The sequence below is a fragment of the Petromyzon marinus genome, chromosome 7 (assembly GCF_048934315.1).
Source record: "Petromyzon marinus isolate PM22_M1 ecotype Great Lakes invasive population chromosome 7, UKy_Petmar_22M1.pri1.0, whole genome shotgun sequence".
NCBI classification, from domain to species: Eukaryota; Metazoa; Chordata; class Hyperoartia; order Petromyzontiformes; family Petromyzontidae; genus Petromyzon; species Petromyzon marinus.
Genome location: NC_133673.1, coordinates 13291631 through 13352578, shown reverse-complemented (window position 1 = coordinate 13352578; position 60948 = coordinate 13291631). Strand labels below are relative to the sequence as shown.

At 44.2% G+C, this 60948-nt stretch overlaps 3 protein-coding genes across 4 annotated transcripts in view; 2 read left to right on the top strand and 1 right to left on the bottom strand.

The window, feature by feature from the left end:
- Positions 1–1243: 1243 nt before the first annotated feature.
- On the top strand, positions 1244–13070 carry TCP11L1 (t-complex 11 like 1). 2 transcript variants are annotated; one of them, XM_032949208.2, is made up of 10 exons: positions 1244–1509; positions 4897–5085; positions 6717–6852; positions 7586–7706; positions 8564–8784; positions 9306–9442; positions 9862–10106; positions 10433–10614; positions 11200–11372; positions 11655–13070. In XM_032949208.2, exons 2-10 carry the CDS (start codon positions 4917–4919, stop codon positions 11894–11896), a joined length of 1626 nt encoding a protein of 541 aa, XP_032805099.1. In that variant the 5' UTR covers positions 1244–1509; positions 4897–4916; the 3' UTR covers positions 11897–13070. The 2 variants fall into 2 exon arrangements, with proteins under 2 accessions (XP_032805099.1, XP_032805097.1); XM_032949206.2 differs by lacking the exon at positions 1244–1509 and adding an exon at positions 1656–4081.
- Positions 13071–14066: 996 nt separating this feature from the next.
- Positions 14067–45342, bottom strand: LOC116940009 (cryptochrome-1-like). The gene is made up of 13 exons (XM_032949205.2): positions 44507–45342; positions 34875–34983; positions 34048–34190; positions 29741–29925; positions 29228–29316; positions 27347–27487; positions 26118–26429; positions 23854–24005; positions 22370–22572; positions 20951–21040; positions 19701–19811; positions 19139–19290; positions 14067–18239 (listed from the first exon to the last, which is right to left on the bottom strand). Exons 1-13 carry the CDS (start codon positions 44662–44664, stop codon positions 18231–18233), a joined length of 1854 nt encoding a protein of 617 aa, XP_032805096.2. The 5' UTR covers positions 44665–45342; the 3' UTR covers positions 14067–18230.
- A 10327-nt stretch (positions 45343–55669) lies between these two features.
- LOC116940106 (uncharacterized) overlaps positions 55670–60948 on the top strand; it is a 67387-nt gene continuing 62108 nt past the window's right edge. The window contains exons 1-2 of the mRNA XM_076065493.1: positions 55670–56538; positions 60563–60783. Of these exons, the coding sequence (XP_075921608.1) occupies positions 60568–60783 (216 nt within the window). The 5' untranslated portion in view covers positions 55670–56538; positions 60563–60567. The remainder of the gene's footprint in view (positions 56539–60562; positions 60784–60948) is intronic.

The following is a 60948-nucleotide window of genomic DNA, read 5'->3' as shown; positions in this document are numbered from 1 at the left end:
AGGTCTGCTTTGTGTTCACGAATGCGGTCCGAAACATGTCGTTTGGTTTCTCTAATGTAACTACTACCACAGAGGCAACTTAGTTTGTAGACGCCAGGGTACTGCATGTCCGGAATCACATCTTTTACAGACGGAACCAGATCACAGAATTTATGTAATGTGTTGAATCGGACCTGGATCTTGTGTTTATTCAAAATTTTGGAGATATTTTTTTGTGATTCCCGCAATGTAGGGTAAAGTGATGGTTTTGAAAGGCTCCTCAAGAGGGTCCTTCTTCATGGTTGGAGTGATAGCTTTGCGGATTGTGTAGTTGGAGTAACCATTAGCCTTAAGAGCTTGGTGCACGTGCTTGAGTTCACTGCTTATGTGTTCCTGGTCGGATATGCTTTGGGCTCTATGGTGCAGTCTTGATGAATTCTTCTGGGATGGATGATGGTGGGAATCCGGTTTCAGGTAAGCATCCGTATGGGTAGCTTTCCTGTAGACAGAGTGGCTCATTGAACCATCAGGTCTCTTATTCATTAGGACATCCAAAAAAGGTAGCTTGCCATCTTTGTATACTTCCATAGTAAATCTGATGGCTGGGTGTATGGAATTGTTGTGGTCGAGGAATTGGTCTAGAGCAGGCCGACCATGTGGCCAGATGACAAAAGTGTCATCCACGTACTTCTTCCATAAGGTTGGGCGCAGAGTGGCAGTCTGGATGGCGTCAGACTTTACCGAAAAAAACAAGAATACGATGCGGACTCTTTCCCGAATCCCTCTAGTGGCCGATAGAACCTCGACGTTGACATTTACCTCCTGAAGGTGTTGCCAAAGGGAAAGAACAGAATTAGAAGCGCAGCTCTTGCGTGAAAGAGGCCCCTGATTTAGGTCCTTATTCAGCAAGTACCATGACATCAACCAGTGACGCCGTGCGGGTGACCCAGTTTAATAATTTGAGTTAATTGTCAGGTTAAGTTCGTTTAATAAAGGTGAATCTCGTGATTTAAAATAGACTTCCCCTTAATTACATTAAGGCGTACGATTGCGTTCGTAACGAAGCTGTAGTTTCAACGCTCGTGATTCCAACCGAGAGGTAAAATTGGTTAAACTCCGTACATTGGTTTAATAGAAAACCCCACGGCGACCGTTGATTTCCACGCTTCGAATTGAGCAAACGCCTCGCGGGCACTTTCGGCTCTGTCGGCGAACACGATGGGGGCCGTGGACAGCCCTTGACGCGGTCAGCCCTGGGGGCAAGTGTCGATTGTGAAAGTAGCGAGACACTCGGGTGGGTGAGTGGATCGTGGCGGCGGCGGTGAGCGTCTGTGCCCGGCGCTAGATCCCCCAAGTACGCAGGCAACACGCGCGGAGGCAGTCCGCAGTCAAGTCAGTCAGTCAGTCCACAGTCAAGTCAGTCAGTCCGTCCACAGTCAGTCGCGTCCCATCGTCTGCCGAAGGGCGAATCGAACAACGGCCACGTTTCGCGGGTTGGGGGGGAGGGAAGAGACGGCGCTTTTCCTCGCGGTGAGTCGTTCTCGTCACTTATTGCATCGGGCAGTGACGGAGCAGTTTGGTGATGGTGGTGGTGGGAGTTTGTTTTTGTTAGGCCCGAGGTTTTTGTGTTTATATATTACATCCCCCCCCCCTACCCACCCACCATTCATTGAAATTCGCGTCGTACCGCGTCTAGTTATTTTTTTCTCCTCGTAAATCGACTTCGTTTTCTATAAAGGGGATTTTAATTTGAAAGTCGCCGTTTGGTTGCGGCTGCTGCTTCGCGTGACCCACAATGCCCCGCGCGGTGTTGTGGTTTCCAAAGGGTGGGAGGCTCACGTGGTGGCCCTCGCGAATTCAAAATCTGAATATTTATAAAAATCTGAATATCAAAATCTGAATACTTATCAAAATCTGAATATCAAAATCTGAATATTTATCAAAATCTGTATATCAAAATCTGAATATTTATAAAAATCTGAATATCAAAATCTGAATACTTATCAAAATCTGAATACTTATCAAAATCTGAATATTTATCAAAATCTGAAAATGTATACTGGAGGAATCCGATTAGCTACTTCACAGATGTCCAGGAGGGACACGGGGTTAGAACGTTCCAACAACCGGTACAAAAATTCGATAGGAGTACAGGGTACAAGAAAGGTTAAGAAATCACACCCATTAACACATACAAATACAAACTGAACCATGCCCCCGTCCTGCCAGGAAACGCCAACTGAGGTATTCACTTATTTTGTCAGAAGCAACCTGGCCACAAATGATAGCTCACCAAAGTGGCCCATCATTTGGACATTTATAGCATCACAATAATCTCAACTCATAATTGGGTTCGTTCGAATCACAGTCTCATCCGTCGCTAGTTTGAGCATTGTCATTTGTAGAATTCGTGATCGTACCCCTTACAACAGGGGTGGGGAACCTTTTTTCTGCCAAGGGCCATTTGGATATTTATAACATCATTCGCGGGCCCATACAAAATTATCAACTTAAAAATTAATTAGCCCGTTATATTTGGTCAAACATTGAATTAACTCGCCCCTAATGTGATGGCTGGAACTGCTTCTCTGTGGTAAGGCGTGTGATGATGTTAGCTGGTATTGACGATGTTGCTACTCGCAACTGCTTTTCCAGGTTTGCTCCTAGATTTTTTTGAATTTCGAGTCCCGCCTGCGGTTGTCTTGGCAGGGCCAGATACCCAAATGATTTCGCGGGCCTTATACGGCCCGCGGGCCGTACGTTCCCCACCCCTTCCTTACAATGTAGATTTTTTTTTTGTAACGCACCATTCTCGTTTTTCCACTCAACGAGGGAGATTATTTTGCCGCTGTAAATGTCCAAATGATGGGCCATTTTGTTGAGCTATAATTTGCGGTTAGGTCGCTTCTGAAAAATAAGTTAATACCTCGGTGGGATTTGCCTAGTGGGATGTGGGGATGGTTTAGTTTTATTTGTATTTGTTTGGGTAATTTGTTTACCTTATTTTTACTTCGCACCATTATCGTGTATTTGTATTGTTTGTTGCAACGTCCTTATCCGCCCGTACTGGAGATCAATGAAAAAGAGCTTTATAGCTCATCGCATTCCTCCAGTATGAACAAATATTCTGATTTGGAGGAGCAGGAAACTGGCGACGACCAGAACCGGCGCGCCACAACAATTTGCCCAAGCTCTGTGGGGCCTATATTGAGATGTTTGGCCATATCTTTTTTTGAAATTTGAAAATTATTTATAAAAGTGTAATAACCAACCATTCATCAGGAGCGCCCCAAGGCTCGTCCACCACGAACCCACACACCGGATGGGTGATGCCAGCCGTTGGGCCCTACTGGCACAATCCAGTCTCGGCTGTTGCCTGAAACGTCGCCTTTTGCCAGTTTTTTAGTAAAAAGGCAGTATTATTGACAAATGTGTCGAGTTTATTTCTTAGTTTTGCTTGTGCACCACGTAATAAGTGACGTTTTTGGGAACGGCCTTATGGCCGTTTAATGTATAAGCAAACACTCCCAACACAGGGACCTACACTCGGGTGACGCTGTCCTGGTGTATGAATGGAAAATTTATTGATTCAATGAAAGGCAATTTTCTCATAACCCACTCACTTGAAAAGGTTAAGGTAATTTAGCTTAGAGGTGCTGGTACCAATAAAATGTTGCCACCTGGAGGAGGTATCGTGAATTATCTATTGAATATTCTTCATGTTTTGTGAACATTTCCTGGATAATGGTATTATTTTTGAGGCACGTAGGAGAACAATTGTGCATCGTGGTGCAATGGTTAGCGCATTGCGCTATGCACCCGGTGAGCCGAGTTCTGGCCATGACTAACATCTCATCCGGTCCTGGGTACCTCCTTAGCCACTCTGCAGTGACCAGTGTGATGAAGTATAGTCAAATAAAAACCTTCAGTTAATGGTGGACTGATAAAGGGATATGCATTACATTATTACAGTGGTTGGAAATTCACCACAGAGAAAGTAATTTCCTACCAGTTACGTTCGAATGTTTTGGTGGTGGTTCGGGTTTAGTGCATCAATGGATGGTGTTCATACAATTTCAGCTCTCAAACGTGCAGAAAGATGGTAAGAATTTACTTCCATTCGTTTCTTTGGAGCCAAACAACTACAGACATCAATAAAAAAAAACCTTCATACAGTCAAGGACACCATCGTTATATACTGTCACACTATACCGGTCACAAAACTGCACTGATGAGATTCTCTCCACAGAATATTAATTGTGGTGCTCTCTTGCTAAAACATTGTTCAAACGGTTTTTTTGCCCCTGATGCATTCACTTTCTGGTGATATATATTTCAAAAACGACCCTGAATTTTCTTTTTCGTTTCCATTGTTCCATTTTATTAGGAATTGGTGCCTCGTGAAAAGCATTCTCCAAGCACATTCATAGCATGAGCTGTAGCTAGTGGTAACTGCGTGCTAGCAGTAGGACATTGCAGTGTTTCCGCCGGCCGCTGGCAGTACATCAAAAAAGTCTTGGCAGCACGACAGAAATCAATGAAGGTTGCTCCCACTGTTTGCGTGGTGGACATTGCATCTCAGTGTTGGGCATTAGCATTTGCTGCCTTTTTTCCTGAAGTGATTTGTGCTCCTGTCAGCATGCTATTTAACTGTGTAATCACAAGTGTGATTATTCCTGCTAGTGGATATTGAACGTTCCCCTTTTTGGTCAGTAAAATTGCCTGTGAATCATGCATCATTACCGTTTGGCAAAAGTTGTTATGATACTGAACATAATGAGGCATTGTGTCACATGGACAGCTTAACATATCTGCGATCCGGGATGAAACGATTACACCCATTATGCGATTTTTTTCCACACTTCTGCGTTTAACGTCACGTGGCCAATTTTTAACGGCATGCCCACTGCTTGGCAGGGTGGAGCGACGGGGCCATTATGTCTCGGGACGGCGGCGAAAGACGCGGCCCTGCTGAGGAAGTGGACAAGGAGGAGCACCTGCGCGAAAGGGCAGACAGCTCGGGATCCGCCATGGAGGTGGAGGGCAGCGTGAGGAAGCGTGTCCGGCAGAACACACCCAGCCCCCAGAACTCGCTCTCCTCCATAGGTGGGGGGCTGGCGTGAACGAATATTGTTTTCCCCAAATATTTGTATTCCCCAGGGGGAAGAATATTTGACAGGCAGAATGAAGAAGACCAAAAAAAATACAAAGTGTTATTCATTGATTCGCAATGTAATCCCGAGCTAAGACACTTCTTCACACCGTGGCATGGTGAATTGTGTCAAGCCTCGTGGTCATCACCGGGGAGAAGAGAGCTTCGTTTCAAAGCACTTAATATTTTTACTTCATTTTCTTGGTTTATCATGAAAATGCAGTGCGGGATTTACTTTGGGTCTTCATTCCAGCTGGAAATCAAAGTATTAGCCCAGAGTCACTGCCACCGTGGCAGTGGCAAATTGAAGTTGATGCACATTCGGTGGGGTCAGCTGGGTGAAGATGAATCCGTAGGAAAAAATGGAATTGGCTGAAGGAGTGATCGTTAGCCCAAGAGTTTGCAAATGAATGGAATTCATGGAAATGGTGAAAATAATGTCGGCTTCCGCTGAGAGTACATGTAATCGATACGGATAACGCACGGGATCGATAATGTTGCACTCGTGGGTGAATGGCCACGTGCCAGCTCCACGGTGCTTTGCAAACTGAATGACAACGGTGTCGCAAAGTGAGCCATTGCGGAACGGTGGCACCATTGACAGTAAGTGTCGTCGTTGAAGTGTAAACCATTATAGAAAACAAACAGGTCTTTTTTTTATTTTAACACCTGATGATGATTGCTTGTGTTGCAATCGAAAAGTCGTGAGCATTTTATTGTTTTGTTTTTATTATTTTATTATTTCCCTTCTACGTGACTTTACTGAAAGAACCAAGAATATGAATCTCTGCAGTCACGAAAGCTTTAAATCGAAATTTAAACAGGCCTTTGTTAAGTATAACCCTGGTGTCTTGCAGCAGAGTTAATCGACCCACATTTTAACATTAGCTCGTTAAAATAGGGTAATGGTTTATTTTAATAATTAGTTAAAGTGGCTATCTGGCATGGTGCTTCATTTGAACCCGTTGACCGATTTAATCCTGGGCATTGCATCCACTCGGTCAAATCATCTGGAATATGCCTGATCTCATTACAGCTCAGAAGCTAAGCAGGGTTGAGTCTGGATTGTACTTGGATGGGTGACCACCACACACACACACACGGTTGTAATAGGCAGCTGCGAGGCTGTGTGGTGAACAGCGGATGGCAGTGCAACAAAAGAAAATTTTCAAATCTACTTGCTGTGCTCCCCTATCTATCCTCCCCCACTAACCCGCATGGTAAAGTTTGGTGAAATAACGACCCGCGTGGCGTGGGGAGCGCCCTCATCCATAAGTGGATTGAAAAAAAGGGCCGTAGTTTAAAATTTCATTCCTTCCATGTTCACAGACGCAGTGTTCTACATCGCAAAAAAAAACCAAACCTTTAAGTCCTCCTGAGAGTGATTACTACTTATACAAGCACATTGATTGCACATTACCTGAAAAAACCATGACTATATCGTGGAGCCAAACTAGTCATCAACTTGGCACGCCAAAAGCAATGCCTGGTGTCCTTCACTGCTCGCGCTTGGCACCGCAATTGCTGACGCACGCAATGACGCATCATCGCTTGCGCGCACGCGCGCGCATGTGTGCGGCCACAGCGTCGAGCCCGCCCCGGCTGGTGTCGGTGGACGAGCTGATGGAGACGGCCCACAGCATGACCAACATGGCGCTGGCTCATGAGATTGTGCTCAACGGCGACTTCCAGCTGCAGAAGAAGCCTCCGCCCGAGCACAGGTACGGCACGGCGGGCCACCCGGCCTCCGATTAGCACGGTTGGCTGCGTATGGTGCGAGAGAAGCTCAACATACACGCGTACATACACGCGCCGTGTAAAGATAGACGCAACACAAAAAAAAATACTTTGGTTATTTTGTGGATGCCTCTGCCCACTACTTCTTTCGTATGGCTGCTGATGTAGATGCAGAGCAGCAACTACAATTTCACATTCAGGTGGTCAAGCCAGATAGCCGCGTCAGGAGCAACGTATAGTGTCAGCAGTAGCAGAACACGCGTGCCAACAAGGACACTCAATTTGTTTTGATAATGTTGAAGTTCTGTGCAAAACTAGCTGCTACTGGCCAAGACTAATTAGATAATCTATCGAAATTGAAATAAATAAAAATAATTTTACTCGTTCGGATATCTACCGACTTAGTGCTGCGTGGAAGCGAATCATCAAATAATACATTGTTTAAATGCATGCCTATACAGGGCACCATACTTCAGTAGGGATTACCGTTGATATGGCTATTTAATACACACAATGGACAGGAAGGACAAGATCATCACTATGGACCTACGTTACTTGAGTAATCTCGAAGAGGAATACCAGTTTGTTCTTGGGGTTGCGTTTGTTGTCACGTTTTGAACGAGGCAAGTCTGTGAGTTGGCAACGTTTTCCGGCCGCCCCCCTCCCCCCCCCCCAAGGATGCCTTTGTGACCCCCCGCCCTCTTGCGGTTTCCACAGCCTCGAGAAACATGTGTCCGACATCGTACGCAAAGCTTTCTGGGATTGCCTGCAGACCCAGCTGGATGAGGATCCCCCGACTTACAACCATGCCATCGTGCTCCTCGGAGAGATCAAGGAGGTAGCCACTACGACGGTTGCAATGGAGAGATGACGACGATGATGTCATCGATTATCTTTCTTTCTCTGTATGATCTTCAGGTATGCTAATAAATACTTTGCTGTTCGGCTTAAATTCAAGTAATTTGGGCAATGAATCCAAACGTAAATTACTTGCTAATAGTAGCTGTCGGTATTCTCTAAAGGTTCCCAATACTTCAGCATAGTTATGAAAAAACGAGGGCGTGGTGGTGATAGTGTGAAGGAAAGTAACAAGATCTCTATTGCAAGAGAGATTCGAAAAACAACACTCTCCTATAAAATATAAATAACGGGTAATAGTTAATAATGGCAAGCAATATAAAATTCAGCAGACCAAAAAAAACCTGTCGAACCCGGCATCCCGGTTTCAATTCTCGGCCATCAGTGGCGAGTGATATCTGAAAAAGTCTTGAGAGAGCCCCCGTTCACCAACCCGCATTGATCAATGTGGGTAAGTGTGGTCAAACAGCTCCCATGGTTCTGTAAAGCATGGGGTGGGGCGGCTGATCCAACGATGATTTGATAATTGGCTGTGAAAAAGACATTTCATAACACCTCCTGGTAACTGTGCAGAGAGTGACAAGTACGCAAATAGAGCTGAGAAGATTCGGCATTTAAGTCGCTCAATCGAATAAGAATAGTATCCCAACTTTTTTGGTTGATTACTGGGCCCTTTAGAATGCACAGCCACTCCAAAGCCATCTCTAAGCCAATCCCAGAATGATGTGGCTGTTGATGCCGATGATGTCACCAATCAAACCGATAAATAAATTTAGATAACTCAAAATAACCGAATCGCTCAGCTCTACGGCCAACCTTTCCCTGCTGCGATCACAGTCGCTGCTGCTGCTCCTGCTGCCGGGACACACGCGGTTGCGGTCCGTGATCGAGGAGGCGCTGGACCTGCAGCTGATAGCGCAGGAGGCACAGAACGGGGCGCTCGACTTCCCGCGCCTCGCCACCTTCATCCTCGACACGATGGGATCGCTGTGTGCACCCGCGCGCGACGACGACATCGCGCGCCTCCGCACCGTCTCCGGGGTCGTGCCGCTGTTCAGGTCGGGGGGCGGGGGGGGGGTGGTCAGATGTACGGTGAAAAGCGTGCGGGGCGAATTCGAAGCGAGTTTTTTTGGTTGTTGGTAAAGCTGCCTTACTAAAAAGGGAAGACTTTGTCCAAAAAAATTGATTTGTTGCTTAGGCTGTGTCTTGGGCTTTGAGAGGTCAGTTTAATGCTTTGCTCGTGAGATAAATTGAATTGAAAAGTTACAGTCAAGGGTGCTGCCATAGCGCTCAGATTGATGTTGAAATAAAATGCATGGACGCGACATCACGGTGAGATGACATTGACTCAAAGAGTGAAACTACAACCGCTCAACTTACTGTTACTTCTTAAAGCCGTTATTCTTATTTAACAACCTTACAAGGTATACTCGGCAGCTTGGTATAAACAATCTAGGGAGATGCACGAAACGTTCCTCTTAATTTGTTTTTTCATAATCAAACACTTTTGTGAAATAGCACTTATGTTGCAACTGCATGGCAAGCTCACACTATTCTGCACAATGGCTCGGGCTTCCAGGGAGATATTCCAGGTGCTGGAGCTGATGAAGATGGACATGGCCAACTTCACCATCCAGAGCTTGCGGCCTCACCTGCAGGAGCAGGCCATCGAGTACGAGCGCAAGAAGTTCCAGGAGTTCCTCAACAAGCAGCCCAGTACGATCACATGCACAGTAGTTTAATGACGGGTGACGCAATAAATATTCCCGTTGAGTCTTGATAGACCGCAGGGGGTAAATGCATCGCTCAAAAGGAAACCTTTGGCGCTTTGTCGATCCAATACTGGACGAGGGCCTCACCACGGCATGTGGATTGTTGTGGGCTCTATTTGACCGTACTTCGCCACCCTGGTCAATGCGGGTTTGTGATGAGGGGGGTTTAGACATCAACCCACCAATGTTCGTCGTGAGCAGGAATATAACGAAGACCGCCGGTTTCATAGCCTGGCGTGCAATCCACTGCGCCACCAATCTGCGCACTACCCCATCGCGCGCACACGCACAGCAACAAGCATGCGCTTTTTGCCGTACACTTGAACTGTGCGCGTGTTATATTCCTGCGCAACCTGCAAGCAGACGCGCTGGAATTTACCACTCGGTGGCTGACAGAGGCCGCACAAGAACTCGGGGGTGTGGGCAGCGAGAAAACAGCGGCCGCCGCCACCGCCGCCGCCGCCACCACAGGCGAAAGGGTGGCAACGTCGGCTGTGCCAGGCCAGGAGGCGATCACGACCCCGGCCCCTCCCAGTGCCATCGCCGTGCTGAACCACGCATACGCAACGCTTCTTAGTTGGGACCACGGCAGCAGGTCCTTCCCCGAGGTGAGCTTTAGAGGACGCAGATGGATCTCTCGTGGTCTGGAGGGGGTGTCGTGCCAGGGGTGGGCGATAGAGGCTTTTGAGATGATGTTTGAGCTGTTCGACAACAAACCTGGCGAGATGTTAACTCGCACACTATGGGGGCTAAAATGCATTTAAAGTCTGGTCCACAACGTCCTATGCGAGGCAGTGTGGTGCTCAAGACTGGAAATCGCAGCGATCCCTCCGTCACCTCTTGTAGCCTGAAGCCCAGTGCAGCCACCTTCCAGCCTAACGAACGCACGGAGGAGCGATAGCTACAACGGCGCGGGCGCATTTTTCGCGTACAGACGGTGCTCATGGACCAGGCGCGGCTGGAGGACATGCAGCTGCGCCTCTGGGGACTGGAGCTGCTGGCCGCCGTGCTGCTCGTCACCGTGGGCGCCGGCGGCACCGCCGTCTCGGGCCTCTCGGCCTTCGCCGGGCGGCTCAAGTCCACCGCCGTGGCCTTGCTCGAGGGAAAGCACATCAGGTGAGGTGAGGGGCAGCCCCCCAAGGGCACATGGCTTGGGGTGGGTGCTGGGGGTAGTGGTGCCGACGTATGCACGTATGTTGAACTTCTTTCGCACCGTACGTAGCCAATCGCGCTAATCGGAGGTGCGGAGGACAACAAGGTATGCGGAAGGGCAGGGGAAAGCCACTCGGGCTGGAAACATGTTTTTTGAGGAAAATGGGAGGTAGCGATTTGAATGCGGAAGTTCCACTCCTTTTGGTTGCCATGCCATCCTCCATTGCGCTGACAGCATGCGCAGGTTTTTTTTGTTTTGACTCCGTGATATCGGGCCGACCGCAATTCACCATCTCATGTTGCTTGCTTTGTACAGAATTGCTCGAGGGCTTTAACAAAACCTACGAAATAATGTATTTTTTCCTGACTTGCTTTTCTGACATCCCTCTTTCCTGCTGGGTGAAAATCCCACCTTTAAAAAAAACAAAATAGATTGATGATGTTGGAATCGAGGCGCCTTTTCAATCAGAAGGGATTGTGAATTCACGCGGCGACTAAATTGGCTGTGTTTTTGTTCTTACTGAACCTATCGTCATGGGTGCCGGGCAGGTCACCAGGCATTGGCGACACCCTGATATCGGTGAGCGAGCAAATGGCGCGGGAGCTGCAGAGCTGCTTGAGTGAACACGGCTTTCCGCCCCTGTCCTCCGAAGCAGAGAGCTTCCTCATCGGGCAGATTTGCAGCTTGAACTCCGAGGAAAATGCCGTCATCAAGCTCATTGGTATGCACACGCAGTGTGCGCGCACACACAATTACGGACACTCGACCACACAGTGAGCCAGCGATTTAAAAATAATTAAGAGCTCAAACTTCAAACTGGCCATTGCTAGAGGGCTTCACACAAACCCTGTCTGGGAAGTCAGTTCACATAGTACTCTTATTGTTGATCCTGCAGCTAAAAAAAAGCTAAGTTGTGCTCTTACCATGCGGAGGTGATTTGCTAACCAAGTCCGATAAAAAAAAATAGTGAAACAAAAGCTGTTCTGTCTGTTTCTGTGATTAGAGTCGCGGGTGCGAGCAGTCATGCTCGGGACCCTGGTGGTGAACAGCCCTCAGCGGGGGCCCCAGCCCCTCCCAGGGGGTCTGTCCCCGATCCGGGCCGAGCTGGAGCCGCTGCAGGCCACATTCGCGCGCCTCATGGCCTTCAACCGTGCCGTCTTCGCCCCCGTCTACTCGGACGTGCTGCGCAGGGTTCATCACGGCGTCGGCAGCGCGGCCACCGGTCCTTCTTCCTCAAAGGAGTGATCGGGATCTGGGGCCGTCGCCGCCGCCGCATCCCCCGCAGCCACCCCCATTTCTGCCTGCAACGCGGAGATCCCGAGGCGGGTCTGAGGACAGACCGGGCGCTACTGCTAACCTCATGCTGAAGGACAGCGAGTTTGCAGTGAGGCACCCTGCTGCTTTTGTGTTTTATCTTAACCATCGTTACACCCCGCATTCGGCATATAGTTGAAGCGATAATTAACTTATACTGGAGTTTAAGTTGGTGTAGGATTGTCTTGTACAACTGTTATTTAATTGTTTTGGCCTTTGTTCATTGGAGGCATCTCTCATTTGTCCAAGAGGGTGGATTGTAAGGGATTTGCAGGAGTGATTGTTTCCATTATAATATTTCTAAATTGAAGAGTTATGTTTATTAATTTAAAAACATGTTTATATATATTTTAACAAAAGGGATACAGATTGAAACAATGCCAAGCATTATGAATGTGGATGTCATAAATTGAAATAAGTTTGAAACAATATGAAGATAACACAAACTAGATTGTGGAACTCTATGGAAGGGGCATAGAGTATATTTACACGATTTATAAGGGATTGCTAATGAAAAGAGTGAAGTTTTAACTCATGAGACTAATCAATCTATCCTAATTCCATATAACTGAGAAACCACGCATGACAAAGCCTACATGCAACCGGCTGGATGTGACATCAGGGTAGCAGCACCAGCCCTTTGCTTATTAGACAATTAATAATTACTGATGAAATTATAATATATATACACGCACCATAAACCATAGAGTTCGTGTAATTATGTATTAAAACAGAACCAGTCAAGGTACATTCTGGAGCATCGCAATGCCATGTGTATTGGCAGAACTGCCCATGTATGGCAACCAGTGTGAATTGCTTTTTGGAGCCAAAACCTACATCTGATTGTCTTGTTGACCATGGTTATAGTCAAGATGTCCACACCCTTCTTTTAATTGTTTCCGATGCTTGTATTAATATGAATTTATCAATGTTACAAATGCCATAAAGGTTCAACAGACATTTCCAGGCATTTTTGCAATGCAGTATTGTATTTCATTTGCTGTCAAATGAGGCCAAACCTGACCCAACGATAATACTGAAACAATATAAGTGCTCAAACATCTATGCTAAGCAGTTGTCAATAAACGTGCACCATTTCAAATAATGCCCCTCTGCCTACATGAATGTTGCCATAATATAAGTACTCATCTGTAAAAAGTCCACAGCATAGATTCCAGGGTTTCGGATACCTCGAAGTGTTCATTGATAGCAAACTCTCATTCTCTTCCGACATCTCAACTCAGCAAGGTCTTGCACCTTCATCTGCACTCCATTTACTGCGCATCCATTTCCTTACCTCAACTGCTGCGAAGGCTCTCATCCATGCCTTCATCACTTCCCAGCTCGACTTATAATTCCCTACAGGCTCCCCATATCCCTCTCGTCTCAACTGCAGATGATCGAAATGCCACTTAATACTTCTCACCCGTACCTGTAAATGAGACCACATTGCCACTACCCTCCCAGCGGCTCACAATCCAAGATCAATTTCAAAATCGCGATCACCATCTTCAAGGGCCTCTTAAGGACATGACCCTGCATAATGTTCGCCTATAATCTCACTATACCTTCCTCCACACTCCAGCTGCTCCCAGCAACCAAGACTTTCTATCAAAGCCCCCAGAGGTCACTCCGCAACAACATTGGTATGGATATCCTTCCCCCCCCAGCATTCGTGCTGTTGACGTTCTGACCTTGTTCCAAGGCCAGGTTCAATCATTTCTTTTATCTGCTTATAACTACTATGACAATTGTCCACTGTTCATGTAGCGCATTTTCATCAGGTCGCATTTCGATGTTTCATGAATCTAAATTGCAAATGAATGGCAATCGGATAACCCCATTTGAGCCTGAACAGTTTATCCACTTGTCATGTTCAATTGATTGCACCGCACCTGGAATCAATTAAGTTTGTAGAAGTGAAATTCACAGATAAACTCATAATGTAACTTTAATTTCAGCTGCTGCATTTGTAATTATAATCGCCCACAGGTCTACAAAGCAAATATTACTCACATTTGTAATGCTGCTGTAGCATTGCCAAGTGTGTTAGCAAACGTTTAAAAAAGTTTCACATCAATAACTGACAAGTGGTAAAAAATAACCATGAATGCAATGTTTATTTACCGAACAACGTTGAACGAATATCCAAGCCACGAGCAGAGACCCCTGTTAAGGGTATGTACAGAGGCTAATTACAGGGTTACATCACGTATGGTGTCAAACGCATACGAATAAGAAGCTCCAGTAGCCGGGAACGATACGTCCCGCATTTACACAAGGTCTTGCTCTGTCAGCTCTAATATAATTACGTTTAAACATGTTAATTTAAAATATGTAATAGCAAAATTAAACTTTGTACTACAATATGTATGCGATATAGAAAACTGGGTTTACATTCCTTGGTTTTTCAAAGTTTTTCACAAAATCTGTACGACTATACAACTATTTTAAACAGAAAAAAATGTAAGCTATGCATTACATAGCGTTTTTTTTTATTTGAATCAAGGGTATAGAAAATGGTAGAAAATGTGTTATAAGTCCCCCAGTATTAGCCTGATCCAACAATACAGGGCAACTGATGGAGCAGTCTAACAATCGTTCCTGACCCCCCCCTACCCCCAGTACAAAGCCCAAGTAAAGTGCTTACATAACAATAAACGACCAGCATGTCTTAAGCGCACATGCTGCAGTCATTAACTGTCAATGCAAATCCCAAGGTCTGTCCATTTAGTGTCAAGTTTTGTTACGCCAGAAACAGCAGATTGTAATTAGAATGCAGTGTGAGCAAATGTATCCATTAAACATTCTGTAACAATGTATACTTAGGAGGAATCTCACCTTTACAGTTCAGTACAACCTGCAATTGTTTTTTTTACCCAAAGCAAAACACACACACGAGACCAAAATACAAACGTGTTTAAGTGCCAACAACCAAACTATATGGCTTACTTAAAAGTGCCAACATAGCATGTTCATTATACAACATAATAAGTTCGATTTGGGTTCATAGAAAATAATAGATTGTCGGTACATGTTACGACGCATTCTCAATATATTTTCACCACCCTAATGTAAGCATGCATTCCTCAGAGAATAATGATAATTCTTGGTATAGTAAAAAAAAACCTCAATGGATGTTGGGATCCACTGGAATAGTATTTTCAATAAACCTTTCAGGTCTGCTGGGGTATCGCAGTAATCATCATTATTCTCTGGACACTTGTTGACCAAGGCCTACCGTATGTGCGATAAGAGCCCACAAGAAAAGCACGTGAACATTGCAGGAATCGCACTGCGGGCAAGAGACAATCGCGGAGGGAAATGGAAAATGGACAGCCAAGCAGAAAACCTTGCAAGGCAGAAGAGCCCCCCCCCCCCCGTGCTAATATTGCCGACCTGCAGCTCTTTCCAAAAATAAGAGGCACAAGTCATCAATTGCTCTCGTCAATGGGAACCATTTGGAGTTTGAGAATCAGGTTTTTTAAAAATGAAAATACTGTAGGTAATTTGGTAATGCATTAAATCTGCAGACAAAATTACATTCCACCCATTAGCTCCGCACTAAACGCTGCGTTCCATGAATGCGGATTCAGCGTTTATACCGGGAAGTCACCAAATTTGGTATCAAACTTTAACGTTATCACAGATGTATTGGTGTAATATAAACCTGTGTCGAAAACTGTCATTATAAATTGTCCAGAATATGCAGTATTTATTATTTGCAGCTCTTCTGCAAACTTTTATAATTTGTACACACATTTTAGCCCTTCTGTAAATTAGCGTACAAATTTGGATAAACTGCACAAAAAATACAAATCCATAAGAACTGTTTAACATGACCTGACATTTCATGAAGAAAAGCAGCAGACAGTGCAGAACTAGGGCTGAGTAATTATGCCAAACGTGTGGTTTCCTGAAGCAGCCCTCTAAACTTTTCTCAACTCTTGAACGAAATGTGTCGACTACTGCTGAAAACACCGCCGTTAAACGAAAAATAGTATACATAAAAGTCAATATAAAGTATGTTGATTTTTAAGGAAAAGTTAAATAGGCAATTTTCTAGATGTCGCAAAGACTTGGTAATTATTATGCAAAATTAACAAGAATTGGCTAGGTATTTTTACGTAACTTTTGTAGTGTCGTAGGATGCCTGTTGCACGTAGATAGAAAATGTAAATAAAATAAAATTTAAAATAGATGTATAAACAATAGAAGCAAAAAACCCACGAGGTTTCCGATCGCAACACAAGCCATCTTCATCTCTTCTCTCCGCCTGATGAAGACCGCTTGTGTTGCAATCGAAACGTCGTGGGTTTGTTGTTTCTACTATTTTTCATTTTATTTTTCTACCTAGGTGACTTTACTGAAAGAACCAAGAATATGAATTCCTGCAGTCACGAAAGTTTTAAGTGAAAATGTCAATATATTATGGAAAGATTATTGTAGTGAAGACATTTTTGTTTTCCCAAATATGCATTATGACTCGCGTATAAACACTTAAGGAGCAATACATTTCCCATTCTGATATATCAATGTCGTTATTATAAGAATAAATATAATAAATAACACGGAAACAATAATATCGCTCATACCCTGACTATACAACATTGCTCTTATCAATGTGGTAACGACGAGTATTGCACTGTATTCTTTTATAAGCGCACACAAATACGAGTCCTGTACAACGAGGGCGCAAACGCTGGTTTACGGTTCCTCCTCACATTCATCGTCCACACTTCTCAGATGTCCTAACACAGTTGACAAGGCAGTATTAACAGTGACGCGACTGTGAAAAAACACTCGCAAGAACCTCTCCTTTCGACGCGAGACAAAAATAAGTTTTCCAAGAAATTATCTGGGGCTATTGTCCCTTTTTCCACTGGTTCCTAAGACGGCGATGGTACAAACGAATGTAATCGCTCAAGTAACATTTCAAGTCCAAGCAGAGAAGTCAATAAGCAAGCATGCCCTAGGGACTGACAATGTGCTGATGATGGGGGACGGTGCGTGATAATTTGCCAATTACACACAATGGAAAATTATTGACGGATTTGATATGTTATTGATAATTAGATCACGTGTTCTACCGGTGGATACTTGACAATAAAGCACTTCGCAAATGCAGCTCCTACAGGAATTATATTTCACTACGCATTTTAAAGGCAACACATCAACATGTTAAAGAAAATATAAAATATTAATATTTAGAAAAAATATTTTTCAAAGTGACTGCAGCATTGTAGCATCAAATAGATAACAAAAATCCCAAACCTTCACCGACATTCATGACAGGGATTTTGAATGGTACACTTTTACAAATAGCGGTCAGTATGTTTCTACCTCCCAGCACCAACCTTCCATGCTGACAAAGTAGATGACTGAAACTCGATTGTGTTAAAATATTAATTCTGCCTGTAAGCCACAGTTTTAAAAATGTATAACAGTGGAGATGCTGCTGTTGAGTTCATTACTTTCTTTCGGTCTTTCTTTTATTGTTGTTGTTGACACAGAATACATGTAGATAACGTTCACTCGCGTCAATATGGGGTTATATCATCAGGAGGCCCTGCCTGACTTAGAGCATACAGGGGCCACAGTTAGTGAAGTACTGGATAGTTGCCAAGCTGGGCAAGACGAAACACATTGTTATGCCTATGCAAAAGCAACCACTTAACAGCGCAGATACCTGGGGGCTGTGCAAAAAAAACTCACGAGTTACATGTCACATGCTCTGTAAGGTGTTCGACTGAAAAGGTTATGTACAGGGTTCATATTTTCAGAGTTTTACAAAAAGAACACTGTTAGCAGGTACACGATGCTGAATGCTTTTTAAAAGTTGTTCAAAGTTTCCAGTGATTGTAGTCCCAGTTCAAGGCAAACAGTTTCTGAACTGTACCTCATGGATGCTGTATCTCCAGATTTTTTATTTTTTTCTCTTTTTCAGTGTGCTTATAGGTTCACAAACACCAGCTTGCACGGACGATAGTTGTTTTTTGTGCTGATCATTTAACATAAGTGTTTACGGGTCACAAAATTTCAACACCACCTTAGACACGTTGAAGCTTTGACCTGCAAGCTTCCACTGTAAAGTGACACTGTTGTAGTGTTGTAAGAAATCCAGATGCGCTTTTACACACTTCAACTCATGTTCACTTGAGCTTCGATGTTAACTGATGATTCGAGGGTTTTTCTTCTGTGGAATTCTTTTGCATCCCACGATAAGCTTTCCGTAACATTTCTATAAGCTTCAAACAGTTGATGTTCAGTTACCCTAAAACAAGATAAAAATTGGCATAAAGGACTTTTCATACATTAACAACAAGGGCTAAGTATATATGTAGCTGATTTTTAAAAATATCCTCATTTAATCACTGTCTGTTAACAGATTATCATACGAAAAATACAACCATTTAATTATTATGCTTAAGATTATCAGAATGCAAAAAATATACAGAATTTAAAAAGCACAAATCACCCAAACGTTTTGAAATTGTTCAAAGCGTAGATAATGCAGTACACGTGATTTTTTTATTCTCCATATCTACAACTTTTCAGCCTGGAAATCAATTTCGCAGCAACACTGAAACTGCCACATGGTTAAAAGGTCTATGTTAATGCGGAAGTAATGTAAATCTACTGCTAATTTGTCAATCCACTGCTGGATTAGGGCCTCCCCACGCTGTACGGGCAAAGGAGGGTTATATATGACACCTGCTTAGCTTGTGAGGTGCATTTCAGGTGATGTAGTCAAAGTAGGCAGAAGGTGTCAAAAAGATCAGGGCTTTCATTGGTTGGAAGGTAGTAGGGTGTATGTATATTGAGCTTCATTCGCACCACTATACGTAGCCAACGGTGTGGGGGAAAGAACAAACTAAAATGGGTGGCGGTGGGAGCAGCATTACAATTTTGCTACAAATTTAGTGACGGAAACATTTTTAAAGCCGTTTTATTGTTTACCTGATAACATGGTGAGGGGTGTATTGTACACCTCTAACAACACTGAAGAACTACGAGTGGACTACATTTTTGACTGCACAGAACTAAGAGAATTACTTGAACGAAACCCACCGACTAGGACTTGATTAAAACAACACGGGTTGTTGACGAGACTCAGACGAAATTAAATAATGCTGACTAAATGAACACTGGGTGGGAGTTGTGCTTACGTACCGCCATGCTCTCGCTCGAACGGTGCTTTGGGATTTTCTTGCGGGGAGGGTCTTCGCCGGGCTCCATCCGGCACAGACGGTCCCGTTTCAGCACCCCCAGGGGGTCCAGCGCACCCGGGCTGCCTACACCAGCTGGCGCCGCCATTTCTCTCGCTGCACGCGAAGGACGAAACGTACGATCGCATGCGGATTACGGGATGTTATGCAATCTCTCCCAAGCGCGTGCACGCTTTACAAATTTCGTACCAAACCTTACTATAGGCTAACGGTTAGCAAGACTGAAACAAAACAAGAGGCAGTACAGACAAGACAGATCATCCAAATGAAATTGACAGTATTGTACAAGCAGTACAAAATATAAAGTACTCAAGAGAAAAAAGCTATACTTTTTTATCAATCATAACTCCAGATGGTGGGGGGAGGAGAGGGTGAATTGTTGAATGCCAAGTAGGAAATGTGAATGGCATGCTACATTTTTTTTATGAACTAATCCATCAGCAGGGACAAACCTGTCCATTAATGTCAAGGAAGCGCGGAGCGTGGAAATAATCGGTATCACTCACGTTGCTGCCGCAATGAGCCACTTGCGCACGGCTGTTGGTCCTTTTGGTAGGAGCAAGTGGCTCCATCATCTCCACCGTTCCCACCTGCACTCCCATCCGATGTGCCAAATCCTGTGGCCCACAACACAATACGAGCAGCAAAGTGGTGATGAAAATGACCGCCAGATGTTTAATGTCGATCTAATGTGTACTCACCGATATCAAAGCAGACTATATCAACTTGTAAACAAATGCCAATCAACCCCCTATGTGGTCTTAATACTCAATTGAATCTACCCGACACAAAATTAATCATTGTATTCAATGTGGATCACACGCAGTAACAACATAGCCCTTTAATGCAAAACATACCTGTCAACCCATGTTTTACCCGTATTCTTGTACAGGGAAATTTAGTTTTTTTAGGTCCATACGACGTACAGCCATTTGTGTAAAAAAATAAATGTTGACTATTTGTTTGTTTCTCCCTTGTGATGGGACTTTGTAGGATGAACGTTGATATTTATAAAGGCACTGATAAGGGGTTTACAGGTATGCAAAAAAAAAGTGCTTTTGTGATGAACTTCGTATTATAAAGATGAGTACGAATAGCAAATGTACTCATGATTCGATTCCATAATGCAGTTCAATTAAGAGAAATGTAGTTGGGAGCCATCTGTGAAAGTTTAGTGGGTTCCAATCAGGCGCACACCAAGACTTGGAGGCAACACGTTTATTCACTAACACAACCAACACTGCTCAACATTCCAAGGTTCACTATGTACATTCTGGGTTAACTACGTAAGGTGCCACCGACGGAATCACTATATGGTTGAACCGGAACAGCCGACACGCCGTCGGGTCGTCGTGTGCGGAGACTGAAGCGCGAGGATCGAAGAAGGCGGCTTCATTCTCGGGTCGTACAGCCACGCGCCCTCTCGGGACTCGGCTTATATCTCCCGTGGCGTGACCAGGGGCTCCGTCACCAGGGGCTCTGCCCCTGGTCACGCCCCCTACTCGATCCTTCGTGGAGGCTCTGGGGTCCACATCACGTGGCCCGCTCACCCCCTTCTGGGGGTCCCCGTGCCCCCTCGTCCGGTCACGTGCTCTCGCGGGTTCACCCAGACTGTCGTGTCCTGACCCGACCTCCGTGACATCCGGAATGTGCCCTCTAGTGAGCCCCTAGGTATAGTACACCCACTAGCGCCATAGAACGGCTCATTTATGTCGTTTCAAAAGTAACGATATTATGACAGACGGCTCACACATACCTGCAGCACTGCTGGGTCTGGAGTGGCCATCACCCTGGCCATAGCCGGACATCCCACCATTGCCGTTGGAGGGCACAGACGCCAACAGACCTTAAAAACAGCAATGTATTCATTCGCACCAGCAGCTTCGGTTAAAAGTATATCTACGTACAAATTGTAGTAAACATCATGCATTACTACACTTGCATTGTCATTGAACTAGTTAAACCTTACAGAGTCTCAAAAACCTTTTGCAGAAGAGTCCGGCAACATCACGTTTGGAAAATGATTTTTTTATGACTTTTGCATGTGAGCAGAAACCGAAGCACCAGGGGAAAACCCATGCATACGAGGAGATAACATTCAAAAGAGCAGCACAAATGAGTTCCTGAACCCATTTGATAAACTGCCATTTGCAGACCACCGTGAAAATCACAAATCAATGATCTACCAACCTTGGCCTCCAAACATTTGTTGGGGTGTTAAGTCGCCCCTGAACTTTGATTACACTAACACACAACACCACCACATTGCACCAGCTACTTCGATCAAGGCAGTACATTGGACACGATAGCATAAATTGCAGAAAAAAACATTTATTAGGAACAATTTTCCAAAAAAAACTACACCGGGGGAGGGAGTGTGGATCACGCAGGCAGATGCACCTGCAAATGCTGCGAGACCCAGCATCTTCCCCCTCCAATCCAAAACAATTTCACGAAACCCACGCGGCACACAACAATAACGTCACAATCTCGCGATAACTGCGTCACATCATCCCCCAATCTGCAGAGGAACTACACAGCCTGGGACTTCACAGTACACCTAGTGCTGAACGTATAACATACAATAAATATTCAGGAGTGTCTAGTATTCCAACAAAGATTTTACTACACAAACACAGACAATGCCATATTATAGTAGCTACAATACCAGAGCTAGTCTACCAAGCTGTGGGTTTAAATACTAAACACCATAGCCTTTGCGGTTTCGTTGGGTCTGTGTGTGATGGTGTATTTTTTGGGAAACGATGCCGATTTTATTTTTCCCCCGCTATTATGGTATATTATCCAATATGCTGCCACAATCAAAACAGTTTGTCTAAAGTGGCCGTTTCTGTGTTCGAGGAGGAAATGCGCTGGATTACAGGCGTGTGTCCACACCTGACATTCTAGTTGCAAAGTTAAACGTTGTATAATTGTGAAACGACTATTTGTAAATAAACATGTGCGAAGGATTCGACCTTGAGGACATTTCAACAGGACTACCAAGGAGTTGGTTGTGATGAACGGCCATCAGCTACAGAGGACGACTCGTTATTCAAGTGTACCAATATGGATATCATCATCATCATCATCACTTCCACAGCTCATGTAATCTGACCCCAACGCCACGACGGTGTTGTGCTTTTCGTGCGTGCAAGGTTTGTGCGCGGCTCACAGAGGCCGCGGTAGCGTGACAGGTGCTGGTAGATCTGCTTCATGCGCTCGATGTTGAGGCGACTGGCCTCGGCGTGGTTGGCCATGGGCTTGGGGTAGTCCACGCCTATTATGCAGCGTGCCGTCTTCTGTACGCTCTCCGGAGCGTTCCATGGGTCGTAGATATACTTGGCCGGGAAGGCTCGTAGCAGCGGAATGTAGCGGCTGTGATGTACGAAAACACAAATTACTTCAGAGACTTCCTCGTCATCTTTGTTATGGAAATGGGAATGTTCACAACAGGTGATAGAGTAATGTTGTTGCTATTGTGCACATGCTAAAGACTGTCTTGCATTTTGTTTGGCCTACAGATTAGCAAAGAGGCATTCAGATCCAGCTTATATTTAATAAGTGAGCGCCATTGATTAATTATTCAAAAACTTAATTACAATGCCCCACTGTCATCCAGCTTATTCAAGGCAATAAATAAACTGCTCAGTGCAATACAAGTTAATTACTCCAGCATTTGATTTATGCTCAGGACAGCAATTACCTTTAACTATTATAATCATTTTATTTATATCCATGGCTCGACCTACTTGTTAAAAGACCTCCATGAGCCTCATGGTCGATGGCAATGGTGATGGTGACAATGAATGACGACAGGAAGCAGCATGGTGCAAAACTGATTTAGCTCTGTTACAGAATGAGTGATTGTGTCAGGATCCTCATGGCTTCATTTAATTTTATTGAGAACATCACCGAGCTTTTCTGGCCAGGTGGGCAATTAACAAGAGAACAAAGGGCATGTGACAACAGCATTGGTCCTACAACTTAATATTCAAGTGGAATGATGCTCTGGGGCATGAATACGAGTTGTGGTATTATGTGGCATGCCTCTTCTTCTTGGTTCTTTCGGTAAAGTTAAGTAGAATGGAAATAAAATAATACAAATAAAATATAAGAAAATAAAATTCTCACGTTTCGGCCACAACACAAGTAGCCTTCTTCAGGTGAAGGAACAGAACTGTCGGGACGACAGCACTTCAAAGAACACTGCTAAGCTTGGCAGCGTTTTTTAAGCTGGGTGGGAGGAGCAGAGCGCCTTGACAAAGGAGTTTACATATCAAAAGAAGAATTTAGCATTGAAGTAGCTGTGTCAATGTGTTGGATTAGCAGGGTGGTAAAGTAGTCATCATGGCAACCATAGTCGTGGCAATGCGATGATGACCAACTCTCACAACTACCTATGACAATGGCATAGAATGACGGAAGTCTGTCCAGTCAGTGAAAACTGAGTTTGTTGAAAGGTGTAATTAACATTTATTGGCAGATAGATTACACAACCTTGGGTAGTCAAATAAGTCCAACATACGTACATACATGTCCTCTGTATCTTTGATAGAATTTGTCCATATTTGAGCAACTGACAATTTTTTTACAATGTGAAACCATTGCTAGTGACAAATGCTGACATCGCGTGCCCCAGTGTTCTATGGCCATTACCGTATGTAGTCCCCGTTTGGATCGGTGCGTCGGCCAAATCCCACTGGGCAGTAGCAGTGGAAGAACTGCTGAAAGAAGGAGGAGCAGGACAGCCACATCCAACTGCCTGCATTCACGCTCCAGTCAGCATCCAGCAGCAGTTCCTCAAATACCTGCAAAAGAAGTAGCACACGTTACAGAGTGCCCCGTGGAGGTGCGCAACTCACAACGGGACAGCGCTCACAAAAGGCACATTTTGTCATCTCAACTGCTCTCCTTTGTGACAATGAAAATGTGTTTTTCAAATATGAAATGATGGTCCATTGATGGAAAGACTTTTCTTCAACATGTTCAAGGTCTGCCAAAAATGACGGCTTCCATTGCAGTTTAATCAAGGAAAGCTTTTTCATTCCTCTTGCAAATTTCCTGTCTGCATTTGAAGAAATCTCTGTGACCCCATTACATTTGCAGGACATTTTCCCAAAGATTGAAAAATGTGAAAATCATGACATAGATTTAAAACAGTTGATTTAAAAATATATATATTTTCAAAGCAACAATAAATTGCAGGGACGTGATGATGTAGGTCACATGTAAAAAAAAATTGCTTCCGTCTTCCAGAAAGCATAGAAACACGTACATGCTGCACACTACTTGTTCCTTTAAACACATTTTTAGTTGAAATTAAAAGCAGCATCTTCCAAATCACTTACACTATACTCCCACATCATATCTCATTCTCTTTCCAGATTAAATTGTGTATCACAGCTTTGTTCAGATCAGTCCTAATGTAGTGTGAGTCCTGAGGGTATGGTGGTGCAAAAATAAAACGATCATTGACTAAAATGTATATAGGTCTCTAATGTGATGAGGCACAGCATTAAAAAAAAATTCAGGTGGGGTGTTGCAATGGCAAGCTCACAATCAAAAGACTGCGAAGTTCAAATCTGAGTTTGGGGTTGATTCAGCCCTTTATCTCTCTGGGGTCAATGAGTGCCTCTTTTTTTTGGAAGTCAACAGTGGCTATTCTTATTATACTCATCCCCACGATACGAATAGAGCACTGGCTCAGGGCTGAAATCAAAAGTTGAAAGCCACCCAATATTGTTTGAGTGTAAAATCAAACTTTTTTTTTAAACTTTAAGAGGGTACAGGACACCACATCACCAGACCACCCTCCGATCTTAAGTTTTGGTTGAAAATCTAACGAAACTCTGAAATGGATGTTCTTTGATAAATATTTTATTATCTATTAAATGTATTGAAGCAATAGCTAGTGGGTGTTATTTTTCCTTGCCCAGGGAGCCTCCTCTAAACTATATGTCAGGGTCAACATTGTTCGGTAAATATATACTATTCCACCTTGCCTCCACATTACAATCGGTGAGAAAAAGGTGAGAGACTCAAATAATTGTGGCATGGTACTTATCTCCTGTTAACATAGCAGTACCAGTGGTGGAAATAAAAAGGGAAGATGAGCATAATGCCCATAGGATAACCCCTGTTGATTTCTCAACAAGTATGACTCAATGACTGTCAAGGCACAAACCAATGAGTCAACCCACCATTAGGATTTTAACTCCCAACCTTCCAACAGCCGGTTGTGCAATATAACAACCGTGCCACTTGGCCAAATCATGCAATATAATTATTAGTCATTGCATTGTGTTAATGTACCCCTGGGCGAAGGCCTCCTCTCCAATGGGAGTTGTTTGAAAATACTTCACCTTGCCGCTCAGAGTTGGGGGGGAATTCAGTATTGACATTAGTCATGGCCTCTATGAACAATGGCAGGTCGCCGAGTTCATAGCGCAGTACGTTGACCATTAAAAGCCAGATCCACCACTCCACTATGGATTATACAATAGGAGTGTATACAAAAAAAAGACTACGAAACAAATGATGGGGCAGGTGTATAGGGCTGTGTGCTCACATATATGGGCGTGAGTGTCGGAGTGGTGTAGCGATTTGAGCACTGTGCTATGAACCGAGCAACCTGAATAACATTAGTGGCGGGTGATATCAGAACCAATTCTGGGCCTCCCTACTTAGTCTTAAATACGTACGTAGTGCAGTGTGTAACAGCAGCACTGGGGAGACAAAAGCGGCCAGGGGGGCCATGCTGGCCACACCGCTCAATTGTGCTCAATTGTGCGCAGTGCCAATGGCCTTCGTAGGTGCTCACTAACAGCACTACCCCCTTAGAGTATAGGTAGGCTACATGGAGGAACTATGCCATTGTGTGCATGTGTGCAGGTAGGTTGGCGGATGAGTAGTCAACTGACCTTCATGCCCTCCTCCCAGGATACCCAGAGGTCTCCGCGTGTCAGGAAGCAGGCGACTGCGTGTCGTGCCAGGTGATGGATCCAGCCCTCCTGCCGTAACTGTGTCATGATGGCATCTATCCAGGGGTAGCCTGTACGGCCCTCCGCCCACTTGGCAAGGGCCTCGGGGTTGCGGTCCCAGGGGATCTGGACACAGATGGGGTTCCCTTCCATGCGGTCGAACTTAGGGTTGTTGGTGGCGGCTGTGTAGAAGAATTCCCTCCACAGGAGCTGGCCGTACAGCGAAAGCGGTGGAGAGCTGTTCTTCTTTACCTGTGTGACAAAAATGGCACAACTATCATTCTGTCTCACGAGGAGGATTAAAACAGGACTAAGACTGCCGAGCCTGGCCAGGCCTTGTTTAGCAGTCCATGTGCAAAAATTATGTGTGCAAAAGCAAAACATTAAAAGTATAAACCTTAAATATATAGCTTTAAATATGAGATATCGTACAAAAGTGGTGCATTTTACTCAATGTATATTACCTGCTATGACATATGGGTAAGAAACATTTACAAGGAAATGGAAACAAAAGTTCAAAAGTACACAAAGACAAATGGAGAGATGCATGCTTGAAATTATACACGAAGATAACACATTAATTTTATAACATACGCAAATTAAGAGACATCATTTTATAAGAATAGGGTTTTTCCCCTTTTTTCTGGCAACAAAACTGAAACCTTTTTACAAGAAATCATGTCTGCATTAACCACAATACTTGTGGGCAGAATGCCAACAAAAAACGCACTCTGATAATATATGCATTGTCCTTGAACTGATTGGTACACACCAGAGACAGCTTTCTTTTGAGCCCCGTCTCAAACGAAAAAAGGGGAAAAACCCTAATCTTATATTTTGGTACTGGCAAAGGAGGTCAAATGATGCAGATAAAGACATCATTTTGTTTGTCAATAAAAAAAAGTTGGCATCGGCAGGAAATATCGCTATTGAGGGACAATGGCCAGTGGTCGAGAATAATGACAAAGTGGTAACGAAAGGAGGGAACACATTGGAGAGGACGTGTACCGTGCAGTAGCTAGATAGATTGTTGCATTGCAGGACTGTGGGAGACAGTGATGGCTTGGAGAAGCCTTCGTCCAGTGGTGTATTGATCATTGCTGATGGTGAAGATGATTGGTGGGTGTATGTATGGTAATAAGTTCACGTGCACAAGTAATTGACTCCACCTTCTTGTAGAGCTCTGTGAGCTTGTAGTGAAAAAGACGGCAGGAAAGGCAGCCGAACCGCAGGTATGGGCTGAGTCCCGTGGGGCTCGCCAACAGCGAATTGGCGTTCATCCTTGGGCGCTCAAAGTTTGCCACCCATGCCTGTAACAGCGCGCAAACAGCACACAGTGTGGGTACAGCTAATGGGCATGCTAAGATCCAGCATAACTGAATACATCTGTAATGAACAATGCGCATCCAATGTGACCAAAATGGTTCTAGTGTATCTTGTGGTAGTAATAAGATAATGTTCATATGCATTTTTTGCCATTACCTTTAAGCCAAATATTGTTTCGAGGCTCTATCACACATATTGCTTTTAACGAAAAACGAAGCCTACCGGACTTAAACCTCAATGTATATCCCTTGTAGGGTATACATATATGAATGTCCACAAATACATTTTATGTGCAGTAGGCTATATTATGCATTTCACGCAGTTATGCAAATCAGATGTTACAGTAGACAATGTGCTTCCTAAACAACATTTTAAGAAGTATATGTAATTTAAGAACAGTAAATGTCAAAATTTACGGGATATTTTTTGGTTTCTCGAATATTTTGCTCTTCAGTACATTATTGCACGTGCAGACATCGGCAAAATCGTTTCCACTTATTTATTATGACGTTTCTAATAAACACGCACCAACCAGCACATAAACATATTAATTTCCTTTTACAATTGCACGGTATCTTTGGTCTGCAAAGTCATTTTATAATATTTCCCCAGTAGCATTCGAGCAATAGGCTGAGCACCCACATAGTTCACACATGCATAAATACGCATGCACGCAGATACACACATGCACAGATTCAAACATGCACACACAATGGCACAAAGACAAATATCTCCCATATAGCCTTAAAAGACTATTGGGGCAAGCACCATTAGCGAGCACCTATAAAGGCCGGCACGACACACAAGGGGGTGGCCAGCACCATTCCCTGCCGCCTTTGTCTTACCAGTGGCGATGTTTGCACATCGCAACAGATACTCATTTGAGTCTGAGTCGATATGGGGGAGGCCCAGGACCGATTCAGATAATCGTCACTGGTGTTGGCCGTGAGTGGGAATTTAACTCGGGTCACCGGGTTCCTAGCGCAGCGTGCTAACCGTTGCACTACAGCTCCCCATAAGGGTACACAAGGGTACAACACACAGACACACACATACATGCACTATTCATGTGCAAATTACTTATTTGGGTGGCCGGCCAACCACAGGGCAGACGCTCAGTCTGGGTTCCCAGAGGCCACTGTTTGCTCAGTCTATTCCCTGTCTCTCTCCAGACAAATTACTGGAAATTCAACACAGGTGCTGGTAGCTGGTTGTTCTGGTTGCACACCAGTGAAGGTAAAAAAAATATCAATGAAAAAGAAACAAAAATGTTCTTTCATTTCACGATCACAAACACGGGAAATTTAAAAAACATAACTGAAGCGTATTGTCGGTGGATTTTATCGCCGCTCACCTTGTGGTCTGCGTTTAGTGAAGGCATTCAGTGGATACTGTTATCTTCATTACAGCATTAAACATTTGTCAATGAAATGTTTAAGGTGGTTTAGAGGAGTGAAATGCACGTAATGTCTTACAGGCATTGCACAAGCAAGTGTAACAAGTTTAGAAAACTGCGTATCGATGATTGCAGGAGAATGGCTCATAAGAACATGAGCAAACGAGAGAATGCGCATGGCTAAAAAAACTCACCCCAGCACCTCAAACGGATACACCAAAAAGGCCTAAAAACTTGGTCTTTGACTGAAAAACTTAAGACGGTGGACGGCATGTTTATTAGAAACGTTTCAGCTGAAGGTGAACGCAATTTCTCGTGAACTACAAACCTTCCTCTCCAGGTGTCTGTCCAAGCGGGTCAGGGCCTCGGACTCGCCTCCCTGCCAGACGGCAGTCGTTAGGCCATCAGTGTCAAAACCTGTGCAAAAAGGGGTTTATTTTAAAGTTTTGAAAAATGTAACAAAGTTCTACACTCGATTTACTTGACTATTTAGGCTCTCTCTAACAAAGCCCACTTGTCAAATAACCTAACATTATATGTTGCAGGCCATGATAATTGCCTTATTTTGCCATAGTATTATTCTTACATATGAAGCATATACAGATTTACATTGCCGATACACAAGTTGAATTACACTGCAAGTTGACCTGGGTATTGGCAGATACAACTTGTAGATGCTATACATTAGAGAACAAAAACGTAATATATATCTGTCGATTTATATAGCTAGTCAATTGAATTTTTCCAAGCGGTCTCCACGTGTGCGAGGGGCGGATCAACAGTGGATACACGTGCACGGCTGCGCGTGTTTTAACGCCGCCTCCAAGCCGTCACTCCTCACCGAGCTCCTCGAGGGAAGGTACCCCGTAGCGTTCGTCGTGGTCCTCCCAGAGCGGCGTGCGGCAGGGGCCCATCACCTCGCTCGTGATGGTTCCCACGGGCCTCTCGGGCGGCTCCATGCGGCTCACCAGCGCCTGGAAGCGCTTGTATGTGAGTGGTGCCTGCCCTTCGTTCAACTCGATTATTCTGTAGACAGTGGGAAGGCCATTATCCCACTCATAGAAGGCGTGCAAACATCCAAAACTTGGCTATCCAACACAAACACACACACAGAGATAACAAAATATTATATACAGCAAGACCTTGATTATTGTGCATTTCGGCAGGTCAACTACAGTGAGGGAAAAAAAGTATTTCATCCCCTGCTGATTTTGTACGTTTGCCCACTGACAAAGAAATTATCAGTCTAAAATATTAATGGTAGGTTTATTTGAACAGTGAGAGACAGAATAACAACAACAAAAATCCAGAAAAACGCATGTCAAAAATGTTATAAATTGATTTTCATTTTAATGAGAGAAATAAGTATTTGACCCCCTCTCAATCAGAAAGATTTCTGGCTCCCAGGTGTCATTTATACAGGTAACGAGCTGAGATTAGGAGCACACTCTTAAAGGGAGTGCTCCTAATCTCAGCTTGTTACCTGTATAAAAGACACCTGTCCACAGAAGCAATCAATCAATCAGATTCCAAACTCTCCACCATGGCCAAGACCAAAGAGCTCTCCAAGGATGTCAGGGACAAGATTGTAGACCTACACAAGGCTGGAATGGGCTACAAGACCATTGCCAAGCAGCTTGGTGAGAAGGTGACAACAGTTGGTGCTATTATTCGCAAATGGAAGAAACACAAAAGAACTGTCAATCTCCCTCGGCCTGGGGCTCCATGCAAGATCTCACCTCGTGGAGTTGCAATGATCATGAGAACGGTGAGGAATCAGCCCAGAACTACACGGGAGGATCTTGTCAATGATCTCAAGGCAGCTGGGACCAGTCACCAAGAAAACAATTGGTAACACACTACGCCATAAAGGACTGAAATCCTGCAGCGCCCGCAACGTCCCCCTGCTCAAGAAAGCACATATACATATCCGTCTGAAGTTTGCCAATGAACATCTGAATGATTCAGAGGACAACTGGATGAAAGTGTTGTTGTCAGATGAGACCAAAATGGAGCTCTTTGGCATCAACTCAACTCGCCGTGTTTGGAGGAGGAGGAATGCTGCCTATGACCCCAAGAACACCATCTCCACCGTCAAATATGGAGGTGGAAACATTATGCTTTGGGGGTGTTTATCTGCTAAGGGGACAGGACAACTTCACCGCATCAAAGGGACGATGGACGGGGCCATGTACCGTCAAATCTTGGGTGAGAACCTCCTTCCCTCAGCCAGGGCATTGAAAATCGGTCGTGAATGGGTATTCCAGCGTGACAATGACTCAAAACACACAGCCAAGGCAACAAAGGAGTGGCTCAAGAAGAAGCACATTAAGGTCCTGGAGTGACCTAGCCAGTCTCCAGACCTTAATCCCATAGAAAATCTGTGGAGGGAGCTGAAGGTTCGAGTTGCCAAACGTCAGCCTCGAAACCTTAATGACTTGGAGAAGATCTGCAAAGAGTAGTGGGACAAAATCCCTCCTGAGATGTGTGCAAACCTGGTGGCCAACTACAAGAAACGTCTGACCTCTGTGATTGCCAACAAGGGTTTTGCCACCAAGTACTAAGTCATGTTATGCAGAGGGGTCAAATACATATTTCCCTCATTAAAATGCAAATCAATTTATTACATTTTTGACATGCGTTTTTCTGGATTTTTTGTTGTTGTTATTCTGTCTCTCACTGTTCAAATAAACCTACCATTAAAATTGTAGACTAATCATTTCTTTGTCAGTGGGCAAACGTACAAAATCAGCAGGGGATCAAATACTTTTTTTCCCTCACTGTACCAAGGTCATAACAACTATTACACAATCAACGGTCCTTGTTTGTAGAAAGCAGACAAGCATGTGATTTAAAAGTTATTAATGTGTAAATTTTTTAATTAGCAAATTTACACATTACATGATTTGTAACGTTGTGACTCAAGAGCCAGCCATTTGTATTTTAAACTACAAACATACAATTAAAACAAAGTAGCAGGCACCATGCCGAGAAATCAAAGCATAAATTCAGCTCTACATGGTATTTAACTATTTTTCATTCAATGTACAAACATCGAAATAATGACATTTTGTAAACACAGTATATAAACAAATTAATATTATTCAAGTGAAATGCAACCCAAAAAACAAACAGCTATTATCGTATAGTTATGCACCTAGGCTCTGTGTCCTAGGCTGCTCGACATACATTTTAAGCTCATGAATAAAAGTAGACTTTCAGACATAATTTCATGATGTCACTACAATGCCATTCCATTCAAATGTACAGCAATCAGACTGCAGTGACATCAACATAGTGTACCCTGAAGTCATTTTTAACTTTTATTCTCACTTTATAAGCTTAAAACTTACTTACAAGAGCTTGGAACACAGCCTAGGTAAGTATTTAGAAAAGCAAATAGATTTTTGGCTTTCTTTAAATGCCCATAACTGTATCACCCTTAATAGGTCTGATCTCGTCTGAGCTGCTAGCAATCTAGCGAGCGAACCCCCTGATCAGTGTCTGGAAGGGAAGGCATGAGGCAGCGCACGTTGATTGCAGGGAGCACCGCGAACGATTCCCAGGGCTACAGGTCGCAGTGCGCAGTTGCCCCCGGATCCTTCTGGGCCGAAACTGTCGAAAGGCGATATTGACACGCGGATAACGCATGCCGCAGGAAGCGACTGTCAAGTGCCAGGATGCACGGGGTCCTCGCAGCCCCCCTTGGTATGAACCGGGGGGGGGGGGGGGGGAGGTTGATGAACTTTGTAGCCCTGAATTGATGGCTGGGGTGCCATCACAAAGATGGCACCCCAGCCATCTTTGTGAACCCATTTTTTTGTGTTGCATATAGATGCATATGGAGATATATTAATAACCATGTCAATGGTAACAAAAAGCACGTGAAATATATCAATAGATTTTTTAAAATTTCTGCTTTACATTTTAAGATAACGTCATTTTTTTCACATTATTTTGTACGATGTGGGATTATGTTAATAAGATAACGTATCAACATACAGTATATGGAAGCCAACGATTTAAAGAGAATGGTCATCTAAATGTATAAGACTTTATTATGTGGCATAATTCACATTTAGTAACACCCATTATTTAGTTTTGCAGATGTTTTTACCATATTCGCTTGCTCCTGCATTTTCCAAAATATGTGTTATCTCTCTGGGTTCTCACCTGATAATAAAAATATGAAATTAAATTATAGTTATATTACACTAACAATATTTAAGTAACTTAATATAATCATCAACCATTAATCGTATTTTAAGATGGCAGACAAATCACGCATAAGCATGGATCAGTTATGTTTTTCAACATACATTTGTGCTAAGAATAATGATTAATTTGAGCTTAACATTAATTAATAAAAAATTATATATGCAAATATTGAAAAGTGATCAAAGAAGCATGGAGAGGTGCACACTTGGAATTACACTGAGAGGCAGAAAAAGAAACAAATGGATCAGACAACAAACACATATCAGAGACATTATATTGGTCTTCATCCAACAGTGGATAAGATACATCATGGCTGATGATGAGGATCAGTGACTGGCCTATCTTGGTTTCTTGGACCTGGTTTCCCTGCCCAGGTTCCCCCCAGCAAGATAATCTGAGTCAGACCTGGCTAGAACCAAGTTACTCATCATCATCATCAGCAGCAGCGTGTGACATCACCAGCCATGGCGTGTGATATCACGCAATGATGGTCAAGGAGGCCAATGTAATTAACAATGAGTGAATGAATCAACATATGTTGGCAACCGTTTGATAAATGTGTCCAGTCAACTTTAGGGCGAGTCCTTAAAGGCAAAACACCTTTATAATAACCCGTCATTTCTATAACATAATCTTTACGAGAGTTATCATGGCCCCCGCCCCCTCGCCTCCCTATCTCAGATAGATGAACAGGCAGATGTTTTTAAGCTAGGGTAAAATGCATGAATGGTCTATTAATCTGTCTCTCTCCATTTGTCTTTTCGTCTTTCCTAAAAAATACATACGTGCATACACAATTTGCAGCCACATGAGCAACCACACATAACCTTGTTATTCACAAGTAAAAAGCATTGCTGTACATATCACTCTAAAAAGTTTCCCCCACTCTATGGGATCGACGGTGCCAGTTCCACAGGGGGTCAAGGTTACCTGTCAAGGTTGTAGAGTGTGTGGGAGATGCGCACCAGCACCTCCACGCCTGCCTCTGATGCTAATTTCTTGATCGCCGCATCACGCTCCTTCCCGAATGGCTCAGAGTCGTACTCAAACGTGAGCCGGCTGATGTTCCACTCCTGACAATGCCAACACCACAGGGACGTCACTTTCACGTATACATATAAATTCCCTACAGTAAAAGCAAATTACTGAGTTTACCGGCACACCACATCCAGTATACGTCTCGCTGTGGCTGTGGCTACGAGTCACGGGTCTACTTCAGTCTACCAGTGACGCAGAAATATATTGAGTGAAGAGCTTAAACGCTGATGCCAAGGAGTGAATGGGGTGCTCTGGGTTGAGGGAGGTTTGTACATTTTTTTCAGGACTTGTTATTATTATCATCTGACCAGTACTGATTAATTGATTGGCTGTTTGGATTACTTCGTGTTGTTCAACATTATCAACATTTATCATGAGCATTAAATTATTAGCTAGCAGGGCAGAGTGAAGCCCTACCATGTATGCTTCAAAACAAACACTGCACTGTTTATAATGCTACTTTTCCATGAATTGACATATTAATGCCAAAACACCCAACAAAGAAAACAAGTTTATTTTATTTCACCAAATAAGAGCTTAGTAATTGTACACTGGTTTTCAATATTGCCTTTGGTACAGTTTAACATTAACTCATGCATAATTTATGTAGAGCACATGATTTGCAAGTGAAACCACCGGAGTGTGGTGCAGAGGCAACAGTTTATTTCCATGTATTTTTAGTGTGCATGAGGGTATTCAAGAAGAAGCAGCCACTTAACCTTGAACAGGCGTGGGAAGACATCTGCAGGCTGCCCGCGAATCACAAACAGACGTGAGTTGAGCTTGTGGAGGCTGGCATCCAGGTCTTCCAGACTTTGAAGCAAGAACCTGCAAAAATTTGTTTTATGTTAGTATACCTGTTTACATTTAAGTGGTGTTGAAAACGCTTTGGAAATAATACAAAGTACATGACAAAATATAAAGCCTTCATACACACTTGTAGTAACGTTCAGTTTCATTAATATAATGCGGTTAATTAATATTATTGGTAATTGATACCGACTACTAAGTGAGGGTTTTAATGTTTTAAATAGCTTAATTAAATATTTTATTCACCCTTGGTGTTCTATAGATATACTGTACATGTGTGCAAAACAAAATAAATATTCAACTCAAAAACAAAAAGATAAGGTTGCAATTTTTGTTTCCACAATACATTCTATCACATCGCCAGATTCCATGCGAGGGTTTTTTTGTTTGCCGACAAGTTGATGAACTCATTTTGAGATGGGCATTAACAGACAATTTACAGTCTGAGCACGGGGACATCGGCTGCTCCAAGGTTCCATATGAACCAAAAACAAAGATCCTCCAAATAGCCTTAACAGACTGTTGGGGCAAGTACTGATAGCGAGCACGTATTAAGGCCAACACGGCACACGAGGGGGTGGGTGACCAGCACCAAGCCGGGCCGCCTTTATCTCTTAAGTGGTGATGTTTACACACCACACCAGATACTCATTTGAGGCTGAGTACACCTAGGGGAGGCCAATGACCAGTTCAATAATCGTTACTGGTGGTGGCCGTGAGTGGAAATCGAACCCGGGTCGCTGGTTTTGTAGCGCAGCGCAATAACCACTACACTACTACTCGCTATATGAACCACACACAGAGCAACCGGCATACACAGATAAACAGAGCATCAAAGCAACCCCCTCAGTATAAAGGTCCTCTCTCCAACTGTCTGATGCATGCGTCTATTACGCCAGGCGTCCGAAAGCTGAAGGCAAAGCATTGGTAATATTTTTAAATATATAAATGTAACAACTTATTTTAAATTTATTTCAGATGCATGAAAATGTAGGCTCTGAATAAATGTGTCGCAGGTTCATAGCCCATGCAATTAAACACGAGCAAGCAATTATGAAACCTTTTTCACGACATTTGCAAATGTGTCTGCAATGAGCAGAATAATTACATTGTGACAGACTTGTCTGTTTTTTTATATCGTATATGAAAAATATCACCAACAGATGAGTGCACGAGAGTATGAAGCAAACATATTTTTGTTCACGCACAAACACACACATGCACAAGGGCAACATTTAATACTTTACTGAAAAGATCAAACTCATCTGCCATGGAAATAAGTAACAATATGCTGGAGCCATCAGTGCTAACGCTACTGTACCTAAACATTTTTATTCTTTGCCGCAAATGTAAATGTGACCATCTTCTTTAGCACCATTATGAGCAGCAGCTTAAAAACAGGCGATTAGGGCAGGCCTGGCCATGTCTTCACCCAAGCTGTTGAATCCAAAGTAAAATCATCCATCTCTCGGTCATACCCTGTCACCGAGTCATACCTTTTAATTTCACAGCCATTTTTTATTCTCCTTTTATAAACTACAACTATTTTGGCAAACATTACAATTTACAATTTGTCAGAAACAAAAATGAGTACAGACTGATTGCTGGATATTCCAATTATTATGTTTATTGTCATTTTAAAGTACTATACAGAATAAAGAGTTTCAGTGGCACTGTGCGATTCACAAAATGAATCATGAGTCATCACTACATACAAATAATATCAATGCGCTTCACTTACAATGACTCAAGGGTGTCCTCTTGATAAACATTAAGAGAGGAAGTAGGCTCATGCTGCAAAAATAAGTAACACATTTGGATTTCTAGTAATTAAGTGAAGTTGGCTTTTATATTAATATAACGCAAAAACAACACTTCACAAGTGTATACTCAGTCAATGAAGCAACGTGTCGGCTTAAATGTGCGCAATTATATGTAGTTTAAAGCTGTGCTGTGGATTTCGAGTGGCCAAAAATTAGCACAAAGAGGGCTGTATGGCATTTAAAATGTATTTTAAGTAAAAAAACAATCAAGGGTTGCTTCTATAAATGATTGTCATCTATCTAGAAAAATATAATTAAAATCAAAACCAGCACACGATTCTTCACTATTCATAAACATCTTCTGGGTTCGTTCGGTAAAGTCACGTAGAATGGAGATAAAATAATAAAAATAATAACAATAAAATTTTCACGACGTTTCGGCCACAACACAAGTAGCCTTCCTCAGGTGAAGAAACAGGACTGTCCAGAAGACAGCGCTTGAGTGAACCCTGCCAAGCTTGACAGCGTCTTTTAAGCTGTGTGGGAGGAACAGAGCGCCTTGACAAAGGAGTTTACATATAAATTAGCATGTAACTGCTAATCCCCCAGTTACATGCTAATTTATATGTAAACTCCTTTGTCAAGGCGCTCTATTCCTCCCACACAGCTTAAAAGACGCTGTCAAGCTTGGCAGGGTTCACTCAAGCGCTGTCTTCTGGACAGTCCTGTTTCTTCACCTGAGGAAGGCTACTTGTGTTGTGGCCGAAACGTCGTGAAAATTTTATTGTTATTATTTTTATTATTTTATCTCCATTCTACGTGACTTTACCGAACGAACCCAGAAGATGAATCCCTACAGTCACGAAAGCTTTAAATCGAAATATATTCATAAACAGTTTCTGTAAAACTTGTGCACACCAATTAGTACAAATATTAGTGTATTATATATTGCATATATACTGCATAATACAAATATATTTTCATTACGAGAAAAAACATTTGGTTGTACCTGTGCAACATTATTTTGACTTGCATGTGCTCCAGTTTACATTTAAATAAGCCTGTTCGCATTTTACCGGACATTTGTGAAAAATAGCTTCAGAGCTCATCGGATTTTTCTAGGATAAAGATTAAGATTTTGCATTCTGCTACTTCCCAGAAACTCGGATGGTATTATGTGATGTATTGAAACCATATGAACATAGTGAAAGCGAAATAAGTTGCTGCATTACTTACAAGCATCGAATGCTATTTTAACTTAATATATTAGAATATATAGAGCATAGATGTCCATTGTCTCAGGAACTTTTCTACTGTAATTAATAAACTCTTCTTTGTCAGCTCTGCAGTTTAAAATCCCAGTGACTTAAAATAAAGAAACTATTATTCATGTTAATAATTCCATGCGTATGACAAATTGTACAATGTTTTTGCCAATTTTAGTTATGACAATGCATGACTAATAATTGTTTTTATGTGTATTAGATCAGTCCAACATCCACTTTACAGCACACTACAATTAAGTTACAAAGGATTATTTCGATATGACCTGCTTGGGTCCTGGTAATTGTCACATGAGTGGCGAAATCCATAGCAGGATAATGAAGCAGTATTGCTATGATCATTCGTAATTCGCAAAATATTTATATTTTTGCAGAAGATGATCATTATGTCTTGACTTGAAGCTTTCATGACTGCAGAAATTCATATTCTTTGGGTCTTTCGGTAAAGTCACGTAAATAAACATTAGCTGATGACGGTCGCTTTTGTTGCGATCGAAATGTCGTAGTTTTTTATAGTTGTTCTTTACCTATCTACGTGACTTTACCGAAAGACCCAAATAATATGATCATTATGGCCTGGCACGAGCACTACCGTAATTATCGTAAATTAAATACGGAGGACAAATACACGTGGGAAATTATTACAGAATACATGCATACGCATGGTTTGTCTTCCTTTCAGCAGACATCCCAAAAACTCGGAACGTGTGTGGTTTTCAGAGGCTCTTCAGCTCTGAGAACTGAACGATCAGGATGTACAATACTCTTGGGAGCGGATAGTCCCAGCAGAGGGCGCGCATTCAAATGCGACCTTCATTTCACACACTTGAAAAACACCCTTCAATTCATCTCAGTGACAACCTGCCTTTACGCTCTTATAAGGATTCTCAATTTCCACTTTATTACTCGCATCTGTTGTATGCTGAAAATATATATAATAAATTAACTATAAAATTTACGAACTGGTATATGCATTTAACTACAAATTTATCTTTCAAATACATACTATGAAATAAATACCAAGGCTAATGAAGAACACCATTAATCAAACAGACTAACATTGTTCATCTTTGTCAATGCGGGGATCATTTTGTGTAACATCGTGGGACATAGACAACACATTTTAAATATTCCCTTTCAGGAAATAGGAATATAAAACACACACACAAATGATGTTTGAGTTTGTTTGTTTGTTTGAGTGTATATGATTTTTCACATGGATGATCCCATTAAGCCAGCTGCCCCGGCTCTTTTACACGGGAGATCCGTGGAGTACGAGCACAGCAACGACACAAAAAGACAAAAACATAAACATTGCAGAGAACGAATACAGGGTCAGTAATATGTAACATTTAAAAATAATCGTGATGGTAAGCCAAACATGTTGTGGTGGTGGTGGCGATAATGAGCTCGGGCAGGATTTTTTTTGCAAGATGGCAAATGCTTCAGAAACGCCCGTTTTGTTGAGGTCCCAGTTAAGTAGGTCAGCGCTTTGTATCACTGCCCTAGATCCTAAAGTGGAACATTATGAAATGGCCCTGGTAGCTATTCAGGATCCATGTTCACCTACTGTAAGCAGAAATTCGTTCGCACCGTACGTAGCCAACCGTGCTAATCAAAGGTGCGACTGTGGTGATTATTCTGTGATTATTTTACCGTGGGATCCTAAAAATATACTTTCATGTTCGTAATGTTCTCCATTTATTGTTTACATAGTTTTATACACCCAATGCACATACAGTATGTATACAAAACCGAAATTGAGGAACAAGTGCATTATGATCCTTCAATAAACGTTCAACACGAGCCTTTTGCCCGTCCAAGGACGGGTGTATTGCAGTAAATCTGAAACTTGCAAGCGAAAAGCAGACCGCGACGTGAAATATTCATTGCATCAATTCGTGTGCAATTTGTAAGGGCGCGGTGATAGACTTATTTAATTTAAAAGTTATAATCCCTTGTTCATCATGACGTCATTTTTACTTCTATGTCTCAACGTTACGGAGATCACGTGACGCGAGAGTTCTGCCTTTGTAGTGAGGGTTGTAAGTTGACGTTGAGGAGGGGGAGGAGGCGCCTCGTCCCCCCATGTGGAGTGACGTCACCCGATAATTAATATTAATGGTGGGGGTGTCCATTTGGAAGACGTCACCTCTTCATGATTATTAATGTGGGGGGCTTGTCGATGTGGAGTGACGTCACCTGCTCATGATTATTAATGAGGGGGGGTTCTCCATGTGGAGTGACGTCACCCGCTCATGATCATAAATGATGGGGGGGGGGGACCCATGTGGAGGACGTCACCTGTTCATGAGTATTAATGAGGGGGGCTGGCCGACGTGGAGTGACGTTACGCGTGGGACACACAAACATACTTGGCTCATTATAGTTGTACATTTTATAGGTCAATTACATCAAGTGACGACCAAGTACAAAGTTAGTTATTTTGAATCACTGTAACGTACTGGTATGTCAACAAAATATATGCAACAATAAACCTGTGGGGTAAAATAAACAGATTATAACGAAAAATGTTTCCACCCATGTGTTTTTTTTTTACTAATTTCTCTAAAATGATTAGACCTCGACAATTGCAACACATGCACCGTGGGGTTTTGAGAAACAGTACAGTCGTAGAATTTAAGCATGAATTTAACGTGGAGAGGGGAGAGGCCGCGTCAACGGCTGATGTCAGCGACGTTTGAAAAACAGCCAGGCGTTGGTTTGGGCTGATGCAAGGCAACCGCTGAAAGCGCACAATAGACCATTTGCGAGCTCTGCCTGCCAAGCACCGTAATTAGAGTCATTTGGGCAGTCATCAGAGCCACATACCAGGCCATTTCGGAATCATTAATGATGGGTCCTAATCTGAGTCGGCGAACACCACAAATCCAGAGAGATTAATGCAAGGGTGTGGAGGACATTGCACAGAAGAGAGGGATTTTTTGGGAGGGAAGTGAGTGGGATGAGGAGTTTTGAGGATCAGACGTGTTTGGGGCGGTGAGTGGATATGAAGTTGTAGGCGGTGTTGGAAATGAAAAGTCTTTGACGTCAGCTTACCTGTGCTTACAATACCTCCTTTCATGGTGCTAACAAAAGCCATACAAATATATCGGCTAGATGTAAAAAAAAGATTGGATTCCCCCCTCCCCACCGCAACTAGAAAAGTGTTTAGAATATATTGGAAAGCATTACAAAATATATATGGAGAAATTAAATTAATGTCAAGTTTAGCCTGAACCCTGAATATTCAGTTTTTTTTTACATTTACCATTTGGCATTTCATATTTATCCATTTCGTTTACCTTTTGAATCTTATTGATATTATGTATGTGGTCCATAGTAATAGAAAAAAAACATTATCTCTGGCTTTTGTAAGCTAAAAGTGGTATTTCATTCAGCGAAAATTGATGCAGTTACTCAGGCTTAGATTGAATAAAGTAACACAATCTAAATCAGAAAAGACAGGCAAGGATTTACAGTCCTACCAAGGTTATTCACAGAAACATTGGAATTAGCATTCCAAAAATGTGATTAGAGTAATAAAGACATAACCATGAATGGAAAAAGCATTAACCATCTCAGAATTAAAAATAACTTAAAGAATGTTTTAATGCTGGGCTCAAGATAAATCAGATTAACAAAAACGTACAATAATACAATGGCTAAACAAAAACGAATACAGTATTGTTGGGAGGTACACAACTGGAAAACCAATACAATATGTATATCCAAGGCATTTATTTAAGGTAGATTGAGATAAAAATATATTTTAAAAATGTGGCTGGGCAAGGGCAGGTTGTGGCTGAATAGCACATGAGAACAAATGTAAACGAATGGAAATCAGAGCTATGATAGAGACTGTTAAGGAAAGTATGTGGGCTTGAGCAGGGAACATCGTTAGAATGAATGATAGCAGATGGATGAGACTGGTGATGGAATGGCATCCAAAGGAGGGAACAAATCTAGGATGACCGCCATAGATGGCTATAGAGTGATGACATTATTGCATGTTTAGAAGAAAATGTTATTTTGGCATCACTAAGACATGAGATGAGAGATGAGAAGCGTGGGGAGTCCTTCATCCAGAAGTTCATAGGCCAGCGCTGATGATAATACAGTGTAAAGTGAGAAATATTCCACACTACTGTATAATAACTGCTCGGTTTGCTTCCACAAAACTTCACCGACTATTTTTTATGAATAAAATAAGGTTCCTGCTGCCAACATAATTATGGTATAAAATTGCCACTGCAAAATTACAGGAGTTTAAAGCCGACAGTTTAGAACACGCCCCTTGGGTAACATTAATCTATTTCTCTCTATACTCTCTTCATTATGCAAATATCTCCTTCTCTCGGCACAATCTAAAATGCCTGTTTGTATTCTGAGTAAAGTCTTAAGCAACAAACACGATCAGCCAGAGCCATGAATAGTAACAGACGCTCTATAAGAGACACACAGAAATAAATCCTTCAGATGCTAAAAAACTTTAATTTTGGATGTTACCTATATAATACATTTTAAATGTTACTGGTTTACTTCGCTAGGTGTTTTATATTTTTGTATAACTAATACACATTCATCAGTTCATAAATTGCTGCTGTGATCAATTACATTGGCTTAATCTATACTAAAATACCACATTGGTTTTAAATTATTACCAATGATATATACGACCTTGGTGAACGCCAGGGGGCCAAGAACAGCTAGAAGAGGAGACCGAAGAGCGGGCAGTTGAGTGTTTTTGACAAGTGAACCCCAGCAATCGGTGATGGACCTGCAGCACTGGAACACGCAAGTAGGCTTCTTGGAAATCGATGGTCTTTCTTGATTATAGAGGCCCTATTTTTCATCTTATATGAAGAGTGCTTCTTCATACATTTGTTCAGCTGCTGCAGGTCCAGGACCAGTTGGAAGCCTCTTGACTTCTTCTCCACGAATAAATGTTGGCTGTGAAGCTCCTGGACATGTTCGGCAGACCGATAAAACCACCCTGATCTGTAGGGGACTATAGATCTCCTGTAGCAGGGCTGCACAGAGATCTTATTACAGCAGCAGATTGTGCTATAGATGTAATGTAATTAGATGAAGAATCCATTTAGATCTCTTACACAACAGTACAACTCTTCCATGTTATAGGATGGTCTAGGTAGAACCCGGTTTAATCAGCAGTGGCTTCATGGATTAAAACTCAGGATCGCTCAGTGCTTTTAGCCATTTGGTCACCTTGAATATTGATAATACAAAAATGGAAGTGTTTTTTTGCATCTTTTCCATTTAAATTTCAAACAAAAACATGTCTGTATGGCAAGAAGATCAGAAGCAACTCCTGATGTTCAGTCTTCACTGGTGATTTGTATATATTGATGCGCAATACGTTTTTATCTTGTGTGAGAAAACCAAAAAGTGGCAAGGTATGATGGGAGTGATTGGAAATGAGTCACTGTGCCTTCTCACCACAAAATTTAGATGTAGTGGTATTCAACCTGAACAGAATGTATGCCCCCACATCTAAATTATATCTTCATGGCTTGCCCACTTATATCCAAATCCCTCGTGTTATGGGGGTCCAATTGACTCAATGCCTGGCTCCTGACTCTATTGTTAATTCATTAATTTGCCATGGTGCCCATGGATTCCGTGTTCCACTGTCCCAGTGGGTCCGAGTGGGTCCGGGTAAGTCCAGTGTGCCATAAAACAATTGTTGCAGTGTCCCAAAGGGTCACTGTGTCAAATGAAGGTGCCGGTGACCCATTATCCACCTCACTTTCCTGTTATCCTCCCGTGTCCCCCTGTGGGTCCCTGTGGGTCCCCGTGGGTCCCCGTGATTCTTGGTGTCCTCTCTGAACCTCCCCGCACGCTCACCTCCACCGACTGGTGGAAATGTTGGAGCACTTTTCGCAGCGCACGGTGTTCCATATATCCCCGTGTCCCTCCCGTATCCCCGCGGGGTCCCCGTGCACTTTTATGTCCTCCCGAGTCCCCCGTGTACCCCATGCGTTTCCCTTAGCCGTGCGGGTATATCTGTGTCTCCATGTCCCCTCTTGTAAACCGGTGGGGTCCCCCATAGGACCTCTCCGTTACCTTGCCTGTGTACTATTATCCAATTATATTCTTGGTTCTTTCGGTAAAGTCACGTAGAAGGGAAACAGTAGTGCTAACGTTAAAAAAACGCCACTTTTATCAAATTTTCTTGTTGTGGTTTTCACATCGGATGATGATTGCTTCTTGTGTTGCAGTCGAAACGTCGTGAGAATTTTATTGTTTTATATTTTTATCATTTTATTGTTTCCCTTCTACGTGACTTTATTGAAAGAACCAAGAATATGAATCTCTGCAGTCACCAAAGCTTTAAATAAAAATATTATTTTCAATTGTCGCAGTGTCCCATTTGGGGGTCCCCTCCGTGACCCCTCTTGTGCCCCCTTCTGTATCACCCCAACCCCCAGGTCCCCCTCCTCCACCGTGTCACATCGCGTGTCCCTTCCTCACCTCCACCGGTTGATGCCCACGTTGGAGGCGCCCGCGAACCAGGGGTCGAGGATGTAGACGCAGCGGACGGTGTCGGCGCCCTGCAGCGCCTCGCGCAGCGCCGGGTTGTCGTGAAGGCGCAGTCCCTTGCGGAACCAGTGGATCGAGTTGAGCACCATTGCCACACCACCACCACCACCTGCCACAAGCCTCGTCTCTCTCGCCTGCCTCTCTCTCTCTCTTCGTTACTTGACGTCGATCTTGTTGAATGCGACGACGTGAAGCGGACGCGATAGCTTAGCGCTGCGGTAAGGTTTTTATATATGTATATAGCGACAGGCGCGGTAGTTTGTCGGTAACGGCAGGTGCTTTTTGCTAACCCCTCACGAATTCTCAGCGTTAAGTTTGACTTCGCTTAAAATTTTTGTTTACCGAAATCTATAAGTCAGGCGTCATTCGCTCTCTCGGTGTGCACAACGAAGAGTTGTAACGCTCCATTTTGCGCTATTTTTTACGTTATATATCGCTGCCACCCGCTATCAACAGCGACCACGTAATGTATACGCCGCGGATCAAACCCAGAGATTTGCAATTTGATTCCCCGATAATCGTTTTATGACGCGCGGTAAGAGAGATTGATTTCTTATGCGCGCGTGTATATTCATGAGGGGGGAACAAACCTGCAATTCCTCTCACAGATTACGCCTATACTCTGCCGTGCGTGCGTGTGAATAAATATTTTCCTACTGGCGCCGCGTACTTTATGCGATGCGACTCGTCGCTCCCTCAGCGCAGCGTCTCAGTGACTGCGCGCCGAGATGAGCGCAACCAGGCCGGCTGAGCGCGCGCGCTGCGATTGGTGGACAGCGCGAGGCCCCCACCCCCTCTACCAATCCCCCACTCCCCCCCCACCAATCCTCCACTCCCCCCCCGGCCCCTCCCCTTATTTCTCCAACCCCCCCCCCCCAGTTCCCGCGCGCTCGGCCGCGTGACCCACTTTACCGAAAAGCGGTTACGTAAAACCCCGAGCGCTCCTATTGGTTTCGGCGCGACCACGTGATTGCGCTTCACACACAACCCCCCCGCGCCCCCCTCAAAAGTTGTCGCTGCAGTGATGTGGGGAGGGGGCGTGGTGGTGTGGCGCAGCTCGCTCATTGGTTACAGCTCGCCCGGTGCCCCGGATGCGCACGTGGAGCGCGGCGAGCTTCGCGCGCCCTTGCTTAGGAGCGAGCGTTCCCATTGGTCAGGCGCTGCGGCCAACCGGGGGAGTCGAGCGCACCGTGGGATAGGGGGCCGAGGTGGGGGGGGGGGTTAAGTAGGCGGGGCGAGGTGCTGAGGGGCGGGGTCCGGGTGACCTGTTTTTTTGGCGGGAAATTACACGAGGCTTGCGCGCGTTACTCAATAAGGGGGACCTGGTTCCATTAGGTGTGGCACGTTGTTTTGGGGTTCTGCAACAGATGTTCATTATCCGAAACGATGCAGTAAGCTGTCTGTGAAAAAGGACGCGCACATGTTTATAGCCTTCGTTTGTTTATTTTTTGCTGTAACTGCTGTTTGCAAACAAACGTGTGTTATCATCCACGGTCTACATCCACTGCTGGCCATTATTAACGGACTTGCGATGTGCCACTATCTGTTTCGCTCCTGTTCATGAGCTGATACTGGGCATCGCGATGGCTAGGAGATGTTAACTACCTCGCCTGGTACACAGCAGGTCGTGGGTTCGATCCCGACCCTGGCGCCTGCTGCTGCTGTATATTTGGAGTTTGCGTCTCTCTCTCATCATCATCACACTGGCTAGGAGATGTTAACTACCTTGCCTGGTACACAGGAGGTCGTGTGTTCAATCCCGACCCTGACGCCTGCTGCTGTATATTTGGAGTTTGCGTGTCTCTCTCTCCCCGTGGTCGCGTGGATTTTTCCTCCCGGGTGCTCCGGTTTTTTTCCCCTCCACATCTAAAATCAGCACGGGTTTAGAGTATTTGGCTGCTATAAATTTCCACGCGATAAGCCACTGAGTTGAGCCATCATTTGTGACCACGTCGCTTCTGAAAAAGAGATACATAGCTCAGTGGGCCTTAGGGGCCGTCCATAAATGACGTCACGCACCTGGGGGAGGGGGAGTCAGACATTTGTGACGATGTGTGACGAGGGGGGGCGGATTGAGAAATGTGACGTCACATCAAAATGCGCAACTTTAAATAAATATAGACAACACGTTCTACTTAATTAAATAGACTTTTTAATACATGTTTTATCTTACAACATCAGAGTGCAGCGCCACGTTAAATACGCACTACAATGACAATAGTTTAAAGCGATTTGAAGCATATTTTATTTGGGGGGAAGGGGACAGAGCTTTGTGACGTCATATTTGAGGGGGGGTCTGACTTTTCATGACGCCGTGTGACGAGAGGGAGGGGGGGGGTCAAAATCGTCCCAAATCGCGTGACGTCATTTATGGACGGCCCCTTACCTGGTAAAATAAAAAAAATAGTTCCGTCATATTATCCCTTCACCTCGGTGGTGGTTATTCTCTGAGGTTAATTCGTTTGCTACCGCGTCACTAATTTTGTCCATGAAGCTGCCATCCCTTCCGGCGACATCACCATGCCTTATACCAAAGCCCACGTACTTTACTTAGCAATCAACACGGTAGCTTTGCTTTGTGTTGATTGTTCTCTGATCCACGTTACTCCATCAATCTGAATCTAGATCTGAAGCTTTCGTGACTTGCAGGAATCCATACTCTTTGATTATTTCGGTAAAGTCACGTAGGTATACAAATAAAATAAATCACGACTTTTCGATTGTAACAGAAGCAATCATCATCAGGTGGGAAAACCACAGCAATATTTTTGTTTTTGCTGAGGTGGGAGAGAGAGCTGCCGTGGTAAGAGGTTATATAGGTAAGAAAGGGGGGAGCGACTCGATTATGTGAGACTCCTTGTTTCGCAGTCTGTTAAATGCGCTAACAGATGTGTGAAAACCCTCCCCGTAGAGGCGGTTCAATCTTGATTTGAATCTTTCGTGACTGCAGGAATCCATACTCTTTGGTTCTTTCGGTAAAGTCACGTATTTCTTGCTGTGGTTTTCCCACCTGATGATGATTGCTTGTGTTGCAATCGAAACGTCGTGATTTATTACATTTTTTATACCTACGTGACTTTAGCGAAATAACCAAAGAGTATCCATCAATCTGGTTGTCAATTCCCAGCATCCATATATATATCCATGCTTCTGTGCGCGCTTTTCAGATTGTGTTACGTTTAATTTGTCAGTTTTCATTTTTTTCTGGTCCATATAGCAAACCAGCTCCTGTACTATGCGCTGATTGAAAGATTTAATTCGGCATTTTGCCATCTTATTTTTCATTATCAAATTAAAAACAGAACTCTTGCCATGGTCCTGTCCGTATTTCATCCCTCGGATCCCCGTCTGCCTTCAGCCCTTGACATCATAATGTATTTTGTTCTAATTATCTGTCCAATAATTATATTTGTTTGTTCAAATTGATGTTGCCTCACTTGTTTTGCTATTTCATTTTAACCCACATTTTCACCCTTTGTGAAAATAATTAACATTCACACCCCCACCACCCTCTAAAATCCATTGTATTTTTTTTGGGGGGGGGGCATTTTAAATGCCTTGCAAAATTGAAAGATCCCAAATGTGTCCTTAATTGAGCACTCCATCTCCACGATAGTGATCTCCCCGGCGTGATCCAATTTGAATGTTTCTTTCCATCGATTTTGTGCTTAACGCACACACACACACGGGCTGGAAGGAGCCGCTGTAATTGATAGAACGCATGTGTTGGAACACGTGGACCAGGCACCAGTAATAGTTATATCCCCAGGGAGGAAACGTAACATCGCACATGTCATTGCACTCTACTGATGATGTGCATGGGTGCATCTGAATAGCCTGATTTTCTCTATTTCAACACTCACTCACGAATGAGCGCTCGTTATTGACATAATAACCGTATGTGTATTTTCTTTAGAGATCTGAGGAAATACCAGGTTTCAGAGACGCAAGGATTAATCGAGTATAATATTTAAGGTGGGACATTTACCATCATACTATCCGGCGATTCGATTAATAATTGTCAGGATTTGATGAAAAATATATATTTTTCATAAATATATTGTACTGTAGTTATATACTGTCTTGTGATAAGGGGCCGTCCATAAATGACGTCACGCACCTAGGGGTGGGGGGAGTCTGACATTTGTGACGATGTGTGACGAGGGGTGGGGGGAGGGGTTTAAGAAATGTAAGGTCACATCAAAATTCGAAACTTTAAATAAATATAGACAACACGTTCTACTTAATTAAATAGACTTTTTAATAAATGTTTTATCCTACAACATCAGAGTGCAGCGGCACATTAAATACGCAACTACAATGACAATTTTAAATTTTGATTTAAAGCTTTCGTGACTGCAGTAATTCATATTCTTAGTTTTTTCGGTAAAGTCAAAACTAAGAATACAATGACAATTGTTTAAAGCGATTTGAAGCATGTTTTATATATTTTGGGGGGGGGGGGGGGCAGAGCTTTGTGACGTCATATTTGAGGAGGGGTCTGACTCTTTGTGCCGCTGTGACGAGGGGGGGGTCAAAATTCGTCCAAAATCGCGTGACGCATTTATGGACGGCCCCTCAGGTTAGAGCGGCGGCACATCGATTAACACACTGCGCTATGAACCCAGCATTCTGAGTTCGATTCCGAGCCACGACTCACATTAATGGCAAGCGATATACGGCCAAACAACCCGATTTGATCGACGCTGTGGGGAAGGGGGAGGGGAGGCCTTCATCCAGCAGTGGATTGACAAAGGGCTGTGCATTTTGGAGACAGCGAGTCTGTGGTACTCCTTGGGGAGTGATGTAAGTAATGACCGAACACACGCGAAGATTTTAGCCCACACCAAATACCATTCTCCACTAAGTGACGTTACCACGGCGCCTGTACCAGGCCAGGTACACTTTGAAGCGATTACGTGAAGTGTCGAAGGCTCGCTGCTGACAGGAGGTCTCGGGACAGACCCAGCATGTGCCATGGGTCGGCTGACTGAGATGACTGGCAAATGCACCAGCAGCTGTGCCCCCCTTACTGCGCCAACTCGCTGCGTTTTATTCCGCGCGGCGCACCGCTCATTGTTGTGAGCGTCGCTCCGATGCCCTCCGTTGTTGGTGGAGGGCGACTGCCCACCAACTGCCCAGCAGCAGCGGCGTCCTTCACGAGCCTCCTCCACAGCTCCCCTCCGCTCTCAGCCACCTCGAAATGGGGATGCACAACATTGATATTGATGTTCTTTACATTGGGGTGGGCTGGGGGCACGTACCTTCAACCCCCCCCCCCCCCCCCATAATATTTTAAGTGAGTTGCTTTAACTTTCCTATTATTTTAATTCCCATCGTGTATTGTATTGTTTGTTGTTGTAAACATTCTGACCTACACCAACTCTACATCTGTTCTGTGATAAAGAGCTTCATAGCTCATCGGATTCCTCCAGTATAAATACATGTTCTGATTTAGATCAACCTCACTGCAGTTAGGAGCTTACTCAGTGTTAATTCTGGATGCAGTAGCTACTTCCGTCACGACGTCGGTACATCGGGGCACTCACACAAACTTCAATTGATGTACAGTACGTACAGGTACTCCAAGGGGCCGTCCATAAATGACGTCGCGCGATTTTGGACGATTTTTACCCCCCCCCCCTCGTCACACGGCGTCACAAAAAGTCAGACCCCCCCTCAAGTATGACGTCACAAATCGCTTTAAACTGCTGTATTGTCATTGTAGTGCGTATTTAATGTGGCGCTGCACTCTGATGTTGTAGGAGAAAACATTTATTAAAAAGTCTATTTAATTAAGTAGAACGTGTTGTCTATGTTTATTTAAAGTTGCGCATCTTGATGTGACGTCACATTTCTCAACCCCCCCCCCCCCATCACACATCGTCACGAATGTCTGACCCCCCCTCCTAGGTGCGTGACGTCATTTATGGACGGCCCCCAATACGTCTGGTGCGACTGTGTCGCCTGTCCCATGCGAACGGAAACAGCGCTCGTTAACGCTGGGCAGTAACAACAGCAAGCGCCGCCTGTTTTTTTTCTTTCAGTTACGGCTGTAGTTAATACCTTCCTGTCTATTCTAGGATCAGATTACTGTAAGTAGTAGCAGTAGTAATTGTCCGAAGGGTTAGCTGCTGGCTGCATAAGGGGCTGTGTGACATGACCCAGCGCCCGCCGCTTGTTTGCAGAGGTCGACGAATCGAATCCAGCAGGACGCCCTGGTTAATAGTGTGGGTGTCGTTAACCGTAGGAATGACGCGGCGTCCCGTGGCGTCGTCCGAATATGGGTAAAGGGCGTCATTATCTGCGGGCGTTAGATAAAAAAAAAAGTTAATTAATTTGGGAAATACTGTACATAGCAATCGTCGCCCCAGACTGCTGGAAAAAAAAAAAAACTTCATTTTGAAAAAGTGAAGAGTATATTAATATTGATAACGTGTGCAGTTTAAATATGCGGTAGCACATTAATACAAATCCATGGTCTATCCACTGCCGAATGAAGGTTTCCCCATGCCATCGCTATCTCCGGATGCAACAATCCATTTATCTCTTTAATACAGATTTTTTTTGGGGGGGTTAGATGGCGTAAATATATAAATGTGTCGTTAAACCCGCCACCACCCGACACAGCCAATTAGTAAGGTTTGTCACGTAAACATAACATGCCAATTCCTTACTAGTATCACTTGGCAGTGGTGTTGCTGCTAGCCCATTTTGGGGGGGCTAACACAATTTATTTTGGGGGGCCCCACTTTCATCAATCTATAAAATGCTACTGAAATGACAGAGGAGATATAGAAGATATATATAGATGTTGTGAGATAAGAGAAATGCAGACATGAATAACGATGTGAGATTACAGACAAGATAGAGAGACGAGACTAGTTTGCATTTAATGTTAATTGGTTTACGTGTATTGGTATTTCAATGTCTCCGCTGATATTTAATGCACGCCTTGTTTTTTTCTGTTTCGTGAAACCGGAGGTTTGCTCGAGAGCTGCTTGGAAAACCCCACGCTTTTGCGCGCACTCATTGGTTCTGCTTCGAGCTATAGCACCGCCAATTTCCCGGGCGCATGATCCACGGGGGCATTAGAACAGCACTTAAAAGCCACTTCAGTCCCTCTGGTGGGAGCCCAGAATGTGTGAGTGGCGCCTGGGCAATGCGAGCACGAACTCTGTTGGGCGAGAGTGAGAGAGACGCGGACGCAAGTCAGAGCACGCACGGTTTTGAGTGGAAGCTAAGCAGCTCGCTGCCTCTCTACCAAGTGCTCCCTTTCTTCACGACGATGGCATAGAGCGGGAGCAACGCCGGACGTCTATGGGGAAAAAATGACACCTCATTCGAGACCCGAACATCGCGTGGAACCTACTGGCTTCGACATTTCTCCTCGAAGACACTGGTGGAACCATCGATCGCGTCGTATCATCGGCAAGCCGATGTGCGACATCTCCTTCCTGAATGGGACATTAAAGATACGAGCCACAGTCGTGCGATTGTGGTCATGCAACCCAAGCCTTTGGACAGTAAAGTAAACCCATGAAAACCCACAGCTGGCGACCCCACAGAAATGCACAGACACATAGAGACCCATATTGTGGCCATGCAACCCAAGCTATGGACGGTATTGTAAACCACTGTAGTCCACGCTCTTTCAACGGAGGAGTAGCAAAAAACAAACTCTCTCTCTCCTGAATGCCTCTCGCGGCCAGTAGACCTCAACATTGGCGTTTAGCTGTCGAACATAACAGCTAACCGCACGCAGGGATATAATAGAATGACGACGGAACGCCGGAACACCTCAATCGCTAACCCTTGCCTTTAAAACGTGCTTCGCGCATTGCGACACAGACCCACAGACCGCGGTCATCTGACTTGAAATTCCCAGTCACTACACTGCACGATGTGTCATCCAGTGGAGGAGCACAGTATATATAAACCGGTCCTATTGCCTTCTTCAGGTGGACTCAGCCCTAAATGAGTAGGCCTATCTGGTGCGGTATGTTAAAATATAATCAGTCCTCACCACCCAACAGTCCGTATGGTTAGACCACGTGTCGGCAAACAAAATATCAAGAGCCATTTTCTTTTCAAATTTAGTAAAATAAAAAAAAATCCCCCTCTATATTTCAAAGTGCCGCAATGCATGTGAATACGAGACGGTCTTTCATAAATAACAGTCCTTAAAGAGCCGCATTCGGTTCCGGAGACTGTACGGGAGGGATCCTCGTACATGTTGTGCGTATAGGAGTTGAGTATGCAAGTGAGTCAACACCACTGAGACCGCGGGGTTGACTCTTGGGTTGAGGCTGATGATGCCTCTGCCAGGCTAGGTCCATACGCACGCAGGATATGCGGGGGGACCTTTCTCTTTGATCAAATGCATGATTTACAAAAGAGCGGCCTGCCTAACCCCCCCTCCCCCCAACTCGCCTCGTTCTGGTCTCTTTAACCTCCAATTAGCACGGATGGCTACGTAGGGAGCAAAAACAAAGCTCAGCATGCATACATCAACGCAAGTTTAATAGAATTAGAACACCGCGTGCTGACGTCGCAGCGCTCATTATGTGTTTCCTCTCTCTCCCAATTCCGAATTCGAGTCGAGAGACGACGCGGGGATAGAGCGAGAGAGAGATGGGGGGGGGGAGAGTGCGCTCTGCTTCTTTGCGTGTTCGCTTTGTGTGTGCGTGCTTGTGTATCATTCTTTCATTGTGTGATTGTCATTTCATTGCTTGAAAGACCTTGCAGGAAATATACCTTCATCCCAACAGCCAATTGCAGAGAAGCCCATATCCGGTCGGCAAGGGCTTGGGGACGCGTGTGCATAATAATAATAATAATACCGTACTGAACTCTTTGTTATGTAGGCTGGGTGACAGCATGCGCGGGCACGTGTGCGTGAGCACTCCCAGCCACATTGGCGTTATGACACACATATCGCTCATTGGCTGCGACAGTGAAAGGGGCATTCAGGGTCCTAGAGGACATCCGCGGACCTCATCGGTGATGTTTCGATATGCCAATATTTCTCCTGATGACGATTGCTTGTGTTGCGATCGTGATATTTTCTTAAAATTATTTTTAATTCTCTTTATTTTTTATTTTTGTTATTTTATTGTTCTATCTACGTGATTTTACCGAAAGACCCAAAGAACATTAATTCCTGCAGTCACGAATGCTTTAAGTCAACATTCCAACCGTTTTTTTGCTCGCCCCAAGGGTCTGTGGGTTGGGAAACATTCCCACCAACAGACCCTTAGGGCGAGTGCTGTACGCGGAGCATCACTAAGCAAGGTCGGCACGCGTGTGGGTGGCCAGCACCACGCCCGACCGCCTTTGTCTCCATTTGTTTATATCCATTGTAGTAAATTTGTGTGAATGGCTATATGCGCGCGTGCATGTCAATATGTCTTTTAGTTGTGGACGTGTGTATATGTACGTGTGTATAGGTACGTGTGTATATGTACGTGTGTATATGTACGCGTGTATATGTGTATAGGTACGTGTGTATAGGTACGTGTGTGTCAGTAGAATGACGGTCAGCGCGCTGTGTTACAAACCTGGCGACCCGGGTTCTATTCTCGCTCACGTCCAACACCAGTGACGATTATTTGAACCGGTCCTGGGCCTCCCCTAGGTCGGCTCAGCCTCAAATGAGTACCTGGTGCGGTGCGTAAACATCGACGGCCTTCATAGGTGCTCGCTCACAGCACTTGCCCCAACAGTCTGTTACAGGCTATACGGGGGGTCTTTGTCTTTTGTATGTGTCTATGTCTATTCGTATGTACGCGTGCATATCCATTGTCATCTTCTCGTGCCCTTGCATTGGTATATGTGCGTGAATGTCTACACGTCTCTTGCTACATATACAATAGGGAATAAACAGGCATAATGTGGGCGCCGCGGTGGTGACGTGTTAACTCCCTCGCCCGGTTTGCCGGAGGTCGTGGGTTCAATCCCGACCCTGCCGCCCGTTGTACATTTGGAGTTTGCGTATTCTCCTCGCAGTAGCGTGGATTTATAATCTGGGTCCTCCGAGTTTTCCCTCCACATTTTGAAATATGCATTTAGAGTATTTGGCTGCTATTAAATGTCCACGTGATAAGCCACTTCGATGAGATTTGTGGCCAGGTCGCTTCTGCAAAGAGCTACGTAGCTCAGTGGGTCTGACCTGGTACAATAAAAATTAAAATACACTTGTATATCAATTGGTATAGTTCGCTATGGTAAGGAAAATATGAGGGCGTTCGCCGCTTGTTGCAGCGTGGTCCACAGTTCGAATGCAGCGGCCGCCCTAGTTAATACCACGGGGCGAATTAGCCGGCAGAAAATAGGTGTCGTCTGCTTCACAGAGTGAACGTTGAAGGTTGGAGGTCCCGTGACGACGTCATTCGCAAGAAGGGGCCGATATATGCCGGTGTCAGGGTCCAAAATTGAAAAATTAATGGACTCGCAAACCACTCAAAATTGGAAGAAAAAAATTAAGCTGGTCATCAGGACAACATTTGAAAAATGTAATTCTTATCAGGCCCCGGATTGTAAAAAAGGGCTTTTTGACCGAAGCGTCGCCTGTTACATACATGTCCTTTCAAGGACATCCGGTGATATTGACGGATGTCGAGTTTTTTTTTCATATTTAAATATTGTATGCCACTGTGCTAGCGTGGAGTGCTAAATTGCGAGTTACGTCATCTCCCGCTGTTTGGCGTCACGCTCTTCACGCACTAGCCTCCCGTCCTCCCACTCGTTTTGCTAAGCGACGACAAAGCCAATGAATGTGACGGCGTGGGCGGTGGTGTGAGTGGTTGGCACGCTGCGTGCACTAAGGGGCCATCCATTGAGTCGGTACGCAAAAAATCTGTCAAAACTTGACCCATCCCATCCCTACCTGTACGCACGCTTGACGCTCCCCCCCCCCGAATCCTATAGAACGGCCGATATTTAATCCACGCAGAAACGATCAAGGATTAATAATATTCACGTGTTTAAGCAAACAGATAGTCTACCGCCGGACTATCTAACTCATTTGAAGACCAAAGTAGACAAATTATTATCGAGGCTTTACACCCCCCCCCCCCCCGTTTCCTATGCGTACGCACATTGTCAGTAGACCCCCCCCCCCCATACTCAAGCGTAAGTGCTTTGGGTTAACCCCCGGTCCCCCCTCCATGCGTACGTACTCCATGGATGGCCCCTAACAGCCCGGCGATCGGAGTTCGATTCCCGCTCACAGGCCACCAACACCAGCGACAATACATCTGAACCGATCTTGGGCCTCCCCTAGGTCTACTCAGCCTCAAATGATTACCTTGTGCGGTGTGTTAACATCACTGGGGAGACAAAGGCGACCGGGCGTGATGATGGCCACCCATTCCCTCGTGTGCCGTGCCGGCTTGTATAGCTGCTCGCTAACAGCACTTTCCCCAACAGTCTGTTAAAGGCTATTACGGGGAATCTTTTTCCTATATTCTTTGGTGGGGTGGTTGGGGGGGGAGGCGATGGGACGGCTCGGAGGAGGAGGAGGGGGGAGATTACATTTGTCACAGACGGTTTTCAGTCCAAGCGCGGTTGCCAGGAATACAACACACACACACATATCGGCTAAGTCAACAGCAACTACCGCAGCCGCAACAACAAGCGCCACTCTAAGCGGCCAGATAGTGAGGCAATACAGTCACGGAGTACAAGATAGAGAGATGGGACGGGGAGAAGGTATATCGTGGTCGATAATATTAGGGAACGGAGTATGAGGCTACGTATGTAGCGAGCGGTGTTTGTGAATAGTTTGAAGAGTATTATGTGCTGTAAGCCCCTGCGAGTTTGCAGACACGGCCACGGCTGCGTTAAGACTTTAAGTCAAACCCTCAGAAAATAGAATCTTAAATACATCTCACACTAAGTGCTGGTGACGACTGCTGTTGCTGGTGAGGAAGCGAGGTGGCAGATCTTGAACACCGACGCAGGTAATTAATCGCACCTCCGAATTAATGTGCAAATATAATTAGTGTGTGCATTCGTTGATAACGTCGTGTTTCGTTTCTGAAAATTCTTCAATTATTATTCCGTGTTCAAATCAAGACTAATTATATATTTAAATCGCTTTTATCCGTGCCATTCATTTTTTCACATCCTTTAGATAATTTCACTGCTGGATTAAGGCTTTACCACACCTTGTCGGTAATGGGATTGGGGGTGGGATTGGGGGTGGGATCGGGGGCGGGGGGAGAGACCCCAGGACTGGTTTCGATATCACTCGCCGACGACCATAGTCGTGGTCGGAAATCGAAATCAGGTCGGCAGGTTCGTAGCGCAGTGCGCTCAACAATGCGCGCCACCTGCCTGACGCCTACTGCCGTTAGTAAATGACCCGACAGCCGGCCTGACCCGTAACCCTGAATAAACAGCAGCCCTCACCATAGCAGAGTTCCAATAGCTCTCTCCAAAGTTACAATGGCGGTATAAGCGACCGCTAGTTCTAGACGCTCTTTATAAATGTTATAATTGCACGAGAGTTCACCTTTATTGTAATTATTTGAATGTATAAAATACAAAGGTCACATCCATCACGTAAATTCAACGTGACGGCCAAACAAATGTTTACGTGCGCCTGGATTTTGAACCGATGCAGAGTTTCATCCGGTGTCATTTCCACTCTGAGTCACTCCAAGTCAATGTTTCTCAACTCCAGTCATTGTATGGTTTGCCTTTCCGTGATTACGCAGTCTTGTAGATCTTAAACAATAAATGTACAGTGAGGGAAAAAAGTATTTGATCCCCTATTTGAATAGTGAGAGACAGAATAACAACAACAAAATCCAGAAAAACGCATGTCAAAAATGTTATAAATTGATTTGCATTTTAATGAGGGAAATACGTATTTGACCCCCTCTCAATCAGAAATATTTCTGGCTCCCAGGTGTCTTTTATACAGGTAACGAGCTGAGATTAGGAGCACACTCTTAAAGGGAGTGCTCCTAATCTCAGCTTGTTACCTGTATAAAAGACACCTGTCCACAGAAGCAATCATTCAGATTCCAAACTCTCCATCATGGCCAAGACCAAAGAGCTCTCCAAGTATGTCAGGGACAAGATTGTAGACCTACACAAGGCTGGAATGGGCTACAAGACCATTGCCAAGCAGCTTGGTGAGAAGATGACAACAGTTGGTGCGATTATTCGCAAATGGAAGACACACAAAAGAACTGTCAATCTCCCTCGGCCTGGGGCTCCATGCAAGATCTCACCTCGTGGAGTTTCAATGATCATGAGAACGGTGAGGAATCAGCCCAGAACTACACGGGAGGATCTTGTCAATGATCTCAAGGCAGCTGGGACCAGTCACCAAGAAAACAATTGGTAACACTACGCCTTGAAGGACTGAAATCCTGCAGCGCCCGCAAGGTCCCCCTGCTCAAGAAAGCACATATACATGCCCGTCTGAAGTTTGCCAATGAACATCTGAATGATTCAGAGGACAACTGGGTAAAAGTGTTGTTGTCAGATGAGACCAAAATGGAGCTCTTTGGCATCAACTCAACTCGCCGTGTTTGGAGGAGGAGGAATGCTGCCTATGACCCCAAGAACACCATCCCCACCGTCAAACATGGAGGTGGAAACATTATGCTTTGGGGGTGTTTATCTGCTAAGGGGACAGGACAACTTCACCGCATCAAATGGACGATGGACTGGGCCATGTACCGTAAAATCTTGGGTGAGAACCTTCCCTCAGCCAGGGCATTGAAAATGGGTCATTGATGGGTATTCCAGCATGACAATGACCCAAAACACACGGCCAAGGCAACAAAGGAGTAGCTCAAGAAGAAGCACATTAAGGTCCTGGAGTGGCCTAGCCAGTCTCCAGACATTAATCCCATAGAAAATCTGTGGAGGGAGCTGAAGGTTCGAGTTGCCAAACGTCAGCCTCGAAACCTTAATGACTTGGAGAAGTAATAATAGGGGTTTCCCCCTTTTTTTGGCAACATTAACCACAATACCTGCAGTCAAAATGCAAACAAAAAACATTCTATGATAATATATGCATTGTCCTTGAAACTAATTGGTTCACACCAAGGGACGGCTTTCTTTTGAGCCTCGACCCAATTGGTGCTCGACCAGATGACGCCAAAAGGCGTACAGCTCAAAGACAATGCACTATCAAAGTAATGAGGGCTCGGGGTGAGCATCTACATCATTAGACCTCCTTTGCCAGTACCAAAATGTAATAATTGGGTTTTTCCCCTTTTTTTCTGGCAACAAAACTGAAACTGGAGAAAATCTGCAAAGAGGAGTGGGACAAAATCCCTCCTGAGATGTGTGCAAACCTGGTGGCCAACTACAAGAAACGTCTGACCTCTGTGATTGCCAACAAGGGTTTTGCCACCAAGTACTAAGTCATGTTTTGCAGAGGGGTCAAATACTTATTTCCCTCATTAAAATGCCAATCAATTTATAACATTTTTGACATGCATTTTTCTGGACTTTTTTGTTGTTATTCTGTCTCTCACTGCTCAAATAAACCTACCATTAAAATTATAGACTGATCATTTCTTTGTCAGTGGGCAAACGTACAAAATCAGCAGGGGATCAAATACTTTTTTTTTCTCACTGTAGAGACGCAGCCCAACCTTTACATGTTCATGCCGCTGCTGCCAGAAGGGCCTCCCTAAGAGAGAGAGAGAGCTCTATAAATCCCCTCTAAGATGGTAATTGGCCTACTCTTCCATACTGGCCTGGTGTCTTGGAAAATGTGGGAGCACAACCACACTTTACCCCAGCACACGTGACCTGTCGATCGACTTCCTGTGGTGAACCCATTTATGCTGCTGTGGGTGGACAGACGCAGGGTGGCTAGAGAGATGCCAGGGGGGGGGGGGGGTTAAAAAAAACTATTAATTGTTTCAACTACCGCGTCGAGGGATCGAACTGCCAACCGATGCATGGCGTGCAAGTCCAGTGTGCTAACCGTGAACAGGAACAGAGGCATCACAGCCGTTACTATTCACACACGCGAATTGGAGCCACTGCACGCATATGATGGTTGGTAACAGGGTCATCCATAGGGTGGCCCGGGGAAAATCACACCGCGTGCCCACCCCTCCCCCCCAAAACGCGGGGCCCGGGGCGTTTGCCCCGATTCGCCGTACTCCTCGGGGGACGGCTCTGGTTGGCAATCACGGACAGCTGGGAGCGTGGGGGGGGGGGGTGCGTCACGAGGCCTAGAGTCGGGAAACACTGCGCTAAGTAGGCGGACGTCGTCTGCACGTGTTGTGATCTTACCGCTCAGTGTCATCGGGGGCAATTGTCCTGCGAGGCGGCCACCATGACTCTGCTCGACTTAGACCGTCACTGTGCAAGTAACACACGCGTTTAATATTCTGATTCACTATGTAACACGATTTTTGTTCCTGGGTAGTAAGTGCTATTTTATAATTGCTTATGCCTCAAAAGTATAGAAAATGGCTATTGTTATTCCCCACAAACTTTGCTTTTGTGACCAGGACTTTACGTGAAGGAATTACACAAATGCACACCACGTTTTCTCATTGAAAATAGGTACATTTTAAAATATCACTGTCCTGGTCACAAAAGCAAAGTTTGTGGGGAATAACAGCCATTTTCTGTACTTTTGAGGCATAAGAAATTAGGAAATAACACTTACTACCCAGGAACAAAAAATATCTAAATTTGTTACACAGTTAATTATAATACATACACGTCGGCGGTGAGTCTCATCAGCTGGAGAATACGGTCACGCGAAATATATCGCATTTTGCTATAAGCGTTCAATTATTAAATCTGAATCGTCAGTTATCAAGTGTGATTTTTAAATTACAAAAAAATGAGTTCTCAATGCCGAAAAACGAATTGTCAATGATCACGTCGTTATTTTCAATTTAAAATCTTTCAATTGTGAAATAAATTTTTCAATTTTGAAATTGTGAATTCTCACCCACAGCCAATCTCTGTATTAATTTCCGCGTATCACAGGTGCCATGGCAACGGTGATGGTGAATGGACTGCGGGGGCTAGGATTTGTGAATGGTGGGACCGACCTCCTGACGTCGGGAAGACGCAGAGACCCAAAACATCACCATCGTCATCAGCAGCAGCAGCCGCATCATCATCAGCAGGAGCAGCAGCAGCATCGTGATTTCGAGAGGATGTTGCAAGCTGTGGCGGCCTGGATGACACAATGGGACCACTCCCAAGTACTGTTGTTATTCGCACGTGCGTTATCGCAATCCCAACTCCACGGGCAGAAATATCAGGCAAATAAAAATAGACGCCTGTTTTTGAAGTCATCCAAATGATTTGCTCCCCTCCACTGCCAACCCCAGCGCTTGCAGCAGACGATTCGTCACGATTCGTGCAGA

Coding starts and splice junctions, on each gene's coding strand:
- TCP11L1 (XM_032949206.2), top strand. CDS start 4,039: ATGGTGTTCATACAATTTCAGCTCTCAAACGTGCAGAAAGATG. Junction 8,785..9,305: donor GGGGTCGTGCCGCTGTTCAG/GTCGGGGGGCGG, acceptor TCGGGCTTCCAG/GGAGATATTCCAGGTGCTGG. Junction 11,373..11,654: donor TGCCGTCATCAAGCTCATTG/GTATGCACACGC, acceptor TTCTGTGATTAG/AGTCGCGGGTGCGAGCAGTC.
- LOC116940009 (XM_032949205.2), bottom strand. CDS start 44,664: ATGGTGCTCAACTCGATCCACTGGTTCCGCAAGGGACTGCGCCTTCAC. Junction 34,984..44,506: donor GTGGGCATCAACCGGTGGAG/GTGAGGAAGGGA, acceptor AAATTTTTGCAG/GTTCTTGCTTCAAAGTCTGG. Junction 19,291..19,700: donor TGGCTCATTGCGGCAGCAAC/GTGAGTGATACC, acceptor CTTCGCGTGCAG/CGAGAGAAATGGCGGCGCCA.